Raw genomic sequence first — 72,089 nt, 5'->3', positions numbered from 1 at the left:
GGTGTGTCGATGTGGAGGGGGCACCGCACACGTCTAAGACAAATCTTAGAGTGCCTTTGGGGTGCCCCCTACCCATGTATATAAAGGAGGGAGGAAGAGGATGATGGCCTAGAGGGGGCGCGCCAAAGGGGGGAGTCCTACTTGGACTCCCGGTCCAAGTAGGATTCTGCCCCCCTTTCCTATTCCAACTAGGAGAAGGAATGGAAGGAGGAAGAGGGGAGAAGGAAGGAGGGGGGCGCCGGCCCCTCCTAGTCCAATTCGGACCAGCCCATGGGGGGCGTGCTGCCACCCCTTGAGGCCCTTCTCTCCTTTCCCGTATGGCCCATTAAGGCCCACTACTTCCCTGGGCGAATTCCCGTAACTCTCCGGTACTCCGAAAAATACCCGAATCACTCGGAACCTTTTCGATGTTCGAATGTAACCTTCCAATATATCAATCTTTATGTCTCGACCATTTCGTGACTCCTCGTCATGTCCGTGATCTCATCCGGGACTCAGAACAAACTTTGGTCATCAAAACACATAACTCATAATACAAATCGTCATCGAACGTTAAGCGTGCGGACCCTACGGGTTCGAGAACTATGTAGACATGACCGAGACACATCTCCGGTCAATAACCAATAGCAGAACCTGGATGCTCATATTGGCTCCTACATATTCTACGAAGATCTTTATCGGTCAAACCGCATAACAACATATGTTGTTCCCTTTGTCATTGGTATGTTACTTGCCCGAGATTTGATCATCGATATCATCATACCTATTCAATCTCGTTACCAGCAAGTCTCTTTACTCATTCCGTAATGCTTCATCCCGCAACTAACTCATTAGTTACATTGCTTTGCAAGGCTTATAGTGATGAGCATTACCGAGAGGGCCCAGAGATACCTCTCCGATACACGGAGTGACAAATCCTAATCTCGATCTATGCCAACCAACCAAACACCTTCGGAGACACCCGTAGAGCACCTTTATAATCACCCTTTTATGTTGTGACATTTGGTAGCACACAAAGTGTTCCTCCGGTATTAGGGAGTTGCATAATCTCATAGTCTGAGGAACTTGTATAAGTCATGAAGAAAGTAGTAGCAATGAAACTAACACGGTCATAATGCTAAGCTAACAGATGGGTCATGTTCATCACATCATTCTCCTAATGATGTGATCCCATTCATCAAATGACAACACATGTATATGGTTAGGAAACATAACCATCTTTGATTAACGAGCAAGTCAAGTAGAGGCATACTAGGGACTATATATTTTGTCTATGTATTCACACATGTACTAAGTTTCCAATTAATACAATTCTAGCATGAATAATAAACATTTATCATGAACTGAGGAAATAAGTAATAACTTTATTATTGCCTCTAGGGCATATTTCATTAAGTCTCCCACTTGCACTAGAGTCAATAATCTAGATTACATAGTAATGATTCTAACACCATGGAGCTTTGGTGCTGATCATGTTTTGCTCGTGGAAGAGGCTTAGTCAACGGGTATGCAACATTCAGATCCATATGTATTTTGCAAATCTCTATGTCTCCCTCCTCGACTTGATGCCGGATGGAATTGAAGAGTCTCTTGATGTGTTTGGTTCTCTTGTGAAATCTGGATTCCTTTGCCAAGGCAATTGCACCAGTATTGTCACAAAAGATTTTCATTGGACCCGATGCACTAGGTATGACACCTAGATCGGATATGAACTCCTTCATCCAAACTCCTTCATTTGCTGCTTAAGAAGCAGCAATGTACTCCGCTTCACACATAGATCCCGCCACGATGCTTTGCTTGGAACTGCACCAACTGACAGCTCCTCCATTCAATAAAAATACGTATTCGGTTTGCGACTTAGAGTCATCTAGATCAGTGTCAAAGCTTGCATCGACGTAACCGTTTACGACGAGCTCTTATTCACCTCCATAAACGAGAAACATATCCTTAGTCCTTTTCAGGTATTTCAGGATGTTCTTGACTGTTGTCCAGTGCTCCACTCCAGGATTACTTTGGTACCTCCCTGCTATGCTTATAGCAAGACATACATCAGGTCTGGTACACAACATTGCATACATGATAGGACCTATGGTTGAAGCATAGGGAATGACTTTCATTTTCTCTCTATCTTCTGCGGTGGTCAGGCTTTGAGTCTGACTCAACTTCACACCTTGTAACACAGGCAAGAACCCTTTCTTTGACTGATCCATTTTGACCTTCTTCAAAACTTTATCAAGGTATGTGCTTTGTGAAAGTCTGATTAAGCATTTTGATCTATCTCTATAGATCTTGATGCCCAATATGTAAGCAGCTTCTCCAAGGCCTTTCATAGAAAAACTCTTATTCAGATTTCCCCTTATGCTATCCAGAAATTCTATATCATTTCCAATCAACAATATGTCATCTACATATAAGATTAGAAATGCTACGGAGCTCCCACTAACTTTCTTGCAAATACAGGCTTCTCCAAAAGTCTGTATAAAACCATATGCTTTGATCACACTATCAAAATGTTTATTCCAACTCCGAGAGGCTTGCGCCAGTCCATAAATGGATTGCTGGAGCTTGCACACTTTGTTAGCACCCTTTGGATCGACAAAACCTTCTGGTTGCATCATATACAACTCTTCTTCCATAAATCCATTTAGGAATGCAGTTTTGACATCCATTTGCCAAATTTTATAATCATAAAACGCAGCAATTGCTAACATGATTCGGACAGACTTAAGCATCACTACGGGTGAGAAAGTCTCATCATAGTCAACTCCTTGAACTTGTCGAAAACCTTTCGCAACAAGTCGAGCTTTGTAAACAGTAACATTACCGTCTGCATCGGTCTTCTTCTTAAAGATCCATTTGTTTTCTATGGCTTGCCGATCATTGGGCAACTCCACCAAAGTCCACACTTTGTTCTCATACATGGATCCCATCTCAGATTTCATGGCCTCAAGCCATTTCGCGGAATCTGGGCTCATCATCGCTTCCTCATAGTTCGTAGGTTCATCATGGTCTAGTAGCATGACTTCCAGAATAGGATTACCGTACCATTCTGGTGCGGATCTTACTCTGGAAGACCTACGAGGTTCGGTAGTAACTTGATCTGAAACTTGATGATCATCATCATTAGCTTCCTCACTAATTGGTGTAGGAATCATTGGAACTGATTTCTGTGATGAACTACTGTCCAATAAGGGAGAAGGTACAGTTACCTCATGAAGTTTCACTTTCCTCCCACTCACTTCTTTTGAGAGAAACTCCTTCTCTAGAAAGGATTCATTCTTAGAAACAAAGATTTTGCCTTCGGATCTGTGATAGAAGGTGTACCCAACAGTTTCCTTTGGGTATCCTATGAAGACGCACTTCTCCGATTCGGGTTCGAGCTTATCAGGTTGAAGCCTTTTCACATAAGCATCACAGCCCCAAACTTTAAGAAACATTAACTTTAGTTTCTTGCCAAACCATAGTTCAGAAGGCGTCATCTCAACGGATTTTGATGGTGCCCTATTTAAAGTGGATGCAGCCGTCTCTAGAGCATAACCCCAAAATGACAGCAGTAAATCAGTAAGAGATATCATAGACCGCACCATATCTAATAACGTATGGTTACGATGTTCGGACACACCATTTCGCTGTGGTGTTCCAGGTGGCGTTAATTGTGAAACTATCCCATGTTGTTTCAAATGAAGACCAAACTCGTAACTCAAATATTCTCCTCCACGATCTGATCGTAGAAACTTTATTTTCTTGTTACGATGATTTTCCACTTCACTCTGAAATTCTTTGGACTTCTCAAATGTTTCAGACTTATGTTTCATCAAGTAAATATACCCATATCTGCTCAAATCATCTGTGAAGGTGAGAAAATAACAATACCCACCGCGAGCCTCGATATTCATCGGACCACATACATCAGTATGTATGATTTCCAAGAAATCTATTGCTCGCTCCATTGTTCCGGAGAACGGAGTTTTAGTCATCTTGCCCATGAGGCATGGTTCGCAAGTACTAAGTGATTCATAATCAAGTGATTCCAAAAGTCCATCGGAATGGAGTTTCTTCATGCACTTTACACCAATATGACCCAAATGGCAGTGCCACAAATAAGTTTCACTATCATTATTAAACTTCAATCTTTTGGCTTCAACACTATGAATATGTGTATCACTACTATCAAGATTCAACAAAAATAGACCACTTAGCAGGGGTGCATGACCATAAAAGATATTACTCATATAAATAGAACAACCATTATTCTTTGATTTAAATGAATAGCCGTCTCGCACTAAACAAGATCCAAATATAATTTTCATGCTCAACTCTGGCACCAAATAACAATTATTGAGGTCTAAAACTAATCCCGATGGTAGATGTAGAGGTACCGTGCCGACCGCGATCACATCGACTTTGGAACCATTTCCCATGCGCATCATCACCTCGTCCTTAGCCAATCTTCGCTTAATCCGTAGCCCGTGTTTCGAGTTGCAAATATGAGCAACAGAACTAGTATCAAATACCCAGGCGCTACTGCGAGCATTAGTTAAGTACACAATAATAACATGTATATCAAATATGCCTTTCACTTTGCCATCCTTCTTATCCGCCAAATACTTGGGGCAGTTCCGCTTCTAGTGACCAGTCCCTTTGCAGTAGAAGCACTCAGTTTCAGGCTTAGGTCCAAACTTGGGTTTCTTCTCTTGAGCAGCAACCTTTTTGCTGTTCTTCTTGAAGTTCCCCTTCTTCCCTTTGCTTTTTTTCTTAAAACTAGTGGTCTTACTGACCATCAACACTTGATGCTCCTTTTTGATTTCTACCTCCGCGGCCTTTAGCATCGCGAAGAGCTCGGGAATAGTCTTGTTCATCCCTTGCATATTATAGTTCATCACGAAGCCTTTATAACTTGGTGGCAGTGATTGAAGAACTCTGTCAATGACACAATGAACTGGAAGATCAACTCCCAGCTGAGTCAAGTGATTATGATACCCAGACATGAGTATGTGTTCACTGACAGAACTATTCTCCTCCATTTTGCAGCTGTAGAACTTGTTGGAGACTTCATATCTCTCAACTCGGGCATTTGCTTGAAATATTAAATTCAACTCTTGGAACATCTCATATGCTCCATGACGTTCAAAACGTCTTTGAAGTCCTGATTCTAAGCCGTAAAGCATGGCACACTGAACTATCGAGTAGTCATCAGCTTTGCTCTGCCAGACGTTCTTAACATCATCAGTAGCATCTGCAACAGGCCTAGCACCTAGCGGTGCTTCTAGGACATAATTCTTCTATGCAGCAATGAGGATAATCCTCAAGTTATGGACCCAGTCCATGTAGTTGCTGCCATCATCTTTCAACTTAGCTTTCTCTAGGAACGCATTAAAATTCAAAGGAACGGTAGCACGGGCCATTGATCTACAACAACATAGACATGCAAAATACTATCAGGTACTAAGTTCATGATAAATTAAAGTTCAATTAATCATATTACTTAAGAACTCCCACTTAGATAGACATCCCTCTAATCATCTAAGTGATTACGTGATCCAAATCAACTAAACCATGTCCGAACATCACGTGAGATGGAGTAGTTTTGAATGTTGAACATCACTATGTTGATCATATCTACTATATGATTCACGCTCGACCTTTCGGTCTCAGTGTTCCGAGGCCATATCTGCATATGCTAGGCTCGTCAAGTTTAACCTGAGTATTCTGCGTGTGCAAAACTAGCTTGCACCCGTTGTATGTGAACATAGAGCTTATCACACCCGATCATCACATGGTGTCTCGGCACTACGAACTGTAGCAACGGTGCATACTCAGGGAGAACAATTGTACCTTGAAATTTAGTAAGGGATCATCTTATAATGCTACCAACGTTCTAAGCAAAATAAGATGCATAAAGGATAAACATCACATGCAATCAAAATATGTGACATGATATGGCCATCATCATCTTATGCTCATGATCTCCATCACCGAAGCATCATCATGATCTCCAACGTCATCGGCGCGACACCTTGATCTCCATCGTAGCATCATTGTCGTCTCGCCACCTATTGTAACTACGACTATCGCTACCACTTAGTGATAGAGTAAAACAATTACATGGCGATTGCATTGCATACAATAAAGCGACAACCATATGGCTGCTGGCAGTTGCCGATAACTTTGTTACAAAACATGATCATCTCATACAACAATTTATATCACATCATGCTTGACCATATCACATCACAACAAGCCCTGCAAAAACAAGTTAGGTGTCCTCTACTTTGTTGTTGCAAGTTTTACGTGGCTGCTACGGGATTCTAGTAAGAACCGTTCTTACCTACGCATCAAAACCACAACGATTTTTCATCAAGTGTGTTGTTTTAACCTTCAACAAGGACTGGGCATAGCCACACTCGATTCAAGTAAAGTTGGAGAAACAGACACTCACCAGCCACCTATGTGCAAAGCACGTCGGTAGAACCAATCTCGCGTAAGCGGACGCATAATGTCGGTCTGAGCCGCTTCATCCAACAATACCGCCAAATCAAAGTATGACATGCTGGTAAGCAGTATGACTATTATTGCCCACAACTCTTTGTGTTCTACTCGTGCATATAACATCTAAGCATAGACCTGGCTCGGATGCCACTGTTGGGGAACATCGTAATTTCAAAAATTTCCTACGATCATGCAAGATATGTCTAGGAGATGCATAGCAACGAGAGGGGAGAGTGTGTCCACATACCCTTGTAGACTGAAAGCAGAAGTGTTTCAATAACGCGGTTGATGTAGTCGAACTTCTTCGTGATCCAACCGATCCAAGTACCGAACGTACGGCGCCTCTGTGTTCAGCACATGTTCAGCTCGATGACGTCCCTCGTGCTCTTGATCCAGTTGAGGACAAGGGTGAGTTCCGTCAGCATGACGGCGTGGTGACGGTGATGATGATGCTACCGGCGCAGGGCTTCGCCTAAGCACTACGATGGTATGATTGAGGTGTGTAACTATGGAGGGGGGCACCGCACACGGCTAAGACAAATCTTGGAGTGCCTTTGGGGTGCCCCCTGCCCACGTATATAAAGGAGGGAGGAAGAGGAGGCCGGCATAGAGCGGGCGCGCCAAAGGGGGGAGTCCTACTTGGACTCCCGGTCCAAGTAGGATTCGGCCCCCCTTTCCTATTCCAACTAGGAGAAGGAAGGGAAGGAGGAAGAGCGGAGAAGGAAGGAGGGGGTGCCGCCCCATCCTAGTCCAATTTGTACCAGCCCATGGGAGGGTGCTCTGCCACCCCTTGAGGCCCTTCTCTCCTTTCCCGTATGGCCCATTAAGGCCCACTACTTCCCCCGGCAAATTCCCGTAACTCTCTGGTACTCCAAAAAATACCCGAATCGCTCGGAACCTTTCCGATGTCTGAATATAGCCTTCCAATATATCAATCTTTATGTCTCAACCATTTCAAGACTCCTCATCGCGTTTGTGATCTCATCCGGGACTCCGAACAAACTTCGGTCATCAAAACACATAACTCATAATATAAATCATCATCGAACATTAAGCGTGTGGACCCTACGGGTTCGAGAACTATGTAGAAATGACTAAGACACATCTCCGGTCAATAAACAATAGTGTAACCTGGATGCTCATATTGTCTCCTACATATTCTACGAAGATCTTTACGGGTCAAACCGCATAACAACATACGCTGTTCCCTTTGTCATCGGTATGTTACTTGCCCGAGATTCGATCATCGGTATCATCATACCTAGTTCAATATCATTACCGGCAAGTCTCTTTACTCGTTCCGTAATGCTTCATCCCGCAACTAACTCATTAGTCACATTTCTTGCAAGGCTTATAGTGATGAGCATTACCGAGAGGGCCCAGAGATACATCTCCGATACACGGAGTGACAAATCCTAATCTCGATCTATGCCAACCCAACAAACACCTTCGGAGACACCCGTAGAGCACCTTTATAATCACCCTTTTAAATTGTGACGTTTGGTAGCACATAAAGTGTTCCTATGGTATTCGGGAGTTGCATAATCTCATGGTCTGAGGAACTTGTATAAGTCATGAAGAAAGCAGTAGCAATGAAACTAACATGATCATAATGCTAAGCTAATGGATGGGTCATGTCCATCACATCATTCTCCTAATGATGTGATCTCGTTCATCAAATGACAACACATGTCTATTGTTAGGAAACATAACCATCTTTGATTAATGAGCTAGTCAAGTAGAGGCATACTAGGGACTATATGTTTTGTCTATGTATTCACACATGTACTAAGTTTCCGATTAATACAATTATAGCATGAATAATAAACATTTATCATGAATTAAGGAAATAAATAATAACTTTATTATTGCCTCTAGGGCACATTTGCTTCACGAAGACCTATCCCAACTGCAGAGACGGCCAATTCCTGCAGATTGGAACCCCATTCCAGTTATTCCCAGTTTAAAAGACAATGCTTTCAATGTTGTTAGGGACTATGTGCATATATTCCCATCATGGGAAGATTATAGTGAAGACAAACACCATTTTCACATCTTCCTGTCCCACTTATGTGTAAGTGCTATTATTCATGGTGATTATTTTCCTGTTTTCTGCTGATTGAACACACCAATGATTTACATTATGTTGTTGTAAGTAGGCGAGGGTCAATCTGGATAGTCATGACAAGCAAAGCTTGCTTGCGCTTTTCAAGGAAGCATTACAAAAGTATCGGTGTTACCTGAGGAAATCACACTTTGATGGCAAGTCTATAAATGAATTTCTGGTGAAGTCTCCTATGCTAAATTTAGAAGACATTAAATGGAAAAACCTTGTTACGCACTAGTCTCGTTCCCAGGATGAGGTACTGTCTATGATATCACATGGCAATTTGAACTTCTACTTTTCTGCATGTGCCTTACGGATCTTTTTTACAGGAAATCTGCTCGAAGAAGAATTCCGGTTTGAAAAGAACGATAGGATATCACAAATATGTTGCCCGCTGCTTTGCTCTTGTTATTACCTGTTGTCCGATATCACTATACTTGCATTCATACCTGGTTCATTATGTGACAGCAGTATGCATGATAGCTTGCTTATCAATTGTTTGCTCCAAATTATCTTATCTGTATGAATGGTTACATTAGTGTAGAATATGTCCAATGCCAATGAAAAATTTTAGCTCTGCATTTTTCTTGTAATACCTGTTGTCCTTTATCAATGTACTTATATTGACAGGTAGTTGTTCATGTGCCATCACTCTGCGGCTTATTTTCTTTTGCCCTCCATTTTCTACACATCAGATCTATATTTACTCTTACCATAAGGTTGGATAACACTGATGGTACGGAAGAAATTTAGCTCTGCATTTCTCTTGGTTGTACCTTTTTCCTGCATCGCTGTATTCACATTTATAGCTACTTGGTTATGTAGCATAACTCTTCATCTTATCTTAAATATTCTCCATTTTTTCTTATATTATCACATCTATATTTACTCTTTACAAAATGCAGAATAAAGGCAATGCTTATGAAGAAGATTCTGTGGTAAACTTCTTGAATTCCCCCCCCCCCCATCAGCATGGACAAGGGATTTATAGAGCATGTCTTCGCCAATAATGTAAGTTTGTCCTTCTCAAGCCTTCAAACTTTGTTGTGTATATTTGGTTAGGGATGACCGCACTGGTGCGCGTCGGTGCTATACAAACGGTTTTTAACCCTTTTCGCGATGGCATTTGGGATCGTCGCCAAGTGAGTGTGTGCAATAGGGTGTCCTTCCTACATGACCCAAAAACATCGGGGATATGGAGCAGTGATCTAGAGGCCTTCCAAAATGTAATCGTGTGCGATGCAGCACACACTAAATTATTTTGCACGTGTGGTATCGGTGATTAAGCGTTTCTAATGACGCAATGAAACTATACGGTCTGTCGTAACGAATTGTTTGGAAAATGGTATGTAAGGCACACGGGCCAACATATGAACTGTGTGTGATTTGTGCCCCATCGCACACGAGTTTTCTGCATAACCCGTCTGTCATGCTAGACTCCATCCCACACGTTTGCCAACAATTATCGTCTGCGATAATGTTCTATCACAAACGGTTCAGGAGCCCCTTCTCACACATACAAGTGCTGCAGACCGTTTGTGATTTGTTGGGTATCACCCACGCTTGCCGCAAGAGTGACATGTGCTTTTCGTTTGGGATCCCACACATTTCCTAGAAAAATTATGACTGGGATTGTATTTTGCATTGGGCACGGTTTACTCCTAGTTCTCGTGTATGATGACGCGATATCACAAATGGTTCCGGAGACCCTACGCACACGTAGTAGCGCTGCAAATCGTTTGCGATCTATTGTGTATCACCGACGGTTCCGCTACGATTGATGTATGCTTTCCGATGTGGATCGCACACACTCATTTAGTTGAACCGTGTGCGGAGCAATTGCCAGGTTAAAACAAAAATATCCCATTTTGAATCGGCACGCAAAAGGCAAATTTGCCACAATATTCAATTAAACAAATAAACAAAAATATCCCATTTTAAATTTGCCACAATATTCAATTGAACAAATAGTGTCCACAGGAAGAACATTCATTAGATTTCCCAACAATTGCAATTGAACATATGGTAGCTAAATTCCAATGATTTGTCCATGCATATATGCACTACATAATTAATCATGGTGTATGAAATACGAAGACCTCATCAGATGGAAAACAATGGATCCATGTGTTATATGTTTAGCGGCTAACTCTTACTCAATGTTTTAGGAGAACACCAGTGGGATTGATGTAGTGATCCCGGAAGAAGTCGCTGATAAATCTCCGAACCATTAGCAATTCACCAGCCGGGAGTGGTTCAGGGGTCCTCGGCTTTAAGATGAGCTGCACTATTTTTAAGATCAGAATGTGCCATGAGTAGAGTAGAAGATATTAATTAAGATAGACTTACTGGTACTAATTCGCGAGGATCTTCACAACTATCAGCAGATTTGCAGATGGAGATCATGTGTCTGCAAACATAGTATCCACAAAGGTTGGTCCCTGCTTCTTGCTAAGGACACTGAAATTTTTTGTACAAAATTAGTCATGTATTTGTCCTGTTAGGAACAACCTAACCGGTGTTAGATGTATTATTTTTTCTTTGGACAAAATAGAAAGAGGTTTATTTAGAAGCTTGAACATTTGACTAGCATAAGGGAAGGTATTTGCAGACCATTGGATAAATTTTCTGAAAATAACGGATTTCGGTGTGTTACCGGAGAAACGATCTCGTGCTACAGAGGTTGTTCCATCTTGAACAGGTTCCCTGGTTTAGTTTTCTACAATGCAAGCACACTGCAAATGATGATGAATTTGACAACATCAACTATTGAACCAGATATGAATGCAAATTAATTTCAACATCATATAATTCAATACCTATCCAAGAATTGTTGAACATGCGTCAGATCCTGAGCGTTTGTTGACTCTCTGAGAGAATCGATGTAGTAAAGTGTGTTCTTGCTTGGAACAATGAATACCAATATCTAGTGATTGCTACATATTAAGAAAGCCATGAACATACGAATGATGTCGAAATCTGAAAGACAATCAGTGTATGCGTGGTAGTTTACTTGACTTGCTGTTCATGATATGGCCAGACAAATGATTCTGCATGGGACGTGTTTGGAAGATACGGACGACCGTGTTAATGGCCCAGTCCCGTCGGTCCTTACCATCTAATGTTGTGCCATTTGCTAATGCAGGATCTATGAAATACACACTCTCCCTTTTTCTTCTCTGCGTGTTCAATCCCCTGAAAGGAATAAAATGCAGTTAGATGTTTATCATTTACAGCCTTGTATGGAGAAGCTGATCAGAGTTTGTTAAGTACTTACAAAATCAGGCATCTAACAAGAGTAGCATCGAGCATGTTGAAGTTGAAGAAGAGATGTAAGTCCTTGAAACTCACATTGATGGAACCAGCATCGTGTCGGAAATGATCTCTATTGTAGTGTACCAGCAAAGCATGATGACCTGCTGACATTTGATTCATGCAATATTCATGTAACTCGCGGCAACTGGAGCTGCACTCATCAAAGTATCTGCCAACAAGAAATGGCTGGCCATGGATGTAATAGCGTACTTGAAGTACGTCTGCTTTACTTTTAGCAAGCAACAATTCTACTTCTTCATCATCCATGGCGTCAGAAATAATATTACTCCCCGATTCAAACAAGCTGTTGTTAATTTGGTTCTGGGCAATGAGTGCTTTAAGTAAGAGGCAATCGTTCGCTTTCCTCTTCACTTTCCTGCTGCGCTTCCTCGTGGTCGTGGGTGTAGCCTTTTTGGCCTTCCTTCTTGGTACTTGAAGCATTTCTGGCAGAACGTCTGGTTGGCTGCAAGGTAGACTGCCGAGCAGACGGTGAAGCTTGGACGAACTTCTTAGCAGACGGTTTATCTATGCTGGACCGCTGAGCTGGCGGCGATGCTGTGACAGACTGCTAGGCTGTAGGAGCAGAGGCATCGGACTGCTGACCATGCGTTGAAGCTACGTCGGGTTTCTGCATAGGTGGTGCCAACTTGTCGGTGTGCTGAGGAGGCCGTGTCAGCGCGTTGGTTTGCTAAGCAGGAAGTGCTGACGCATTGGTATGCTGATCAGGCGCCTGTGGAGCGAGGATTGATGAGCAGTCGGTTTTGGACCTACAGACTGCTTAGCAGGCGGTTCTGAAGCATCAAACTGCTTAGCAGTCTGTTCCACCAGGTTGGTCTGTTGAGCGTGTGCTACAGTTGGGTCTGCCCCCGCTGCTTCAGCGGCCGGCATCTAAACCGGTGATGCGTCATCAACAGTTGTAGGCCTTGCCACTGGCTGCTTTTGGGCGGAGGATGACATGGCATGTACGCCACAAAGTCGGGCCAGCTGATCACAGGTTGATGCATCAGCCCGCGAGAGATGTTGTGGTAAGGAGAGCGTCACCGGTTGAGGGGATATAGTGGTTGCTCTTGGCGGGGCTTCAGGAATCTCATCGATGAACTCTATTTCCTTTCATGGCCACTGGATGTGATGTAATAGTGTTTCTCTCAAGGTCCATTGCTCATCGAAGTCTCCTAGGACATTCTTCAGGGCAAATTCATTGAATCCAGGCTTTACTTCAGTCACGTAGCACTTCACACATCCTGACTTCAATGGCACATTGTCCAAGAAGAGGCCATCTTCCAAGAAGGGTGGGCAAACCCATGCTATTGCACATTTTAATGTACCTTCATATTGTGTAAGCACGCCTTTCAGTCTGTCTTTCATTCCAGATAGATCAGATATAGCATCATCACGAGCAGCTGCAGTCTCAGTGTCGCTGGGGTCAGCTGATGCACAACTACTCTTGTGCGGCATTGTTGTGCAATAAGCAGCATCCTCCATGCCCACCTCCCCTCCCATCTGTTGGCTATCTGTCAGTGTTAGAGTCTTCTGCATCATCATTGACTCCTCAACATCCTTTCGAACAGCCGAATAAATCTCCTTGTTCAACCTTTCATCCAATGCATTCTGCTTCATTTCACTCCTCGCTTTTTTCATGTTGAGCCTCTCTTCTTTGCTGAGTGTGAAAGCCCTCGTGTGCGGGACATTAACACCTATACCCCTTGCACGGCCAGGGGGCTCTTTTGTGTCCAGAGCAATGGACAGAATGTCACATGGCCATGAGTTCCTCTAGAACCTTCCAGGGATCTTGGAAGCCTCTAACATCACTTCATACAGTTTGGCGTCACATGCGTTTTCAAAGTAATAAGTTTCGTCATCACGCCTCTTTGCACGTGCCCGCGAGTAGTCTCTGGCGTGTTCGCCCCTGATTTCACTAAAGGTCGGATTCCCACCCATCGCTACTACTTCTTTGTCCTCCTATTCCCATATCAGTTTCATGCTGTAGTATCCTGCCACACCCATATGGTGGGGGTGTACGTTCTTCTTCTGAAGTTCCGATTGCTTGAAACTCTTATCGGAAAACTCTTTAGTTGCCCTGACCCTTTTGAATTCTGCCCAGTCTGCCTTTGTAATTTGGGGGTATGCGGGGATTGGGTCCTTGCCTTCACTCGAGTACTTCTTCTACAGCACATGCTTCCAGTTTCTCCAAGCATCCCTAGCCTTCTTCAGTGCAGCGTGTTCCACCTGCATTCTCCACTGCTCTGGAATGTTGAAGTGATCCATGATCTCCCGGACTATCCTTCACCGTGTTTTTGTGTCAGCCTTCTGAAACCTCGGCAGATTAATGTTGAGCCTTGCCCTGCCAACAAATCCACACACACTCCTAAACCTCATGCGTGCTTTATCTGGTTTAGTTGGAGCCCAGGACTTTAAATCAATCTCGGTTACTTCATAGACTACTTGATCCCTCACAATCTGGTGAAGACCTAGGGTTGTCTGAATCATATGAAGATACATGGCGTGAATGAGTACTTTCACTGCTACTCGGCATCTACAGAGAACACATGTGAAACTCAGGAAAGGAGGATAAGCATAAAACTAACAACTTGGTATCAAGCTTTCTAAACATGTCATGCAATAATTTAAAAATGTACGGCTAATTTGTTAAGTTTGTGTGACTCAGGCACCCGTGATCTGTAAATAGGCAGTAACTTATTGGAACAAATACAGCTTATATATAGTAAGGAAGGTAGATAATGAACATATATACGCTCTCTGTTATTTTATAGCCAATTTGGGAACATACGGAACCAAATTGGAAGAGGGATTGTGAGGAAATATGCCTCACCACGATGGAGAGCAGCAACTAACATGCTTCTTAATGCAAACCCAGCCGGACCATAGGAGAGGTGAGGGTTACTGCATCGATATGCTCGAGGGTGGCTGGCGAGCAAACAAAGACGGCAAGGCATGGGCCACTGCCTGTTGGGAACGACAGTGGAGGTAGGCTTGACGCCGAAGAGCGGGCACACGGCCAGGGTGAGCACGGCGGTGCTGGAGAGGGTTCTGCTGTGGATCTGGGGGAGGGGGAGCTAGCGAAGGAGATTGGGTGGACTAGTTGAGTGAAATGCGGGCGGACGGTGGGGGTGTTGAGGACTCCGGGTGTTGGCGGCCTAGGTGAAAAGGTGAAAAATATCCCTAGTCACCGCGCGCGCGGAAAGGCCTATGCAAACGGTTGCCTCTAAGCGCTCGTGTGCACAAAAAGAATAATTTTGTTTGAAATGAAGACGTGAGTTCATCGTTTCGCCTCTAAATTCTTCCCACATAAACCAATCACAATTTTACCACGGGTTTGATTTGCTGGCGCATTCAGGTCTCGTGTGCTAAATGTAAGACATTTTTTGGCATTTACTGTGCATGTTGGCATATAAATCAATTCCTAGCCGGACTGCATTTCCTGTCAAAAGGGATGAGGATTGTTGTTCGATCTGGGAGCATCCAATGGTGCAGATGTACGATCCGTGGGGTTTGGGTTCTGGCCAATCAAAACTCACGATTCAGATCGCGCGCGCAACAAGGGGGGCATCGGCCACGGTTTGGTAGGCACACGGCTTTCATGTGTGAACCGTGTGCTATTTGAAAACATTTTTTGGGAGGGTCTATTTGAAAACATGTACATGTGTTGTCGAAAGGGATGAGGATCGCCGTTCGATCAAGGAGGATCCAACAGTGCGGACGTATGATCCATGGGGCTTGGGTTCTGGCCAATCAGAACACATGACTCAGATCGCGCACGTGGCAGAGGGGTGGGGCGGTGCATCTGCCACGGTTTAGTGGACACACGGCTTTCGTGAGTGAACCGTGTGCTCTTTGAAAACATTTACATTACCTAACATCATATTTTTGTTCAAATGAAAACATGAGTTCATCGTTTCGCCTCCAATTTTTTTCCACGGTAAGAAATCACGAGTATAGTGGAGAGTGTCATATACTAGTATTATGAATATACATTATATACGATACTAGTGTATGATACTACCTTTAATTAATTATAGCGCATAGTATAATACATAGAGTACAGTATCATATATATTGCCATGCATGACACAAATTAGCATCACATTTAACATGATACGGTATCTACCTATATGTTACTCTAACTCTCTTTATATATATTTAATTCTTTGCCACATCAGCATACTTGCTATTTCCGAGTGCATGACATCGTCAGCTATGATACCACCACTATGGCCAGCCTTATATAGTGGGGAGTATCATATACTATATATATATATATATATATATATATATATATATATATTATCATGCATATGATACTAGTGTATGATACTACGTACGTACCTTCATAGTGCATAAATAGTATCATAGAGTAGTATATATCATAGATGACCGTATTTATGGCCATGCATGACACAAAGTAGTATAGCATTTATTATATATATATATGTTACGGTATCTACCTATGTTACTGCTTCTTTGCCACATCATCATATTTTCTATTCCCGAGTGCATGATACCGGCTATGATACCCCCACTATGGCCACCCTAATAAGGCTGGTCGTAATATGGGAGTATCAAGCGGTATGATGCATACCAACTAGACTTTTTGGATGATGTGGCACACAGTTAAATGAGGAAAGAGAGGGTGTGGTATCATACAATGATACCGTATCATATTAAATGTTGTACTACTTTGTGTCATGCATGACAATTAATAAGGAACCTAAGATACTAACTTATGATACTATGCATGCGCGCATTACGGAGGTATTGTCGATCATATACTAGTATCATGCATATATACTCCCTCCTCTCCAGTTTAAAAGCTTATCTCGAAATTTTAGTTTTTCCATTTTATAAGGCTCAATTTGGTTGTTCCCCATTACATGTCCAGATTCCAAGGTGCATTAAATCATTGCATGCAAGTATTAAGAGAAAGTTGACCAATGCATGTACTTTATATATGCATGCATGTATTGCAATTAATACATTGGAAAACATAATTTTTTGAGGAAAACAAAAGCATTAATTGGGTGTTTTTGCAAACTACAAAAAGTATTCCACCACTCACCATCTACCTTGGTTGGTGAGATTTTTGAATTGAGCCCTATAAGACTGGTTGTAATGGGGAGTATCATATACTAGTATCATGCATATGATAGTGTATGATACTACTGCCGTAATGCATAGTATCATAAGTTAGTATCTTAGGTTGCCTTATTAATTGTCACGCATCACACAAAGTAGTAGTACAACATTTAATATGACATGATGTATCATGATATGATACCACATCCTCTCTTTCCTCATTTAATTGTGTGCCACATCATCCAGAAAGTCTAGTTGGCATGCATGATACCGCTTATGATACTACGTACCATTACAACCAGCCTAAACCGGAAAGGAGGGAGTATGAGACTAGCCACAATGGAGAGTAACATACACTAGCTAGTAACATACACATATCCCTAGACTATGTTGCTACCTTCATAGTGGGTAGTAACATAAGTGTAGTGATATGCAAAGCTTCATTTATTAGGTTATAGACTCATATTGCATTAGGACACGTGATGTTACAGTAACTAGCTAAGTTACTGAAACTATCTCTCTCCTCATTACCTTATTGCCACATAGGCAAGTTTGCTGAGTTGGAGTCAATGTTACTGCTGAAGTTACTCCCACTATGGCTAGTCTGATACTAGCTAGTCGTCTATGATATACTAGCTACCTCACTAAGAACATGGTCAATAATACAGCCAAGGGTCGGCTATAAGAAGTTGCCATGTCATATACAGCCAACCTCTTAGCGGGCATGTACAATAATAAGTTTTATATACGTACTAGTTTTCAATAGTTGGCCCACCTTACATCCTCACAAAGTGTCTTGGGTCTCGTGTTGCAGCTGGCTCTACTAACCAAGAGCCCACTTCTCTTCTCTTTCCTCCAACTAATAAGCACATATATATTATTCTATTCCTTATAGCCTGCTTAGACTACCCATAGTGGGAGTAACATAGGTAGTAACATCACACGTATCTAGATAAAATAGATGATGTGGCAAGCAATAAATGAAGAAAGAGAGGAAAGTGGTAACATAGCTAGTTAGACTAGCCACAATGGGTAGTAACATGCACATGTTACTAGTCTATGTTACTACCTCTATAGTGAGGAGTAACATATGTGTGGTAACATGCAACATCACACATCTCAAGGTGCATGTATGCACTGTGTGATGTTACTAGTAGTATGAGTAACATCACACATCTCAAGGCAAGATGAGTCTATAGCCTAATAAATGAAGTGTTGCATGTTACTACACATATGTTACTCCCCATTATAGAGGTAGTAACATAGACTAGTAACATTCTATGTTACTACCCATTGTGGCTAGTCTTATGTCACTCTATCGTGTGCTTGCTCTAATGCATAGTATCATAGAGTAGCTAGTATCATATGCAGTACTTTATTTATATTGTCATGCATGACACATAGTATCATAGCATTTATTATGATATGGTTTCATGAAATGATACTTAACCCTCTCTTTCTTCATTTAATTAATTCTATGTCAGCTCATCAAAATTGCCTAGTTGGCATGCATGATACTAGCTATGATACCCCCTTACTATCAGCCTAGCAAAGGTGTATAGATCATTTGTGTGTCGCTTTGTGAGTTTTCATTCATTTGTTCGAGAAGCGGGGAGAAGTTTCAAACATTTCGGCCGCGAGGTGCGGCCACTGGCGTAGGCCTAGTTGGTATTTTAATTATAGGAAATTCAGATGGAGTTCGGACATCATCAAAATCGATGTGTGCCTGTGGCGTGCTCTCACGACCCCGTGGAAGAATTTCTTTGAAAATACCTAACATCTCTATGAAGCTCTTGTTTGATAGACCATTTGCTGCTTTAAATCTGAGAAGCGCCAGGGTGGCACTCAACCTGGAATATTTCTTTTTGCAATCTAGATACAATTCTTTCTTGGAGTCCACATCAATGGTTGGCAGATCCTTGTACCCAATCATATCCTTATCTGGGCCCTCGAAATCTGCAATCATAGCAGCAAAATCTGGCATGTCAAGATCGTCGTCATCTGCGTTGACGTCTTGGGTTTCCAGTGGGCATTTCGGCTTTCCGGTGTTCCATTGGTAGCTTGACGCCTCTGCCCCGATGTTAGATTCAACATCCATGTGACACTAATCGGGGTTTGGCATCTCGCTGCCCTGGGTATCTTCATCCATGACCTCTTCTTCACTGTGTCTGGTCCAACATGTATATCCATCCATGAATCCCCTAGAGACTAAGTCCATCTGGACATTGATAACCCACAAGTATAGGGCATCGCAACAGCTTTCGAGGGTAGAGTATTCAACCCAAATTTATTTATTCGACACAAGGGGAGCCAAAGAATATTCTTAAGTATTAGCAGTTGAGTTGTCAATTCAACCACACCTAGATAACTTAGTATCTGCAGCAAAGTATTTAGTAGCAAAGTAGTATGATAGTAATGATAAGAGTGGCAAAAGTAAAGATAGCAGTTTTGTAGTAATTGTAACAGTAGCAACGGAAACGTAAATAAGCGAAGCACAATATGTGAAAAGCTCGTAGGCATTGGATCAGTGATGGATAATTATGTCGGATGCGATTCCTCATGTAATAGCTATAACATAGGGTGACACGGAACTAGCTCCAGTTCATCAATGTAATGTAGGCATGTATTCCGAATATAGTCATACGTGCTTATGGAAAAGAACTTGCATGACATCTTTTGTCCTACCCTCCCGTGGCAGCGGGGTCCTAGTGGGAACTAAGGGATATTAAGGCCTCCTTTTAATAGAGTACCAGACCAAAGCATTAACACATAGTGAATACATTAACTCCTCAAACTACGGTCATCGCCGAGAAGTATCCCGATTATTGTCACTTCGGGGTTGTCGGATCATAACACATAATAGGTGAATATAGACTTGCAAGATAGGATCAAGAACTCACATATATTCATGAAAACATAATAGGTTCAGATCTGAAATCATGGCACTCGGGCCCTAGTGACAAGCATTAAGCATAGCAAAGTCATAGCAACATCAATCTCAGAACATAGTGGATACTAGGGATCAAACCCTAACAAAACTAACTTGATTACATGGTAAATCTCATCCAACCCATCACCATCCAGCAAGCCTACGATGGAATTACTCACGCACGGCGATGAGCATCATGAAATTGGTGATGGAGGATGGTTGATGATGATGACGGCGATGAATCCCCCTCTCCGGAGCCCGAACGGACTCCAGATCAGCCTCCCGAGAGAGATTAGGGCTTGGCGGCGGCTCCGTATCGTAAAACGCGATGAAACTTTCTCTCTGATTTTTTTCTTCGTGAATGGAATATATAGAGTTCGAGTTGAGGTCGGTGGAGCATCAGGGGGCCCACGAGACAGGGGGCGCACCCAGGGGGAGGGGGCGCACCCCCCACCCTCGTGGACAGGGTGTGGGCCCCCTGGCCTTGATTCTTTCGCTAGTATTTTTTATATTTTCCAAATGTTATCTCCGTGGATTTTCATGTCATTCTGAGAACTTTTGTTTTCTGCACAATAGGTAACACCATGGCAGTTCTACTAAAAACAGCGTCAGTTCAGGTTAGTTTCATTCAAATCATGCAAATTAGAGTCCAAAACAAGGGCAAAAGTGTTTGGAAAAGTAGATACGTTGGAGACGTATCAACTCCCCCAAGCTTAAACATTTTGTTGTCCTCAAGCAATTCAGTTGGTAAACTGAAAGTGATAAAGAAAAACTTTTACAAAGTCTATTTGATCTTGTTGTTGTAAATATGTAAAGCCAGCATTCAAGTTTTCAGCAAAGATTATGAACTAACCATATTCACGATAACACTTAGGTCTCATGTTTACTCATATCAATAGCATAATCAGCTAGCGAGCAATAATAATAAAACTCGGATGGCAAGACTTTCTCAAAACAATCATAATATGATATAACAAGATGGTATCTTGCTACCCCTTTCTGAGACCGCAAAACATAAATGCAGAGCACCTTTAAAGATCAAGGACTGACTAAACATTGTAATTCATGGTAAAAGAGATCCAGTCAAGTCATACCCAATATAAACTAATAGTAATGCATGCAAATGACAGTGTGCTCTCAAGTGGGTTCTTTTTAATAAGAGGGTGATGACTCAACATAAAAGTAAATAGATAGGCCCTTCGCAGAGGGAAGCAGGTATTTGTAGAGGTGCCAGAGCTCGATTTTAAAATAGAGATGAATAACATTTTGAGCGGCATACTTTCACTGTCAACACAACAACTATGAGATGGCAATATCCTCCAATGTACATACATTATAGGCGGTTCCCAAATAGAATGGTAAAAGTTTATACTCCCCCACCACCAACAAGCACACTCCACGGCCATCCGAAACAACGAGGTACTGTCCATACCAACAACAGTCCTGGGGGAGCTTTGTTTTAATTATTTTGATTTTTTATGATCTTTTTGATCATGGGACTGGGCATCCCGGTTACCAGCCATTTTCTCATGAATGAGGAGCGGAGTCCACTCCCCTTGAGAATAACCCACCTAGCATGGAAGATACAGACAGCCCTAGTTGAAACATGAGCTGCTCGAGCATACAAAACAGAATTTCATTTGAAGGTTTGGAGTTTGGCACATACAAATTTACTTGGAACGGCAGGTAGATACCACATATAGGAAGGTATGGTGGACTCATATGGAATAACTTTGGGGTTTATGGAGTTTGGATGCACAAGCAGTATTCCCGCTTAGTACAGGTGAAGGCTAGCAAAAGACTGGGAAGCGACCAACTGAGAGAGCGACAACAGTCATGAACATGCATTAAAATTAATTTACACCAAGTACAAGCATGAGTAGGATATAATCCACCATGAACATAAATATCGTGAAGGCTATGTTGATTTGTTTCAACTACATGCGTGAACATGTGCCAAGTCGAGTCACTCAATTCATCCAAAGGAGGATACCATCCCATCATACCACATCATAATCATTTTAATAGCATGTTGGCATGCAAGGTAAACCATTATAAGCTCCTAGCTAATTAAGCATGACATAAGCAACTATAATCTCTAAATGTCATTTAAAATATGTTTACTTCATAATAGGTTGAATTAGGAACGATGAACTCATCATATTTACATAAACAAGAGAGGTCGAGTTCATACCAATTTTTCTCATCTCAATCCGTCCATCATATATCGTCATTATTGCCTTTCACTTGCATGACCGAACGGTGTGTATAATAATAATAGTGCACGTGCATTGGACTAAGCTGGAATCTGCAAGCATTCAATTCAAGAGAGAAGACAAGGTAATATGGGCTCTTGGTTAAATAAACAATCATGCATATGAGAGCCATTAAACATTTTCAATATGGTCTTCTACTCTTGACCCCCAAAGGAAAGAAAAGAAAATAACACTATTTACACGGGAAAGCTCCCAACAAGTAAAGGAAGAACGAGAAATCTTTTTGGGTTTTCATTTTAATTAATACTACAAGCATGGAAATTAAACTAACATTTTTTTGGTTTTTCTTAAGGTTTAACAAACACACAAGAAGAAAGCTAGAAAAAGAAATTAAACTAGCATGGATAATACAATGAAAGAGTATGAGCACTGATAACTAGAATAGTGTGTGAACATGAATGTAAAGTCGGTGAGAAATATGTACTCCCCCAAGCTTAGGCTTTTGGCCTAAGTTGGTCTAATGCCAAGGATAACCTGGCTGATATCCGAAGTTATAACTGGGGTCGTACTGTGAACATGAATGTAAAGTCAGTGATAAATACGTACTCCCCTAAGCTTAGGCTTTTGGCCTAAGTTGGTCTAATGCCAAGGATAACCTGGCTGATATCTGAAGTTATAACTGGGGTCATACTGAGATGCAGCAGCCAATGCCTCCTGAGCTGCGGCATGTTGGCGAGCTGCTTCCGCTCTCCTCTCGTGTTTGGCTACCTCCTCCCTGGTAACAACATATCTTCGTTTTGCCTGGTAATCAAAAAGGGAAGGAGCAGGGAGAGTAACATGGACAGCGCGACGTCTGTCAAAGATTAGTCGATACTGGAGGAATTGCTCATTCCTCACAAGAAAACAGTGCCTGGCCATAGCATCAAAAACTAAATAAGCGGGAAGCAACTCCGTATCACCCTCTCCTGGAGATATACCAAGATAATTAGCAACACGAGTCGCATAAATCCCTCCAAATAAATCTCCAGATATACCATTATTATGCAACCTACGTGCAACTATTGCCCCCAAGTTGTAATCTTTATTAACCTAACACAGCACTCTTGAGGACACAAAGATCAGGGACACACATGTGACATGCTTTATCTTTACCGTTAATGCATCTACCAATGAAAAGAGCAAAATAATGTATAGCAGGAAAGTGAATGCTCCCTATGGTAGCTTCTTCTATATCCCTAGATTCTCCCACAGTGATACTAGCTAGAAAATCTTTATATTCAGATTTGTGGGGTTCATGAACATTGCCCCACTGCGGGAGTTTGCAAGTAGTAGTAAAATCTTCTAGGTCCATGGTATAAGATTCATCATAAATATCAAACAGGACATTCTGAGAATTACGTGAAGATGAAAATTTAAACCTTCTCACGAATGAATCAGTCAATTGGTAGTACTGAGGACACTTGTCTTGTATGAAGTCCTCAAGATCGGCATTACGCAAATACGCGTCAAATTCATCCTTGATGCATGCATTGACCATAAACTCTTCTGATGGCCACTCGCAAGCCCACACTTCGGCTTCCCTTGGTGGTTCATCGTCTTGCTAATGCATAGCACGCCTAGGTCCTCTCTTAGTTGAGGAACCTCCTTGGTACATTCTCCTGGACATATTTCTTTCTTTGAAAAATTTCTGAAATTTTTAGTAACTTCAAAATAAAAGTGAATCAAACTAAACAAGATTGATAGCAACTACTCCCACAAGTGCCTAGAGCCTATATCATGCATTAGAATTACTTGGGACCTCATAAATTTGACATGCAAGCTCAAGAACAGGGTCACCTATGCAGCAAAAATTTGCAATGAATAAAGCACTAGAACAAAAACTAATTGGACCAATGGAGGAGTCACATACCAAGCAACAATCTCCCAAAGCAGTTTTGTGAATGGAGCTTTGAGCAAGGAGATCAAAAATCGCAGCAAAATGAACTAGAACTCGTGCTTGACCTGGATGGGGATTTTTTTTGGAGGAAGATGGAGTGTGTGGGTGTAGGAATAAGTGGAGGGGGCCACCATGGGCCCACGAGACAGGGGGCGCGCCCAGGGGGTGTGGGCGCGCCCTCCACCCTCATGGCCAGGGGCTTGCCCCCCCCCCTGCAGTGTTCTCAGTGCCTAAAATCCTCAAATATTCCATAAAAACATACTAAATTTGCAGGGCATTTGGAGCACTTTTATTTTCGGGATATTTTTTATTGTATGGATGATTCAGAAAACAGACAGATAATACTATTTTTTCTTTATTTATTCTAAATAACATAAAGTAAAAAGAGGGTACAAAAGGTTGTGCCTTCTAGTTTCATCCATCTCATGATCATCAAAATGAATCCACTAACAAGGTTGATCAAGTCTTGTTAACAAACTCATTCCGAATAACATGGAACCGGAGAAATTTCGAATAACACTAGGTTACCTCAACATGGATATGAACATCCCCAACAATAAGAATATCATACTTTTTCTTGACAGTAGGAAGAGGAAATTCAAAACCTTCAATAATGATAGTTGGAATTTTTCCAATAGAATTGATGCTATGAACTTGAGGTTGTTTCCTCGGAAAGTGTACCGTATGCTCATTACCATTAACATGAAAAGTGACATTGCCTTTGTTGCAATCAATAACAGCCCTTACAGTATTCAAAAAAAGGTCTACCAAGGATAATCGACATACTATTGTCCTCGGGAAAATCAAGAATAACAAAGTCCATTAAGATAGTGACATATGCAACCACAACAGGCACATCCTCACAAATACCGACATGTATGGCAGTTGATTTATCGGCCATTTGCAAGGATATTTCAGTAGGTGTCAACTTATTCAATTCAAGTCTACGATATAAAGAGAGAGGCATAACACTAACACCGGCTCCAAGATCACATAAAGCAGTTTTAACATAATTTCTTTTAATGGAGCATGGTATAGTTGGTACCCCTGGATCTCCAAGTTTCTTTGGTATTCCACCTTTAAAAGTATAATTAGCAAGCATGGTGGAAATTCCAGCTTCCGGTATCTTTCTTTTATTTGTAATGATATCCTTCATATATTTAACATAAGGATTTACTTTAAGCATATCGGTTAAGCACATACGTAAGAAGATAGGTCTAATCATTTCAGCAAAGCGCTCAAAATCCTCATCATCCTTTGTCTTGGATGGTTTAGGAGGAAAGGGCATGGGTCTCTGAACCCATGGTTCTCTTTCTTTACCGTGCTTCCTAGCAACAAAGTATCTCTTATCATAACGTTGATTCTTTGATTGTGGGTTATCAAGATCAACAGCAGGTTCATTCTCTACATCATTATTATTGCTAGGTTGAGCATCAACATGAACATTATCGTTAACATTATCACCAGGTTCATGTTCATCACCTGATTGTGTTTCAGCATCAGAAATAGAAATATCATTGGGATTCTCAGGTGTGTCTACAACAGGTTCACTAGAAGCATGCAAAGTCCTATCAGTTTTCTTTTTCTTCTTTTTAGATGAACTAGGTGCATCTAAATTATTTTTCTGAGAATCTTGCTCAATTCTCTTAGGGTGGCCTTCAGGATACAAAGGTTCCTGAGTCATTCTACCCATTCTAGTAGACACTGTAACAGCAAAGTCATGTTTATTATTTAATTCATCAAGCAAATCACTTTGAGCTTTAAGTACTTGTTTAGCTTGAGTGGTAACCATAGAAGCATATTTGCTAATGAGTTTAAGTTCACCTTTACCTCTAGCCATATAATCACTCAAGCGTCCAATCATGAAAGCATTACTCTTTAATTCTCTACCAACATAAGCATTAAATCTTTCTTGTCTAGCCATAAAGTCATCAAATTCATCTAATCATTGGCTATGAAATTTAGTAGACGGAATTTCAACTTTATCATATCTATAGAGAGAATTTACCTTTACTACATGTGTCGGGTTATCAAGACAATGTGTTTCTTCAACATACGGTATATTAAGACCATGTATTTCTTCAATAGGAGGTAAATTATTAACATCTTCGGCTTTAATACCTTTTTCTTTCATTGATTTCTTTGCCTCTTGCATATCTTCAGGACTGAGAAATAGAACTCCCCGCTTCTTCGGAGTTGGTTTAGGAATAGGCTCAGGAGTTGGCTCAATTGGCTTAGGAATTGCCTCAGGAATTGGCTCAGGAAGAGTCCAATTATTTTCATTATTCAACATATTATTCAATAGTAATTCAGCTAGGTCGGCTGTTTTTTCCCTGAAAACACAACCAGCACAACTATCCAAGTGGTCCTTGGAAGCATTGGTTAGTCCATTATAAAAGATATCAAGTATTTCATTTTTCTTAAGAGGATGATCAGGCAAAGCATTAAATAATTGGAGAAGCCTCCCCCAAGCTTGTGGGAGACTCTCTTCTTTGATTTGCACAAAATTATATATTCCCCGCAAGGCAGCTTGTTTCTTATGAGCGGGGAATATTTAGCAGAGAAGTAATAAATCATATCCTGGGGACTACGCACACAACCAGGATCAAGAGAATTAAACCAAGTTTTAGCATCACCCTTTAATGAGAATGGAAATATCTTAAGGATATAATAAAAGCGAGACTTCTCATCATTAGTAAACAGGGTGGCCATATCATTCAACTTGGTAAGATGTGCCACAACAGTTTCAGATTCATAGCCATAAAAGGATCAAATTCAACCAAAGTAATTATCTCAGGATCAACAAAGAATTCATAATCCTTATCAGTAACACAGATAGGTGAAGTAGCAAAAGCGGGTCAGGTTTCATTCTAGCATTAAGAGATTGCTGCTTCCATTTAGCTAATAACTTCTTAAGATCATATCTATCATTGGAAGCAAAAATAGCTCTAGGAGCTTCTTCATCCATAACATAACCCTCAGGAACAATAGGCAATTCATAATTAGGGTGAGAACCTTCATCATCACTATCATCACTAATTTCATCTTCAATAATTTCATTCTCTCTAACCCTAGCAAGTTGTTCATCAAGATATTCACCTAATGGCACAGTAGTATCAAGCATAGAAGTAGTTTCATCATAAGTATCATGCATAGCAGAAGTGACATCATCAATAACATGCGACATATCAAAATTCATAGCAGTAGCAGGTTTAGTGTCGCAAGTTTACTCAAAACAAAAGGAGAATCTAGTGCTGAGCTAGATGGCAGTTCCTTAACTCCCCTCGTAGTTGAGGGAAAAATCTTAGTTCTTGCATCTTTCAAGTTCTTCATAGTGATCAGCAGATATAAATCCCAAGTGACTCAAAGAATAGAGCTATGCTCCCCGGCAACGGCGCCAGAAATTAGTCTTGATAACCCACAAGTATAGGGGATCACAACAGCTTTCGAGGGTAGAGTATTCAACCCAAATTTATTGATTCGACACAAGGGGAGCCAAAGAATATTCTTAAGTATTAGCAGTTGAGTTGTCAATTCAACCACACTAGATAACTTAGTACCTGCAGCAAAGTATTTAGTAGCAAAGTAGTATGATAGTAATGGTAACAGTGGCAAAAGTAAAGATAGCAGTTTTGTAGTAATTGTAACAGTAGCAACGGAAAAGTAAATAAGCGAAGCACAATATGTGAAAAGCTCATAGGCATTGGATCAGTGATGGATAATTATGTCGGATGCGATTCCTCATGTAATAGCTATAACATAGGGTGACACATAACTAGCTCCAGTTCATCAATCTAATGTAGGCATGTATTCCGAATATAGTCATACGTGCTTATGGAAAAGAACTTGCATGACATCTTTTGTCCTACCCTCCGTGGCAGCGGGGTCCTAGTGGAAACTAAGGGATATTAAGGCATCCTTTTAATAGAGTACCGGACCAAAGCATTAACACATAGTGAATACATGAACTCCTCAAACTACGGTCATCACCGAGAAGTATCCCGATTATTGTCACTTCGGGGTTGTCGGATCATAACACGTAATAGGTGACTATAGACTTGCAAGATAGGATCAAGAACTCACATATATTCATGAAAACATAATAGGTTCAGATCTGAAATCATGGCACTCGGGCCCTAGTGACAAGCATTAAGCATAGCAAAGTCATAGCAACATCAATCTCAGAACATAGTGGATACTAGGGATCAAACCCTAACAAAACTAACTTGATTACATGGTAAATCTCATCCAACCCATCACCGTCCAGCAAGGCTATGATGGAATTACTCACGCACGGTGGTGAGCATCATGAAATTGGTGACTGAGGATGGTTGATGATGACGACGGCGACGAATCCCCCTCTCCGGAGCCCTGAACGGACTCCAGATCAGCCCTCCCGAGAGAGATTAGGGCTTGGCAGCGGCTCCGTATCGTAAAACGCAATGAAACTTTCTCTCTGATTTTTTTCTCCGCGAAACGGAATATATAGAGTTGGAGTTGAGGTCGATGGAGCATCAGGGGGCCCACGAGACAGGGGGGCGCGCCCAGAGGGAGGGGGTGCGCCCCCACCCTCGTGGACAGGGTGTGGGCCCCTGGCCTAGATTCTTTCGCCAGTATTTTTTATATTTTTCCAAAAGTTATCTCCGTGGATTTTCAGGTCATTCTGAGAACTTTTGTTTTCTGCACAATAAATAACACCATGGCAGTTCTGCTGAAAACAACGTCAGTCTAGGTTAGTTTCATTCAAATCATGCAAATTAGAGTCCAAAACAAGGGCAAAAGTGTTTGGAAAAGTAGATACATTGGAGACGTATCAGACATCTGCAACTTCATGTGACTCTGTATTGGCACAATCAGTACATGGAAACATGATGTAATCCGCATCACTGATTCTCCTCTTTGTACTTTCAGCCAAATTCATGAACTCTATCACGCCACTGATAAAATCTGCGGTTTTCCGATTCTTCATCCATCGAGATCGTCCCATCTGCAGCACACAAATGGTAATTAAAAACAAAACAACAACATTAATACACGGATTAACTGCTACCCAAAGATGCGTGCATAAATCACAAGGTTTTATTTTAATAATTATTGAGGGTGCTCCATGTTGTTATCCATACGTGCAATGACAAAAATTAATGGCCAGTCAATTTACGTGCAGAGTACTAGTACAACACCACCCTTAGGAATTGAATACCTTAATTAAGCCACTCATGAAAACAATACCTTAATTAATTAGCCGCGCGACGACCTCCACCCAGCAGACAGACAAGCGCGTTGTAATACCTAACACACAAACGACATGTATAAACAGTGTGCCATATACAACATATAGTGCCATAAGTAGTTCCCGACCTTAGCTTATCTCCACAGTTTCCCCATTTCCCCCAAATCCCTACATAGCCTCCAAATTCCCTCACGTGGCGCTGACATTGGGGGAATGCGGACGAGTGTTGCTGATGGTTTCGGTGCAGCTGCTCCTGCTCGTATCGTCGCCACGACGGCCGTCGCCGCTGAGCACTTGCCTAAGGTCATTAGAAGGCAGGTGTACTATGGATCTGAATCGTCTTGTCAGGTTCCAATCTATCCCGATCTATTTTAGCATGTCCAAAGTATAGCTCCTTGCTGAATCCGTCCTGAATGACCCCCGCCCCCCAAGGAAAGCGATCTGCCACTGGATTCGGAGCATGACTCCAGACTCCCGCAACACGAGTTCAACTCCAAGTTTTGCGCCACCGAGAAGTACCAAAAGCTGAGTTGTGTGCACGAGCAAACTCCCGCTCGACGTGTATGCACAGAGGGATTTGACATTGGCAATCGGTTTCTCAATTGCCCCTTAGAGGTTAGTGCTAATTAAGTTCATCATTTTACTTTAGTTAATGCCACCGCTCAACCAAAATACTATTTAACATTGGCAGGGATATGAGGCGTGTGCCTTTGTTAACTGACTGGATGAAGAATGGCATGGCAGGGCTCAGAGTGTTATCACCAAGCTCGCAGAAGATAACTTAAAGCTGAAGAAGAATCTGGCTGATCCGGATGTACAATCAGTATGATTAAGCAAGAAAGAATCAATCACGGGCAACAGATGAAAGAAAGAGACAAGAAGGAACTAGCATGTGTAGTTGTGGTTGTCGCATTAGCCATGTTCTATGCATTGTTTGCAATGATAATTAGGGGTTTTGTTTGACAATATTGCTAAAGCACGTCTTGATGTGCTCTAAGTAATGCACATCTAGGTCCTATGCCATTGATGTTACGCGAAGATTCGTGCAGATATTTTTCTTTGTCTTTTTTATTTTCCTTTCTAGTTTGATTATTCCTGGCTTTATCAATAAGAAAAGCTCAATGTATTGCTTGCCAACTGTCCTACTCCGTTCGTACCGGTACCGGTGCATAATCCCAAAACTCGTTCCTTGTTTTTGTCCTGAAAAAGGAAACCAGCAAATAGCCAATAGGAGTCATGTGCAACCCCGGGAATTTGGAGCGAGTGGGTACAAATAATTGTGGTTGATTATATCAGCGGTTAGATAATACGTCAACCCCCGCTTCAATTGGTAGTTCCCGTTCTCTGCATACCCCGCTTAAGTGTCCACCATCATCATCGTCCCCGGCAAGCCGCGTTACACACTAGCACACACTCTGCAGCCATGTCGAGCGATAGCGATGACGACAGTTCGGCCAGCAGTATGGCGCCCGATGAGAGGTCAACATTGGAATCATCCCGCTCGTCCTCCATGAGTCCAGCATCGATCCCAGACCTCGATTATATCCGGTTCATGGAAGGGACGCTGCCTCCGGAGTCGTCAGACGACAACCAGATGGACGAGGAGCCGTGGGAGGATGAAGAAGAGGACGACGATGATGAGGAGGAGGAATGGTCGAACGAGGAGGAGGACGATGACGACAGCAAGGACGATGACAACGGCGGCAGCGATGAAAAGCCAACGGTCAGCAGCAAGAAGCGTCCTCGCCAAGACGATGTCGCGGGGCCATCCAACAACAACAAGAAGAAGAAGAAGAAGAAGGACTAAATTAAGTAGACTGTATATATCTCTGTTTATCCTATCAATCTCATCGCAGACGGATAGTAATATGTATTCGACAGAGATCTTCTACATTATCGCCCACAGGTTGGTTTGTTGAACTTTGTGCCCCGACGAGCACACAATTCACAAAAAAAGACCATATGGGTTGTCTATAATGATTGCACACAATTCTGATTACCAACCTGTTTGTCGGGTATCACACACATATTGTTACGCTGAATCATTTGTGTTCACCTCAATCATTGCAAACGGTTCATCAGAGTGAACTGTATGCCGTATATCGCACACACCTTGATCTGGCTGCCCGTTTCTGTTGTTCTGTCTCATCGCAAATAGTTCGTACAGATCAACCGTATGCCCCTCATCGCACACGCAACTAAAATCTGAACCGTGTTTGAAGTATCATCCATCGCAAACGTTTTGCACCTTTTTTGACGGGTTTTTTACATCATTGTTTGCGATTAATGCATCGCATATGGTTTCGTCAAAGGGTCTCTGATTGTAGTGTCGCATTACTAGCATCGTGCAGTAGTGCTGTAACAGTTGCTTATTTTGGTGTTTGCATCAAATTGCATGTTTAAAGTTTATTATGTAGTTCATAAACAAAAGTTTGTCCTTCTCAATTTAAGTTTTCAGTTGTACAACCAAGTTCCTTCTTCATACCATGTAAATTAAACTATACAGAGCAATGCTACGTCTTGAGCTTGCATTGGTTTTCTTCGAAGAGGAGAGGGTGATGCAGCGATAGTAGCGTAAGTATTTCCCTCAGTTTTTGAGAACCAAGGTATCAATCCAGTAGGAGGCTCCTCAAAAGTCCCGCGCACCTACACAAACAAACTGAGAACTCGCAACCAACGCAATAAAGGGGTTGTCAATCCCTTCACAGCCACTTGCGAAAGTGAGATCTAATAAAGATAGTATGATAAGATAAATATATTTTTGGTATTTTATAATATAGATGCAAAAAGTAAAGATGCAAATAAAAGTAGATTGGAAGCAAATATGATAAGAGATAGACCCGGAGGCCATAGGTTTCACTAGTGGCTTCTCTCAAGATAGCATAAGTATTACGGTGGGTGAACAAATTACTGTCGAGCAATTGATAGAAAAGCGCATAGTTATGAGATTATCTAGGCATGATCATGTATATAGGCATCACGTCCATAACAAGTAGACCGACTCATGCCTGCATCTACTACTATTACTCCACACATCGACCGACCCCTGCCTGCATCTAGAGTATTAAGTTCATAAGAACAGAGTAATGCATTAAGCAAGATGACATGATGTAGAGGGATAAACTCAAGCAATATGATATAAACCCCATCTTGTTATCCTCGATGGCAACAATACAATACGTGCCTTGCAACCCTTTCTGTCACTGGGTAAGGACACCGCAAGATTGAACCCAAAGCTAAGTACTTCTCCCATGGCAAGAAAGATCAATCTAGTAGGCCAAACCAACCTGATAATTCGAAGAGACTTGCAAAGATAACTCAATCATACATAAAAGAATTCAGAGAAGATTCAAATATTATTCATAGATAAAGTTGATCATAAACCCACAATTCATCGGATCTTGACAAACACACCGCAAAAAGAGTTTACATCGAATAGATCTCCACAAGAGAGAGGGAGAACATTGTATTGAGATCCAAAAGGAGAGAAGAAGCCAACTAGATAATTACTATGGACCCGTAGGTCTGTGGTAAACTACTCACAACTCATCAGAGGGGCAAGGATGTTGATGTAGAAGCCCTCCGTGGTCGATTCCCACTCCGGCAGAGTGCCGGCGAAGGCTCCAAGATGAGATCTCGCGGATACAGAAGGTTACGGTGGTGGAAATTGTGTTTCGTCTGCCTCCTGGATGTTTTTGGGTACATAGGTATATATAGGAGGAAGAAGTACGTCGGTGGCCGCCCAAGGGGCCCACGAGACAGGGGGCACACCCTACAGGGGGGGCGCGCCCTCCATCTCGTGGGAGCCTCGGCAGCTTCTTGGCTTGCACTCCAAGTCCTCTGGATCACGTTCGTTCCAAAAATCACGCTCCCGAAGGTTTCATTCCGTTTGGACTCCGTTTGATATTCCTTTTCTTCAAAATACTGAAATAGGCAAAAAAACATCAATATGGCCTGGGCCTCCGGTTAGTAGGTTAGTCCCAAAAATGGTATAAATGTGTAAAATAAAGCCCATAAACATCCAAAAGGGGTAATATAATAGCATGGAACAATCAAAATTTTTAGATACGTTGGAGACGTATCAAGCATCCCCAAGCTTAATTCCTGCTCGTCCTCGAGTAGGTAAATGATAAAAAGAGAATTTTTGATGTGGAATGCCACCTAGCATAATTCATAATGTAATTTTCTTCATTGTGGCATGAATGTTCAGATCCAAATGATTCAAAATAAAAGTTCATATTGATAAAAGAAATAGTAACACTTCAAGCATACTAATCAAAGTAATCATGTCTTCTCAAAATAACATGGCAAAAGAAAGTTCATCCCTACAAAATCATATAGTTAGGCTATGCTTCATTTTCGTCACACAAAGATGTTCCCAACTTCTATACCCCCGATGACAAGCCAAGCAATTGTTTCGTACTTAAATAATCTCAAACTTTTTCAACCTTCAAGCAATACATGAGCGTGAGCCATGGATATAGCACTATGGGTGGAATAGAATATGATGATGGGGATTGTGTGGAGAAGACAAAAAGGAGAAAGTCTCACATTGACGAGGATAATCAACGGGCTATGGAGATGCCCATCAATTGATGTCAACATGAGGAGTAGGGATTGCCATGCAATGGATGCACTAGAGCTATAAATGAATGCTCAACAAAATAAAACTAGTGGGTGTGCATCCAACTTGCTTGCTCACAAAGACCTAGGGCATTTGAGTAAGCCATCATAGGAATATACAAGCCAAGTTCTATAATGAAAAATTCCCACTAGTATGAAAAAGACAACTTATGAGACTCACTATATGAAGAACAAGGTGCTACTTTGAAGCACAAGTGTGGAAAAAGAGATAGTAACATTGCCCTTTTTATTTATATTTTTTTGGGCCTTTTTTTTGCCTTTCTTCTTTTTTTCTTTTTTTGGGCAATGTTCTAATAATGATGATCATCACACTTCTATTGATTAGAACATAAGAATTACAACTCGAAACTAGAACAAGATATGACTCTAGATGAATGCCTCCGACGGTGTACCGGGATGGTGCAATGAATCAAGAGTGACATGTATGAAAAATAATGCATGGTGGCTTTGCCACAAATATGATGTCAACTACATGATCATGCAATGGCACTATGACAAAAGTAAAGTATGTCATGATGATGATGAATGGAACGGTGGAAAGTTGCATGGAAATATATCTCGGAATGGCTATGGAAATGCCATAATAGGTAGGTATGGTGGCTGTTTTGAGGAAGATATAAGGAGGTTTATGTGTGATAGAGCGTATCGTATCACGGGGTTTGGATGCACCAACGAAGTTTGCACCAACTCTCAAGGTGAGAAAGGGCAATGCACGGTACCGAAGAGGCTAGCAATGGCGGAAAGGTAAAAGTGCGTATAATCCATGGACTCAAAATTAGTCAAAAGAACTCATATACTTATTGCAAAAATTTAGAAGTCATCAAAAATCAAGTACTACGCGCATGCTCCTAGGGGGATAGATTGGTAGGAAAAGACCATCGCTCATCCCCGACCACCACTCATAAGGATGCACAAGCCAGGTACACTTCATGTTTCAAATTTGTTACACAACTTTAACCATACGTGCATGCTACGGGACTTGCTAACTTCAACACAAGCATTCTTTAAATTCATAATCACCCAACTAGCATGACTTTAATATCACTACCTCCCTATCTCAAAACAATTATCAAGTATCAAATTGATCATAGCATCCAGTTCACTTCCTATGATAGTTTTTATTATACCCAACTTGGATGCCTACCATTCTAGGACCAATTTTATAACCATAGCAAATACCATGCTGTTCTAAAACACTCTCAAAATGATATAAGTGAAGTATGAGAGACTAGCAATTTCTACAAAAATAAGTCACCATCATGATCTAAAAGATATAAGTGAAGCACTAGAGCAAAAACTATCAAGCTCAAAAGATATAAGTGAAGCACATAGAGTATTCTAGCAAATTCTAATCAAATAGGCTTCTCCCAAAAGGTGTGTACAGCAAGGATGATTATGGTAAACTAAAAAGCAAAGACTAATATAATACACGACGCTCCAAGCAAAACACATATCATGTGGCGAATAAAAATATAGCTCCAAGTAAAGTTACCAATGAACGAAGACGAAAGAGGGGATGCCTTCCCGGGGCATCCACAAGCTTAGGCTTTTGGATATCCTTGAATATCTTGGGGTGCCTTGGGCATCCCCAAGCTTAGGCTCTTGCCACCCTTTATTCCATAGTCCATAAAAGCTTTACCCAAAACTTGAAAACTTCACAACACAAAACTCAACAGGAAATCTTATAAGCTCTGTTAGTGAAAGAAAACAAAACCACCACATGAGGTACTGAAATGAACTCATTATTTATTTAATTTGGTGTTAAACCTACTGTATTCCAACTTCTCCATGGTTTATAAACTATTTTACTAGCTATAGATGCATTGAAATAAGCAAACAACACACGAAAAACAGAATCTGTCAAAAACAGAACAGTCTGTAGAAATCTGCATCTAACGCAAACTTCTGGAACTCTAAAAATCCTACCAAAATAGGAAGTCCTGTACAATTTGTCTATTGAACAGCAGAAAAAATAATCAACACAAAATCACGTTTCTGTGATTTAACAAAATTATATTCGTGCGTGCAAAGTTTCTGTTTTTCAGCAGAATCAAATCAACTATCATCATAGGTTATCCTATAGGTTCTACTTGGCACAAACACTAATTAAAAGATAAAAACACATCTAAACAGAAGGTAGATGCAAGATTTATTACTAAACAGGAGGAAAAACAAAAAACATAAAGAAAAATTAGGTTGCCTCCCAACTAGCGCTATCGTTTAACGCCCCTAGCTAGGCATAAAAGCGAAGATAGATCTAACGAGTGCCATCTTTGGCACTAAATTCATAAGTAGCCCGCATGATAGATTCATAAGGTAATTTGACTTTCTTTCTTGGAAAGTGCTCCATGCCTTTCTTTAATGGAAATTGGAATCTAATATTCCCTTCCTTCATATCAATAATCGCACCAATCGTTCTAAGGAAAGGTCTACCAAGAATAATAGGGCAAGAAAGATTGCAATCTATATCAAGAACGATAAAATCTACGGGCACCAAATTTCTATTTGCAACAATAATAACATCATTGATCATTCCCATAGGCTTTTTAATGGTGGAATCCGCAAGGTGCAAATTTAAAGAGCAATCATCAAGATCATGGAAACCTAGAATATCACATAAAGTTTTCGGAATTGTGGAAACACTAGCACCCAAATCACACAAAGCAAAACACTCATAATCTTTAATTCTAATCTTTATAGTAGGTTCCCACTCATCATTAAGTTTTCTAGGTATAGAAACTTCCAAATTAAGTTTTTCATCATAAGATTGCATCAAGGCATCAACAATATGTTTGGTAAAAGCTTTATTTTGACTATAAGCATGAGGAGAATTAACAACGGATTGCAACAAGGAAATACAACCTTTTAGAGAACAATTATCATAATCAAATTCCATGAAATCCGAGATAGTGGGTTCAATACTATTTGAAATTGAGGACTCGCCGATCCCACTTTTACCAAATTTAGCATCAAGATCTAAAGACTCCGAATTTTTGGGACGCCTTCTAGGCAAAGTTGATTCATCATCAGTCCCATAATTATCAAAATTCATATTGCAAAACATAGATATAATAGGAGACGCATCAATAACTTTGATATCCTCATCATTATTTTCATCTAACTTTTCTGGTTTAGCAGCCATCTTATTGACTAAGGTGGCTTGCTTATCAGAAATTTTGGCTATAGCATTTTCAAGCCGGGTAATTTGAGCATTAACACCATAAAATTCTTTATTCATATCATCAAGCTCTTTGTTCATAAAACCCAAAAAAAACTTTTTGTTCCTTAAGCTCTTTCTAAAGAAATTATTATGCTCAAATTGCAAATTCATAAAGCTTCTAATATTTGATTCAATCTCATCCATCCTTCTGAGAAGGTGGTCAGGACCCTTAGGTGAAGCCATAAGGTCAAACAAGCACACAAGCACACAGAAAAAGGCAAGCGAAAAGAGAGGAGCAGATTGGGAAAGAGAGGGCGAATAAAATGGCAAGGGTGAAGTGGGGGAGAGGAAAACGAGAGGTAAATGGCAAATAATGTAAATGCGAGGGAGATGGGTTTGTGATGGGTACTTGGTATGTCTTGACTTGAGCGAAGACCTCCCCGGCAACGGCGCCAGAAATCCTTCTTGCTACGTCTTGAGCTTGCGTTGGTTTTCCTCGAAGAGGAGAGGGTGATGCAGCAATAGTAGCGTAAGTATTTCCCTCAGTTTTTGAGAACCAAGGTATCAATCCAGTAGGAGGCTCCTCAAAAGTCCCACGCACCTACACAAACAAACTAAGAACTCGCAACCAACGCAATAAAGGGGTTGTCAATCCCTTCACGACCACTTGCGAAAGTGAGATCTAATAAAGATAGTATGATAAGATAAATATATTTTTGGTATTTTATAATATAGATGCAAAAAGTAAAGATGCAAATAAAAGTAGATTGGCAGCAAATATGATAAGAGATAGACCCGGGGGCCATAGGTTTCACTAGTGGCTTCTCTCAAGATAGCATAAGTATTACGGTGGGTGAACAAATTACTATCGAGCAATTGATAGAAAAGCGCATAGTTATGAGATTATCTAGGCATGATCATGTATATAGGCATCACGTCCATAACAAGTAGACCGACTCCTGCCTGCATCTACTACTATTACTCCACACATCGACCGACTCCTGCATGCATCTAGAGTATTAAGTTCATAAGAACAGAGTAACGCATTAAGCAAGATGACATGATGTAGAGGGATAAACTCAAGCAATATGATATAAACCCCATCTTGTTATCCTCGATGGAAACAATACAATACGTGCCTTGCAACCCTTTCTGCCACTGGGTAAGGACACCGCAAGATTGAACCCAAAGCTAAGCACTTCTCCCATGGCAAGAAAGATCAATCTAGTAGGCCAAACCAAACTGATAATTCGAAGAGACTTGCAAAGATAACTCAATCATACATAAAAGAATTCAGAGAAGATTCAAATATTATTCATAGATAAAGTTGATCATAAACCCACAATTCATCGGATCTCGACAAACACACCGCAAAAAGAGTTTACATCGAATAGATCTCCACAAGAGAGAGGGAGAACATTGTATTGAGATCCCAAAAGAGAGAAGAAGCCAACTAGCTAATAACTATGGACCCGTAGGTCTGTGGTAAACTACTCACAACTCATCAGAGGGGCAAGGATGTTGATGTAGAAGCCCTCCATGGTCGATTCCCACTCCGGCAGAGTGTCAGCGAAGGCTCGAAGATGAGATCTCGCGGATACAAAAGGTTACGGTGGTGGAAATTGTGTTTCGTCTGCCTCCTGGATGTTTTCGGGGTACGTAGGTATATATAGGAGGAAGAAGTACGTCGGTGGCCACCCGAGGGGCCCACGAGACAGGGGGCGCACCCTACAGGGGGGCACGCCCTCCTATCTCGTGGGAGCCTCGGCAGCTTCTTGGCTTGCACTCCAAGTCCTCTGGATCACGTTCGTTCCAAAAATCATGCTCCCAAAGGTTTCATTCCGTTTGGACTCCGTTTGATATTCCTTTTCTTCGGAATACTGAAATAGGCAAAAAAAACAGCAATATGGGTTGGGCCTCCGGTTAGTAGGTTAGTCCCAAAAATGATATAAATGTGTAAAATAAAGCCCATAAACATCCAAAAGGGGTAATATAATAGCATGGAACAATCAAAAATTATAGATACGTTGGAGACATATCAAGCAAGTGATCTTGTTTTGCACTGCATGTATGCTGACGTTCTTGATCTGTAATCCAGTGGTGAACCTACCCACTACAGCACAATGTCATATTCTGCAATGTCTCAACTATGAACAATGTCTTATCATTCTACTATTATTTAAACTGTCCTTTTATTTGCCAATCTAAAATGGGATAAATTGACAGCACACTAACCATTGATAGTTATGAGTTCTTGATCTGTAATCTAGTGGTGCATGAAGCTGCCAACTCCTTCACAATGTCATTTCCTGCCATGTCTTAACCTGAACAATACCATATTGTGTTAATGCTATTTTAAATTGTGTCACTTTATTCGTCAGTAAGAAATGTGATGAATTGTCAGCACTGATACTTCTTTGTGCAAAACCTATCCTCTGACTGCTTGTTTATCTTTCAGATTGAGGAGGATATAAGTGTCAAACAAGCACAGTCTCATCAACTTGCTCAGCTGCTTGCGCTGTAGCTCCCGAGCAGGGCTAACCTTTCTTGAACTCTATTGAAGTGCTATTAGTTTTGTATATTTTTTTGTCGGCGTGTTTATTTGCACTGGTGGCGATCTTTGATGCCCAGTGTATGTAATCTGTTGTCTGCTTGTGCTTTATTATCATAGTGGCAAACTTTGATGCCCAGTGGATGCAATATGCCGTAATTTCTTTATTGTATAGTCTAGGTTTTTTCTTATTCACGATGCTGCAGTTATTTTACTGTATATATATCCTATCTTCGCAGTAAACTGGCCAAACCATAAAATTATGGTACATAATCGGGCCGTCATGCAAATCACTATGTATGATCCGCATCATGGGCCTAGTCATCTTGGTCCGTTAACAGGCCTAAATGTAAACTGGCCCACTAGTACATTCGGGCCTTTAATGGGCCGAGTAAACCGCCGACCCTATTTTCGCAAGAAAACCCAATGGGCTTTTAGGAGGCTGAAAAGTAGGTTGGGCCTGAAACGTGCCGAATAGCTCACAGGCCGGCAGCAGGACGAAATAGACCCCGGCCCATGATTGTGCCAATCACATCATGGGCCGTTAACATGCCAAAATTGTCTCGGTCCTTGTTTGGCCCAATCAGATTATAGGCTGTGAGCAGGCTGGATGCAAACCGGGCCATAGTTAGGCCCAACTATATGACAGGCTTTTAACATGCCAAAATAAATATAGGGCCGAAATGTTAAACGGGCCTTTAACAGGCCGAAACTAATATCAGGCCGAATTACTAAATGGGCCTTTAGCAAGTGGGCCCAAAAGCATATCGTCCAGTTGACGGGCCGAATCTGATATGGGCCATAATTTGGCCCAAAGCCTCTTAAAGGGCCTGGTCTGATCTGGGCCGTAATTTGGCCCAGAACATGGTAGGCTTTTAATGGGCCGGATCTCATATGGGCCTTTATTAGGCCCGGAATGTGGCAGGATGTTAATGGACCAAATCAAATATAGGCCAAAATTTGGCCCAAAACATGGCAGCCTGTTAACGGGCCGGCCCACTAGAGTCCTCAAAATCTTGTGGGCCTCTAGCCGAGCCGGCCCATTATGATCGGCGAAATCTCGTGGGCCTTTAGCTGGGCCGACCCATTATGGTCCGCGAAATCTTGTGGGCCTTTAGTTGGGCCAGCCCATTTAATCTTTATGGGCCACTTTTGGGCCGGTCCACGTGTTAACATATCATAGGCGCATCTTGCCCATTGGATGAGTGACACATGTGCCAACGCGGAGCTGACATGTGGTTCCGTCGGCCAATGAAAATTTTACACATGAAAAATCGGCATTTGGTCGTGGCTATTAGCGGGTTATCAGATGCAAAACCGGACCCGATAGCTTAACGGCGACCCGTTATGGTGGATGCCACGTGTCGGTCACCCTAGATGAAAGCACTTCTATAACGCGTGATTTATCATCATGGAAGTGGACACTTCCGTGATGATAATTTTGGTAATGTCATGGAACACTTCTATGACAGCACAGGTATGACTACCTTGATTCTGTCATAAAATCATCATGGATGTACATGCATGACAGAAAATGTGACCTACTGTGACAAACACATATCATCACAGAAGTGTATTTTTTTTGTAGTGCGTCTGGTCATTTTCTGGACCGTATATATAGGGCGGGGTGCGTTTGGGGTTGTTTCTTAACCTAAATCGCTCGATCCCCTTCTCTTGTCCGCTGTCGCCGCACACCCTGTCTTGTCTCTGCTCGCTGCGGTCGCGCGCCGGCCGTGCCCCTCGTCGTCTCAGCACAACCTGGGTTGCCCCAGTCGCCGTTGCGCCTTCGGCATCGCCCTTCATCTCATTCTTCCCTCCGAGGTAGCACCCCTCTTCTTCTCCTCTCATCAATCAAACTCTCCTTTGATCTATGGAGGTGGGTTGTTAATTTGTGTCTCCCTCCTCCTCTAGGTCGGGATGCCAATGACCAAGCACTCTACACGCAAGGAGGCCCCATGTGGGTCCTCTCGTCCGTCTCATCGTGGTGGTTCCGATGATTCACAAGAACGGGTCGTCCTCGGAAGCGTGCCGCCCAGTATCGTAGCCCTGCTAGCGACTCCTCAACGGAGGAATCCGACTATGAAGATGAGTTGTAACATATGGAGCAGGCCGAGTATGTTGTTGTTCGCACCACAACACCCAAGTCGGGAACTCGTCGGCCCACTTTCAAGCCTCCTCCTCCTCCGGTTCAACCTCAAGGTGATGCCCATCGCATCTCTCTTGAACCTCCTCTGCCTCTCGGCCGCAAATTTAAAAGGTTCAACGAGGTTCCCATTGCTTCCTATCTTAAGCTTCGTCGTGATGTTGACCAATTTTCGGTTGCTAGCGACTCTCAGGACGATCGCTTTCGCACTAACATATATGCAGACATTTTTACCAATGTCATCATTCCTAAGGGTCTATCTCTGCATGTGTGCATTGACTTAGAGCACATTCGTGCTCATCCGGTGAAATATCCGAGGGCTATTGAGCTCATCGAGTCGTCAAATCTTGCTGCTCCATTTGCATTTCAGCATGATTTTAACCAAGCTACCATTCATCAATTCTGTGCCACATGTTTCTTTGGTCCAAATAACACTGTCACTTGGATGACCTCCGACACCGTGCTTATGGCTTCTTATTCTCAATTTATTGTTGCCCTTGGTTTTCCTGACACTGGCTTCAAAATTCATAAGGATGACCCCAACCATAGGCCCAAGGGCATTGAGGCATGTGCGGATCTTCTCAAACCCATAGATGAAATGACTAATGGGGAGAAACAGAAGGGTCTGAACCAAGTCTCCATTTGGCGCTCTCCTTTCTACATTATCTTTTAGTGTGTCATTCGCACCATTTATCCCAAGATGGGTGACAAGGGGTCTTGCAAGAGCTACTGCATCGATCTCATGCATCACCTCTATGCGTCTCCCAAAGGGAAGATCAATGTCCCTCATTTTCTGTGGCATGAGATCCGTCTCGCTTGTCTTCAGCACAAGCGGGCCTTTCCTCATGCTCCCTTTCTTTAGGCATTCATCGTGAGTGTGGCTCCGTTTCCCATTGTTTGCACTCACTTGCATGAGCGGTGGGTCTTTCCCGCTCACATGGCGGTTGATTGGGTCCCCAAGGACTCTTCCTCTTCTGCTAATGCTCGCCGAACTACTGCTAGCGTTCCCCCTACTGCTCGTACTGCTCCTTCCGGATCTGCATCATTTGGGCGCATTGCTCACTTTCTTGGGAAGGCTCACTCTGCCATGATGAAAGTGTTTACTTTCCACTGCTCCCAAAATCACAATGTTGTCACTCGCCTGGTCACTTCCAAGAATGCTCTAAAGGCTTGTTTGAGAGACTCCGGAGTTTTCGATGTGAGTGATGATGATCGTCTTCCTGAGGAACCACCTTCTAACTTTGGCTTTCCCTTGGGTCCTGAGTGGTCTGATTTCCTTGATGAGGCTGGTGGCAATGGTGCTCATGATGATGATGATGATGTTTTATGATGTTTTGACCCCTTTTGGGTACTTGATGCCAAGGGTAGGCACTTATCTATTATGTAATGCTGTGATATTAGCTTGTATCGAACCATGTTATGTTTATTGTCATTTTATATACTATGCTATGAGTGATGAACCTTTATGGGTTGAGTAATGCACCTATATATTGAGCCTATTATGGTATTATGGTATCTTGTTTACTTTATGAGATTTGGTTGTGTTGGTATCATGTTGAGGGGGAGCTCTCCTCATGCTTATTTTATTTATGCACATGTTTAGGGGGAGCTCCCCAACAAATCCTTTCGATATTCAAAGTTTTTTTTACATATCGAGAAGTGCATGTATGTTGTCATCAACTACCAAAAAGGGGGAGACTGAAAGTGCAATCATGCCCTTACTTATTTTGATGTTGATGACAACATGCATATAGGGGACTAATCATGTTTATCAAGTATATCTCAGGATTAAGTCTCAAGGGACGTGTGTGGATCATGACTATGGACAAATATATATTAATCAAGAGCGGAGAAACAAGACAATAGCTTTGGCTCTTTTTCGGTTTGTTCTTGAGTATAGGGATCCCGCACTATTAAGAGGGGATCGTCGGATTTCGTGAAATACTTGCTCAAAACCCACAAAGTATCCTCTCACATCATCTCTGTTTCATCTCTAGTTCTTCCACTACCTTGTGCACAAAGTTTGGTGTGATCCTGAGCTAGTGTGCTCTGTTATCACCAGACGTCCGAAATTCTACGGATGTTCGACCCCTCATAGCCGACCGGGCATCTGGCTCTCTCCGGATGTTTGGTGCATCTTCACAGAAAGAAAATAGCGGAAATCCGGTCCTCTCCGGACGACTAGTCACCGGACGTCCTTTTCTCTCCGAAAATCTGGTACAACCTCAGTAGAACACTTATTAACGGATTTCCGGTCCTCACTGGCCGACCGGCACATTCCGGACGTCCGGTGGCTGTATGTCTCGTGGTACTTTGTGGCCTGGTGGATTCCCAGCGACCGGACGACCGGCGGCCTGGTCGGACGTCCAGTCCAATCTGTGCCACCGGACGTTCGGTATTATCCGAACATCCGACAACTCCAGTACGTTAAGTGGCTCAACGGTCAGTTTTTACACTACTACTATATATAGCCTCCTCCCTCCACGGGATAAGGTTGACTATTCACTTTGAGCTTTCCAAGAACACATTTCACTCCCTTTCTTAATCCCCTAAACCAAATCCTAGATCCCCAAGGGATTTGGGAACATTTGATAGAAGTTCTTCAATCAAGTGATAGATCCACTCCTTCCCCTTCTTCTCACCAAAAGAATTCGTGATTTGAGCAAGTTCTTGAGCTTTTCCCATCGTTCTTGTTACTCTTGGAGGTTGGAGACTCCTAGGCGGTAGGAGTCACTCGGAGAGGAATCGATCTTTGTGATTACCCCGGAAAGTTTGTGAGGGTTTGGAGATCACCCCAAGGTCTACCACTAGTGGTTGAGAAATGCCTTCATGGGTTGTCTCAAAGGGAGAATAGTGTGAGCCTTTGTGGCATTGGTGTGCCTTCGTGGTAACATCCACCTCTCTAACGGTGACGTAGCTTCCCTCTAAGGAAGTGAACATCGTCATACGTCCTCGTCTCTTGGAGTTGCGGTTATTCCTAACCCTAAATCTCTACTTGTGGTTACTTGTCTCTTAGTCCTTACTTATATCATATTGTGCTTGCTTACTCACATAGTTGTGTTACTTGTTTACCTTGCTTAGCTCTTAGCATCATACTTGCAATTGTTAGGCTCACTTTCATATTCCGCATTATTGCCTAAAATTGCTAAGTAATAATTAAAATCTATAATTGTACCTATTCACCCACCCACCCCTCTAGGTCCATCTCGATCCTTTCAGTTACCATATTGCTTTTATTTATTTAGAAATTACAAAAAAAAGTAATCCATATTATCAATCTATCATCCAAATTATCAATCTCTTCGTTAACTAGTGCACATATACAATTAAAAAATGTATTAGATGTGTTGCGGACACCAAAGCATACTTGTATCTTATTGCATAGTTTCTTAAGAGGAGAATACATTAATCCTACACCTCTCACAGATTGATAAAATTTTAGGTCACCCATGTGAAAGAAATTTGTTGTTGTCCTACAATCTATGCACTTGGAGACCCAACAAATGTCTACAAGAATAGAAATGCATAGTAGATATCATACGTGCAACTCCTTCCTGGCATGCCAACTACGGTGTATTTTACAAGCAATACTTAAAATGAGGTAGGACACGTACGGGAAACGTTGAGCTGTACAAAGACATGGGATTTACCTAGGTTTGGGCCCTTGGCGTGGAAGTAATACCGTACTCCTGCTTTTGTGTTTGGTATTGATCTTAGCCTCGTATCAGAGTTAGGGTTTGGTGTGTATAATTGCATTCAAGACAACAATAAACACGTCATGAGGTATCGATCTGTTGGGGAACGTAGTAATTTCAAAAATTTCCTACGCACACACAAGATCATGGTGATGCATAGCAACGAGAGAGGAGAGTGTAATCTACATACCCTTGTAGACCGAAAGCGGAAGCGTTATGACAACGCGGTTGATGTAGTCGTACGTCTTCACGATCCGACCGATCCAAGCACCGAACATACGGCATCTCCGAGTTCAGCACACGTTCAGCTCGATGACAATCCCCGGACTCCGATCCAGCAAAGTGTCGGGGATGAGTTCCGTCAGCACGACGGCGTGGTGACGATCTTGATGTTCTACCATCGCAGGGCTTCGCCTAAGCACCGCTACAATATTATCGAGGAGGACTATGGTGGAGGGGGGCACCGCACACGGCTAATAGATCTCAAGGATCAATTGTTGTTGTCTCTTTGGGGTGCCCCCCTGCCCCCGTATATATAGGAGCAAGGGGGGAGGCGGCCGGCCTATGGAGGAAGCGCACCAAGGGGGGAGTCCTACTCCCACCGGGAGTAGGACTCCTCCTTTCCTTGTTGGAGAAGGAAAGAGGAGGAGAGGGAGAAGGAAAAGTGGGCTGCCTCCCTTGTCCAATTTGGACTAGATGGGGGGCGCAGGCCTCCTTCCTTTTGGCCTCTCTCCTCTATTCCCGTATGGCCCAATAAGGCCCATATACTCCCCGGCGAATTCCCGTAACTCTCCGGTACTCCGAAAAATACCCGAATCACTCAGAACCTTTCCGAAGTCCGAATATAGTCCTCCAATATATCGATCTTTACATCGACCATTTTGAGACTCCTCGTCATGTCCCCGATCTCATCCGGGACTCCGAACTCCTTTGGTACATCAAAACTCAACTCATAATATAACTGTCATCGAAACCTTAAGCGTGCGGACCCTACGGGTTCGAGAACAATGTAGACATGACCTAGAACTATTCTCGGTCAATAACCAATAGCGGAACCTGGATGCTCATATTGGCTCCCACATATTCTACGAAGATCTTTATCGGTCAAACCGCATAACAACATACGTTGTTCCCTTTGTCATCGGTATGTTACTTGCCCGAGATTCGATCATCGGTATCCAATACCTAGTTCAATCTCGTTACTGGCAAGTCTCTTTACTTGTTACGTAATGCATCATTCCGTAACTAACTCATTAGTTACATTGCTTGCAAGGCTTATAGTGATGTGCATTACCGAGAGGGCCCAGAGATACCTCTTCGACAATTGGAGTGACAAAACCTAATCTCGAAATACGCCAACCCAACATGTACCTTTGGAGACACCTGTAGTACTCCTTTATAATCACCTAGTTACGTTGTGACGTTTGGTAGCACCCAAAGTGTTCCTCCGGTAAACGGGAGTTGCATAATCTCATAGTTACAGGAACATGTATAAGTCATGAAGAAAGCAATAGCAACATACTAAACGATCAAGTGCTAGGCTAACGGAATGGGTCATGTCAATCACATAATTCTCCTAATGATGTGATCCCGTTAATCAAATTAAAACTCATGTCTATGGCTAGGAAACTTAACCATCTTTGATTCACGAGCTAGTCAAGTAGAGGCATACTAGTGACACTATGTTTGTCTATGTATTCACACATGTATTATGTTTCCGGTTAATACAATTCTAGCATGAATAATAAACATTTATCATGAAATAAGGAAATAAATAATAACTTTATTATTGCCTCTAGGGCATATTTCCTTCAGTCTCCCACTTGCACTAGAGTCAATAATCTAGTTCACATCGCCATGTGATTTAATACCAATATTCATATCTGTATATGATTAACACCCATAGTTCGCATCCTAATGTGACCAACACCCAAAGGGTTTACTAGAGTCAATATTCTAGTTCACATTGCTATGTGATTAACACCCAAAGAGTACAAAGGTATGATCATGTTTTGCTCGTGAGAGAAGCTTAGTCAATGGTTCTGTCACATTCAGAGCCGCCTGTATATTGCAAATATTCTATGTCTACAATGCTCTGCACGGAGCTACTTTAGGTAATTGCTCCCACTTTCAGTATGTATCCAGATTGAGACTTAGAGTCATCTAGATCGGTGTAAAAGCTTGCACTGATGTAACTTTTACGACGAATTCTTTTATCACCTCCATAATCGAGAAACATCTCCTTAGTCCTCACTAAGGATATTCTTGACCGCTGTCCAGTGATCTACTATTAGATCAAAATTGTATTCCTTTGCCAAACACAGAGCAAGGTATACAATAGGTCTGGTTCACAGCATAGCATACTTTATAGAACCTATGACTGAGGCATAGGGAATGACTTTTCATACTCTTTCTATTTTCTGCCATAGTCGGATTTTGAGTCTTACTCAACTTCACACCTTGCAACACAGGCAAGGACTCTTTCTTTGACTGTTCCATTTTGAACTACTTCAAAAAATTTATCAAGGTGTGTACTCATTGAAAAACTTATCAAGCGTCTTGATCTATCTATATAGATCTTGATGCTCAATGTGTAAGCAGCTTCACCGAGGTCTTTCTTTGAAAAACTCCTTTCAAACACTCCTTTCTGCTTTCCAGAAAATTCTACATCATTTCCAATTAATAATATGTCATTCACATATACTTATCAGAAATGTTGTAGTGCTCCCACTCACTTTCTTGTAAATACAGTTCTTTCAAAAAGTCTGTATAAAACCATATGCTTTGAGCAACTCATCAAAGCGTATATTCCAACTCCGAGATGCTTGCACCAGTCCATTGATGGATTGCTGGAGCTTGCACACTTTGTTAGCATCTTTAGGATTGACAAAAACTTTCTGGTTGCATCATATACAACTCTTCTTTAATAAAACCATTAAGGAATGCAGTTTTGACATCCATTTGCCAGATTTCATAAGATGTGGCAATTGCTAACATGGTTCAGACAGACTTAAGATTCGATACGAGTGAGAAAATCTCATCGTATTCAATACCTTGAACTTGTTAAAAAACTTTCGCAACAAGTCGAGCTTACTAGATAGTAACACTACTATCAGTGTTCGTCTTCCTCTTGAAGATCCATTTATTTAACATGGCTTGCTGATCATTGAGCAAGTCAATCAAAGTCCATACTTTGTTCTCATACATGGATCATATCTCAGATTTTATGGCCTCAAGCCATTTCGTGGAATCTGGGCTCATCATCGCTTCCTCATAGTTCATAGGTTCATCATGGTCTAGTAACATGACTTCTAGAACATGATTTCCGTACCACTCTGGTGCGGATCTTACTCTGGAAGACCTATGAGGTTTGGCAGCAACTTGATCTGAAGTTTCATTATCATCATCATTAACTTCCTCACTAATTGGTGTAGTAATCACTGGAACTGATTTCTGTGATGAACTACTTTCCAATAAGGGAGAAGGTACAATTACCTCATCAAGTTCTACTTTCCTCCCACTCACTTCTTTCGAGAGAAACTTCTTCTCTAGAAAGGATCCATCTTAGCAACGAATAACTTGCCTTCGGATCTGTGATAGAAGGTGTACCCAATAGTTACCTTTGGGTATTCTATGAAGACGCACTTCTCTAATTTGGGTTCGAGCTTATCAGGTTGAAAACCTTTTTCATATAAGCATCGCAACTCCAAGCTTTAAGAAACGACAGCTTAGGTTTACTGCTAAACCATAGTTCATACGGTGTCGTCTCAACGGATTTAGATGGTGCCCTATTAAACGTGAATGCAGCTGTCTCTAATGCATAACCCCAAAACGATAATGGTAAACTGATAAGAGACATCATAGATCGCACCATATCTAGTAAAGTACAATTACGGCATTCGGACACACCATTACATTGTGGTGTTCCAGGTGGCGTGAGTTTGTGAAACTATTCCACATTGTTTTAATTGAAGACCAAACTCATAACTCAAATATTTGTCTCTGCGATCAAATCACAGAAACTTTATTTTCTTGTTACGATGATTCTCCACTTCACTCTGAAATTCTTTGAACTTTTCAAATGTTTCAGACTTGTGCTTCATTAAGTAGATATACCCATATCTGCTCAAATCATCCGTGAAGGTCAGAAAATAATGATACTTGCCACGAGCATCAACACTCATTGGATCTCATACATCAGTATGTATTATTTCCAACAAATCTGTTGCTCGCTCCATTGTTCCGGAGAATGGAGTCTTAGTCATCTTGCCCATGAGGCATGGTTCGCAAGCATCAAGTGATTCATAATCAAGTGATTCCAAAAGCCCATCAGCATGGAGTTTCTTCATGCGCCTTACACCAATATGACCTAAACGGTAGTGCCACAAATAAGTTGCACTATCATTATTAACTTTGCATCTTTTGGCATCAATATTATGAATATGTGTATCACTACGATCGAGATTCAACAAACTATTTTCATTGGGTGTATAACCATCGAAGGTTTTATTCATGTAAACAGAACAACAATTATTCTTTGACTTTAAATGAATAACCGTAACGCAATAAACATGATCAAATCATATTCATGTTCAACGCAAATGCCAAATAACATTTATTTAGGTTTAACACTAATCCCGAAAGTATAGGGAGTGTGCGATGATGATCATATCAATCTTGGAACCACTTCCAATACACATCGTCACTTCACCCTCAACTAGTCTCTGTTTATTCTGTAACTCCTGTTTCGAGTCACTAATTTTTAGCAACCGAACAAGTATCAAATACTCAGGGGCTACTATAAACACTAGTAAGGTACACATCAATAATCTGTATATCAAATATACCCTTGTTCACTCTGCCATCCTTCTTATCCACCAAATATTCAGGGTATTTCCGTTTTAAGTGACCATTTCCTTTGCAGTGTAAGCACTCAGTTTCAGGCTTTGGTTCAACTTTGGGCTTCTTCGTGGGAGTGACAACTTGCTTGTCAGTCTACTTGAAGTTCCCCTTTCTTTCCCTTTGCCCTTTTCTTGAAACTAGTGATCTTGTCAACCATCAACACTTGATGCTCTTTCTTGATTTCTACCTTCGTCGATTTCAACATCACGAAGAGCTCGGGAATCGTTTTCGTCATTCCTTGCATACTATAGTTCATCACGAAGTTCTAGTAACTTAGTGATGGTGACTAGAGAATTATGTCAATCACTATCTTATCTAGAAGATTAACTCCCACTTGATTCAAGCGATTGTAGTACCCAGACAGTCTGAGCACATGCTCACTAGTTGAGCGATTCTCCTCCATCTTTTAGCTATAGAACTTTGTTGGAGACTTCATATCTCTCAACTCGGGTATTTGCTGGAAATATTAACTTCAACTCCTGGAACATCTCATATGGTTCATGACGTTCAAAACGTCTTTGAAGTCCCGATTCTAAGCCGTTAAGCATGGTGCACTAAACTATCAAGTAGTCATCATATTGAGCTAGCCAAACGTTCATAACGTCTGCATCTGCTCCTGCAATAGGTTTGTCACCTAGCGGTGCATTAAGGACATAATTCTTCTGTGCAGCAATGAGGATAAACCTCAGATCACGGATCCAATCCGCATCATTGCTACCAACATCTTTCAACACAATTTTCTCTAGGAACATATCAAAATAAGCATATGAAAGCAACAATGCAAGCTATTGATCTACAACATAATTTGCAAAATACTACCAGGACTAAGTTCATGATAAATTAAAGTTCAATTAATCATATTACTTCAGAACTCGCACTTAGATAGACATCCCTCTAATCCTCTAAGTGATTACGTGATCCATATCAACTACACCATGTCCGATCGTCACGTGAGATGGAGTAGTTTCAACAGTGAACATCAATATGTTGATCATATCTACTATATGATTCACGCTCGACCTTTCGGTCTCCGTGTTCCGAGGCCATATCTGTTATATGCTAGGCTCGTCAAGTTTAACCTGAGTATTCCGCGTGTGCAACTGTTTTGCACCCGTTGTATTTGAACGTAGAGCCTATCACACCCGATCATCACGTGGTGTCTCAGCACGAAGAACTTTCGCAACGGTGCATAATCAGGGAGAACACTTCTTGATAATTTAGTGAGAGATCATCTTAAAATGCTACCGTCAAACTAAGCAAAATAAGATGCATAAAAGATAAACATCACATGCAATCAATATAAGTGATATGATATGGCCATCATCATCTTGTGCTTGTGATCTCCATCTCCAAAGTACTGTCATGATCTCTATTGTTACCGGCACGACACCGTGATCTTCATCATCTTGATCTATATCAATGTGTCGTCACATGGTCGTCTCGTCAACTATTGCTCTTGCAACTATTGCTATCGTATAGCGATAAAGTAAAGCAATTATTTGGTACTTGCATGTTATGCAACAAAGAGACAACCATAGGGCTTCTGCCAGTTGCCGATAACAACAAAACATGACCATCTCATACAACAACTTATATCTCATCACGTCTTGACCATATCACATCACAACATGCCCTGCAAAAACAAGTTAGACGTCCTCTACTTTGTTGTTGCAAATTTTACGTGGCTGCTACAGACAGAGCAAGAACCGTTCTTACCTACGCATCAAAACCACAATGATAGTTCATCAAGTTAGTGTTGTTTTAACCTTCTCAAGGACCGGGCGTAGCCACACTCGGTTCAACTAAAGTTGGAGAAACAGACACCCGCCAGTCACCTTTAAGCACGAGTGCTTGTAACGGTGAAACCAGTCTCGCGTAAGCGTACGCGTAATGTCGGTCCGGGCCGCTTCATCTCACAATACCGTTGAGCCAAAGTATGACATGCTAGTAAGCAGTATGACTTGTATCGTCCACAACTCACTTGTGTTCTACTCGTGCATATGACATCTACGCATAAAACCTGGCTCGGATGCCACTGTTGGGGAACGTAGTAATTTCAAAAATTTCCTACGCACACGCAAGATCATGGTGATGCATAGCAACGAGAGGGGAGAGTGTAATCTACATACCCTTGTAGACCGAAAGCGGAAGCGTTATGACAACGCGGTTGATGTAGTCGTACGTCTTCACGATCCAACCGATCCAAGCACCGAACGTACGACACCTCCGAGTTCAGCACAAGTTCAGCTCGATGACAATCCCCGGACTCCAATCCAGCAAAGTCTCGGGGATGAGTTCCGTCAGCACGACGGCGTGGTGACGATCTTGATGTTCTACCGTCGCAGGGCTTCGCCTAAGCACCGCTACAATATTATCGAGGAGGACTATGGTGGAGCGGGGCACCGCACACGGCTAATAGATCTCAAGGATCAATTGTTGTTGTCTCTTTGGGGTGCCCCCTGCCCCCGTATATATAGGAGCAAGCGGGGAGGCGGCCGGCCTATGGAGGAGGCGCACCAAGGGGGGAGTCCTACTCCCACCGGAAGTAGGACTCCTCCTTTGTTGGAGAAGGAAAGAGGAGGAGAGGGAGAAGGAAAAGTGGGCTGCCTCCCTTGTCCAATTCGGACCAGAAGGGGGGCGCAGGCCTCCTTCCTTTTGGCCTCTCTCCTCTATTCCCGTATGGCCCAATAAGGCCCATATACTCCCCGGCGAATTCCCGTAACTCTCCGGTACTCCGAAAAATACCCGAATCACTCGGAACCTTTCCGAAGTCCGAATATAGTCGTCCAATATATTGATCTTTACGTCTCGGCCATTTCGAGACTCCTCGTCATGTCCCCGATCTCATCCGGGACTCCGAACTCCTTCGGTACATCAAAACTCATAAACTCATAATATAACTGTCATCGAAACCTTAAGCGTGCGGACCCTACGGGTTCGAGAACAATGTAGACATGACCTAGAACTATTCTCGGTCAATAACCAATAGCGGAACCTGGATGCTCATATTGGCTCCCACATATTCTACGAAGATCTTTATCGGTCAAACCGCATAACAACATACGTTGTTCCCTTTGTCATCGGTATGTTACTTGCCCGAGATTCGATCGTCGGTATCCAATACCTAGTTCAATCTCGTTACTGGCAAGTCTCTTTACTCGTTACGTAATGCATCATTCCGTAACTAACTCATTAGTTACATTGCTTGCAAGGCTTATAGTGATGTGCATTACCGAGAGGGCCCAGAGATACCTCTCCGACAATCGGAGTGACAAAACCTAATCTCGAAATACGCCAACCCAACATGTACCTTTGGAGACACCTGTAGTACTCCTTTATAATCACCCAATTACATTGTGACGTTTGGTAGCACCCAAAGTGTTTCTCCGGTAAACGGGAGTTACATAATCTCATAGTTACAGGAACATGTATAAGTCATGAAGAAAGCAATAGCAACATACTAAATGATCAAGTGCTAGGATAACGGAATGGGTCATGTCAATCACATCATTCTCCTAATGATATGATCCCTTAATCAAATGACAACTCATGTCTATGGCTAGGAAACTTAACCATCTTTGATTCACGAGCTAGTTAAGTAGAGGCATACTAGTGACACTATGTTTGTCTATGTATTCACACATGTATTATGTTTCCGGTTAATACAATTCTAGCATGAATAATAAACATTTATCATGAAATAAGGAAATAAATAATAACTTCATTATTGCCTCTAGGGCATATTTCTTTCACGATCGGGGTCCTGCCTCGTCTTGTATAGGTGTATGGGGCTAGAGTTACAAGGTAACCAAGTCCGTAAGGGGGGTAGTCCTAGTTGGATATTGCTAGTCCTACTACCAAATATGCAGAATATGTGTCTTGTACTCCAAGTTGACGACTCCCTTTTGTATAGCTGGTGGATTATGAGCCGTGGGCACGGGACACCTTATGGTTGACGGTCCCAGTCTGTCCTCCGTGGCTATACCCGGGGGTACGCATTGTCAGCGCTCACACTGATTCACTCCCCGAGTTAGTGCATCCAACTCATCAACAATTGTCCGTTGGATTTAAGTTTTTTATTCATTCTCGGTAAAATACCGATGACAAGTTCTTATAGAAGTGAATGTTTCCATAGCTCCCAAGCGAAGCCTAAGAACATCCCCCCCCCCCTCATAAACACCACGCGAGGGGGCTTCTATCCATGCATGATGGCAACTGTGTCTCCTTCGGCCTCCTGCGCACCTACTCGACCCCTCGTTGAACTCATCCGTCAAGTCGCACCGCGTAGAGCCACCAATAAAACCCTAGCACGAGCTTGGGCTGAAGCTCGTGCCACGCGTCAGCACACCATCCCCAGCTTCATGCCGACTTGCCCCAGCTCTGCACCGTCATAAGCGGCCTCCTCGGCTCCTCCGCGGTGCCCTCCACCCTCCTTGTCATCACGTCTGTCGACGAGCTCTGGAAGCCCCTCATCGTCACCGCATCATCCCATCACCTGTCTCCGCTCTGGTGTCGGCACCTCATGCCTCGGGCCGCCTCCGTCCTCGTTTGGAATGGCTCTACCACTTCACCGAATCTGTGAATTGACAGTAAAATGATGACGCGGGATGGAGAGAGATAGAAAAAACCACACTCATTGGTGGATCTCACGTGGTAGTGTAATTTGAGGGTTGCTACTTGATTTGGAAGCAAAATTTGAGAGGTGAAGACGAAGTATGGAGATGACTCATTTTCGGCGGTTGTTTTGGCGCCCGAATCCCTTATCTTCATCTCAGAAACCCGCGCGACGGCCTTCCCCGTCCGATCTCCTCCCCTCGCGGCGTCATCCCCTCATCAGCACCGTCCATTCGCCCGCTTGCCCCCTGCCAGTCCCCACCAATCGCTCTCCCCACCCCACCCCACCCCGTCTTCCTCGTCTCCGGCGGCCGCCGTCGCCTCTTCCCCCCCAACTCCTGCAGGAAACAAGAAGGGGGAGAGCGCGAGGAGATGCAGCCCAAGATCAACACGTTCTTCAAGCGCCAGGCCACGGGGCCGGATTCGAACAGGTTCTTCTTCTCCTTCCCCGCTTGAAGCCGATCACTGCTCGTACCAAATCTCGCCGGTTCCGAGCCTAGCCTCACAATTGATGCATCTTGGAAGTATTCTACACCGAATTGGTGCCTTCCAGATTCACCCTTGGACTGATCCGTGTCGATTGTTTTGGGCAGCGAAGCGGCGGAGGCGAAGAGGCCCAAGAGCTGCGGCGACGGCAAGGTCCTCAACAAGAAGAGGAACTACGGGCAGTTCCACCTGGAGCTGGGGCAGCCTGATTTCCTCCTCCACATGTGCGCGGCCTGCGGCATGATGTACGCCCGCGGCAACGACGAGGACGAGAAGGTCCACAGGGCCTACCACAAGGGCTGCCTCGAGGGCGTCCCGTTCAAGGTTCATGAGGCCCCGCTTGTTCTTTTGCGAATTGCGGTGCCATTGCCCTTGTTTCTTGTGTTTCTATGACTGGAGAGTTTCTGACCGACGAAATGCAGGGTTGGCGCGAGGAAACCGTGGTTATGAGGTCCGAGGGCGGTGACCGGATAATTCTAGCAAGCGGTGAAAACTCATGTATACGCAACAGCAAGGTAAATTTTGCCAAACTCACTTTGTTATGTCAGATCCATGACTTCCTGAAGAAATGCAGACTGTAAATTCACTGATAGCTGTAATCTGTATGTCGTCTGTTCAGACTGTAAACCACTTGACAACCAATCCGCGTTTTGACAATCGAAATGTAGATGCAAATTGAACAGATTTAGGATGCAAACCATGTAACGTCATGTACATATGTCAGGTTCAGGAGGTGATCAAAGTGGTGGAGAAGGAGCTGGGGTTTGGTGAAGGCCAGCTCCTTCATAAGCTCTGCAAGGTAAGTTACAGTCTCATTCCAGTGTATATAAGATATAACAGCATAAATGCAATATGTTTTGTGTTACGGAAGAAAGAACATCTCTGTTGCATAGGTGTATCTGTTTGTATCTGGCGGGAGGATAGCGGGGTGTCTAGTTGCCGAACCGATAAAAGCAGCACACAAAGTTATTCCAAGCTCTGCATCGGAAAACCGAAGCAATTTGCCGGACAATAAGACTGAATCAGCACAGGCAAACCATACATTGGAGTTTGGGAAAATAAGCTTCAAGAGGGAAGTCCTACGACGGCATAATCACCCCGACAGGAGTAAAGAAGAGTGCCAGGGCCCTGGTGCCATAGTCTGCGAAGAAGAAGCTGTGCCCGCGCTCTGCGGATTCCGGGCAATCTGGGTGGTGCCATCGCGCAGAAGAAAGGGAATAGCGTCGCAGCTTGTGGACGCTGCACGGTACGTCTCCAAGCCCTTTGCTCGCAGCTTTCTCATGCCTTGTAAACTTATCACTGTCGAACATGCGCTCTTCTCCTTAACAAGGGGACATGATAGCATGATGTGTCAAATTTCCACAAGATTGCAGACATTCTTGCTAGACTAGCTGTAACTGGTATCACCCTGCAAAGATAGATCACTGGTTTATTGAGCTTGCCTCCCCTGCCCTGACGACGTCGCGTCTGTTGATCTCCTACAGGAAAAGCTTCTGTGAAGGCGGCATGTTGGGGATCTCACAATGTGCTTTCACGCCACCAACCTCTGAAGGGAAGGAGCTAGCATCGACCTACTGCAAGACCAGTGCATTCTTAGTCTACAGGGATGGAGATGTATAGGAGAGGTGCTCCCAAAACTGGAAACCCATGTGTTGAACAGTTGCAAAAGTCGTCATGTCGAATACTTGACACTTAAATAGGTCATTCTGCTCTCCTGGTGCTGATGATTCAATGCACATAAAGTTCCTGTTCTTAACATGTTTTGTTATTCCTCAGCAAAGATAGTGTAATTCTGTAACAAGCTACTCCCTCCGTAAAGAAACATAAGATAGTGATCTAAACGCTCTTATATTTCTTTATAGAGGGAGTATTTCATTATCAGTTTGTCAATATAACCAAGGCCATCATGTTTAGACGGTTGTAGAGAAAAATAGCAGTGGGCAAACACAACCAGAGTCGCTTGAATTATCATATTTTATAAAAAAAAGCCGCACAAATATATCATTTAATCACCCAGTGATTGCGTTATCCAAGGCTTAACTGATCTAAAATGCTTGTGTAACACGAACTTGAACAAAAGCTCAATCGTTATATCATATTCTAATTTTTCCTAGCTGATGGGCCATGGATGGCGGCAGCTGCGTACTCGTCAACTTCTGTTTTTGTCAGTGATGGCCTTAGCGACCTTATCGCGGCCTCGAAATGGGCCTTGTGTATTGAACTGGCTGACAGGTCTTCCCTCAGTGCCGCCATTCCTGCTTCCCTGCACAGGCCTTCGAGATCAGCACCGGTGAACAGCTCGGTGCGCTCCGCTATCTCCCCAAGGTCCACATCCTCCCCCAACTTCATCTTCCGTGTATGGATGCGTAGTATCTCATGCCTGCCTTGCGCATCTGGCGGTGGAACATACAACACCTGCAGTTCAAGAAAGTTATGGTGGCTGCAGATGTGCATGCTAGAGAGGGACGCAGAGACAGGTGGGTACCATATCAAAACGCCCTGGACGGAGAAGAGCTGCATCGATTGCCTTGGGACGATTAGTAGCAGCCAAAACAATAATCCCCTACAACATATATGAAGATAGCCTTTTAAGACAAAGAGAAGTAGGGATTCAGTAGAATCAAGTTGAAAACTATCAGCAAGCTAAGATGTACCGTAGCCAGTTCTAAACCATCCATTTCAGTCAACAAAGTTGATAGAAGTCTTTCTCCTACTGTGGCATTGCCACTGTCCCCACTAGGACCAGTTCTGCAAGATCACACAAGTGCCAACCTAAGTTATTTCGTTGCAAAACTAGCATCTCGACGGACGGACAGTACTCGGTTGCAAAAAAGAAAAGATTCACAAGTGCACAACTGAAGTTCACATCAATCTCGGTTCTGGTCCTGATAAAACAAAATTCAGGAACAGTTTCTAAGAACATATGTTAACACTATTAATTCCTAATTTTTTAAATCCACCTGTGAGATACACACAAAATACAACAAGTTTCTTCATTGATATGCACCATATCAGATGCAAGTTTCTTCATCAGATAGTTGCAAAAGGATAGAAAAGTATATATCAATTCTCATAAGAGTTCTATACAAGTTCTCTTTTACTAATATTGCACATCACATAATGTAGATCTTAAGTTTTATGTTCGATACTTAAGACACGTGGATCTCATACCTTTTAGGGGCGATTGCATCAGCCTCATCAAAGAATATGATGCTTGGAGAAGACAGCCGTGCCCTCTGAAATGTTCTTCGCAACAAAGCTTCACCTTCTCCAACATATTTCGAGTATAGTTCTGCACCACTGGTCAACAAAATATTTCAAAACCTAGATGACCTTCAATGAGGTGTACATCTTGAACAGAAGATGGCTACGCGGAGCTTTTCTATTCATTAGTTTAAGCTTGCGCACACTGCAGGATAGCAAACATACTACAACTAAACGAGCAAATACTCGCATTAATAAACCAGCTTGATGTCATACACTCATACAAAGTGATATTTTTTCATGTTTTTGTGCGCAGAAAAACTTCATGTTTTTTCCGTCCTCTATATCTGGGATTAGTTGGACTCAGCTTGATTAGAAATGTATAGACTCGTGATTTGATTCAAACAATGTACACGGTAATCGATCGTTCTATGACAAACCTCAAAGAAAAGAAAGAAGCTTGGGCGGCATGTGCTGCAGCCTTGGCAAGGGTAGTCTTGGAGCACCCTGGAGGACCATGCAAAAGCACACCACGAACTGGTGATATCCCCAGTCTTGCAAAGGCAGCGGCATGCTTGATGGGCCACTCAACAGCTTGCTGAAGCTTTTTCTGCAGCATAGGGACAATCGTCATCACAACATGTTTGTATTATATGATACAGGGATCCGTATATAATAAAGCCTAAAGCAAAACATATCTCACCTTTAGATCTTTCAAACCTCCTATATCATCCCATGAAACAGTTGGAGCTTCTTTAGTTACCCCTCTTATCATGCTTGCTTTGATCTGAGATCTCGCAGACTCCCAATCTTCCATGAGTAGTGTGAGCACCTTCCCATCCTCGGATGAGTTTGACAATCTACGATAAGCAAGTCTGGCAGCTTCTCGACACAGAGCTTCTAGATCAGCACCAACATAACCATTGCACCATCCAGCGATAATTTGAAGATCAACATTTTTATCAAGATGCAGATTTTTGGAATAAAGCTACAAAAATAAGGCCTATTAGACTTCAAGCAAATTCGTCATAGCAGTTAATGGATTCAGACAATGCAGGTTTTGCAGCGTTATGTTACAAACATTTTAGACTTGGTACAAAAAATATCAAGCAGTGGCAAGTGACCTCAGTTTTATGCAGGCATCCTAGGGCGTGTATCCAAAAGCATAGCACTTTGCAGATTTAACCATACAACCGGAGTAATAAGCAGAATGCAATGTAGAAGTCATCACAGAGATAGATAAGAAGAAATCAATATTGACCCAAATAGTAAGTTTATGCTACCTTAAGAATCTGCAGCCTTTCTTCTACCGTAGGAACAGTGACCTCTATCTCTGAGTCAAAACGTCCTGGCCTTCTCAAGGCTGGATCGATGGCATCCACCCTACACATTACGAGACAAGATATTTGTTTCAGTAGAACTACTTCTCATGAGATTATATAGACTACAACCAGTGTCCTATTGGAGAGGTTTTAAGCATGGCAGTTAAAGCAGCAGTTACAATCCTCCAACTGGCGTTTCTAACCTGTTAGTTGATGCAACAACAACTACGTGAGGAAGTTTCTTCGACGATTTCTTATTTCCATCCATCAGAGTTAGTAGCTGACCAACAATGCGGGATTCTTGCTCTCTCCTGTGAGAAGCACAATGAGAAAAACAGATTTGGGCAAGCACCAAAAATGATAACATGATAAACATACCTACTGTTACGCCGTGGACATATAGCATCCAGTTCATCGATGAAAATAATGGCCGGTCTGCCTTGTGACGCCTGAGAGTATGCTTCAGAGAAAGCTTCACGCAAGAATTTCTCACCCTCTCCAGCATGAGCTTTATGCACAGAATACGTACTGTCAAGACATGCAGATTAGAGCACTTAATGATGATGCCCAAATACACACTGAGAAACAAACAGTACTATTTGGCAGATTAAGACTAAAATTGTAGGTATGGATGCCATCAAGCTGAGGTAGTACTTGATCATTGTCAGGTGGGCACTGCATTCTCGAACGATGGCTTGAACCAGGCTTGTCTGACAAAAAGAACAAGAATCAATCCTAAGAAGCACACTGGTCAACATTTGTAGAACGATCAAGACATGCCAATGCTAATGCAGTACCTTTCCGGTGCCAGGGGGGCCGTAGAGCAGCAATCCTCTGGGCCACTGCAAACGCAAGCACACACAGCACAAGGATCACAAGTTGGTTAAAGAAGACCCGTCAGACGATGAAATTGGTGGGGGGTGAAGAGAAGGGGACAGGAGGTAGCACCTTAAGCCCGAGCAGGCGGGACTGGCGGGCGTAGAGGAATGGGTAAATCACGAGCTCCCGGAGGGCTTGAAGGGCCATTCGGTTCCCGGCGACAGCCTCCTCCGCTCGCCAACGTGCAACCGGCTCGCCGTCCTCCCCATTAGCGCCGCCTCTGCTCCGTGCGGCCATTACCTCGCCCATTACGCTGATTTCAGTGCTCTCCGAGACCCGCGTGGGGGATGTCAAGTCGACGTTGTCGTGCAGGCGGGACGGTGAGCCGCGTCGACAACGGAGAGTCGTAGGGAATCGCCGGAGCTACGGGCCAAAACCAGGGATAAACCCTAGTGAGCCCTAGGACGCCGCAGGCACTGCTAGCTCACGCGCGTGGAGTGGCGACGGTGGTCGCGGGGAGGGAGAGGAGGCGACTCTTGCCGTGGGGAGGTTCCTCGCGCCGCCCTCGCCTTTGCCGCTGTGGCTGCCACGGAGAAGAACAAGCTGAGGCGCACGGGAGAGGAGGAAGGATGTGAGGAGGGTGAAGGGCGGCCGCGGCGGCGGCGTCGCTCGGAGAGGAGCGGGTGGAACGGCGATGGCGGCCCAGCAAGCCCAGCTCCCGTCTTAGCGGTATAAAGATGGGCCGGCCTTCAGGGTGGATCCTATTGACGCTCGGGAGGATCTCGTCGGGGCTTCGCTGAAGGCGCTCCGAGTTGGGCCGGCCCAGGTACGCATCGTTGTTTTTTCTGTTTCTGTTTCTTTTTGTTTTCTGTTTCCCTTTTTGTTTCTTTTATTTTGTTTTTACTTCGTTCTCTTTTCAAATTTTTGTTCTATCATTAGAACAAAGATATGAATTCCAAAAAACATTTTTATACCGAACTGTTCAATGTAAATTTAAATATTGTTCAACGCATATCACAAAATGTTAAATGTGTATTTAAAAATTGTTCAGCACATAGTACAAAAATGTTCAATATACATTTTAGAAATTGTTCAACATGTATTTAAGTATTGTTCAGAATATATCAAAAAAATGTTCAATTTTTATTTAGAAATTGTTCAGCGTATATATAAAAATGTTCAATATATATTTTACAGAAAATAATGTATATAACAAAGCAATAAATGTTTTGGAATTTCAAATTCTTGTCCATGTTTTCAATAGTTTTTCAGGTTTTAAAATTTTGTTTGAATTTCGATATTTATTCACGATTTTCAAATATATTTAAGGAAAATCGTTCACATTTGTTTGCAAGAACTGTTGGAAATTTTGAAGGAAAAAACAGATTTGTTATTGTACATTGTACTTTAAGATTTGTGCTGCAATTGTGCCATACTAAAGAGCTAGGTCAGGTGATTGGCTACTAAGCATGAGGTCGTGTGTTTGACACTGTTGTGTGCGCATTTCTTTTTCGAGTCATTTTTACTATCGCTCGTTGCCTGGTTATGTGCCGGCCTATTTGCCCGAGCTTTTCGGCGAGAGCTCTACTGTTAGACGCCCGCGAGCGTCCAATAGGACCTCTCCCAAAAGGGCTGGTAGTTAACGCGCTTTGCATTTGAAGAGATTGCCGGCCCATTTCACTCTCGTGTTGGATTGGTTTCGATTTGCACAAAGGCGACTAAGACTGACGCAAGATGGAATTGACCAGACTAGTAGCCCTAGAAAACATTTTTGGACCATACAAACTGATGGGGAAACCAAAATTCTCTTTACATTTTCCACATATATACATAGGCTCTATTTGAAGCGCGAGAACTCAAAATGTAGGAATAGCAAAATGTGAGAATTGAGATAATGAGTACAATGGATTTCTAAGCCAAATATTGTAAGGTACAGTAGGAATTATGTGGAACAATTATGAATCTTGTATTTGACAGTACCCAAGTGAATGGTTTGCTCTTTATCATACTAAGCTATCTCACGAAGTTCCGTTAAGTTTTGTGTGATTGAAGTTTTCAAGTTTTGGGTGACATGTCGATATGAGAAGAATAAGGAGTGACAAGACCCTATATTGGCGATTACCAAGGCACCCCAAGGTAATATTCAAGAAATATCTAAGCAACTAAGCTTTGGGATGCCCTAGAAGGCATTCCCTCTTTCATCTTCAACATTATCGGTAACCTCACTTGGAGCTATATTTTATTCCTCACATGTTATGTGTTTTGTTTGGAGTGTCATTTTCTTTTGTCGAGATTTGCTTGCTGTTATTTAGAATAATGTTTTGTTTCTGTTATTACAATGAAAGCGTCAAGGATAGCCTTCACCATGCTTATTTTGCAAGTATTTGAGTTGCTATTTCAAAACAGAAAGTTGCATGCTATTGCGTGAATTCTCTAAAAAATTAAGAGTGTGATAAAATGTTGAAATTTTGACACAATGAGATATGGTAAATTTTATACAGTGTGGTAATTTTCAGAACTATTTGAGTTAAATAAGTATGGATCCTTCTTCATCCTTTACAGACTGTCCTTTTTAGATAGATTGTTGTTATGAGTGCATTGTTTGCATATGTTTGCTTGTTTAATGATTCTATTTGAGGATGGGAGTATTAAATATGCAGAGGCATTTAGTATGCAATGTTAAATTATAATTTTAGTGATTTGTACAGTAGGGAATGATAATGCTTTGTCTTGATTTACACTAACTTATCTCACGAGTTCTTGTTGAGTTTTGTGTGGATGAAGTTTTTAAGAATTAGGGAAACCATGATATGAAAGTAATGAAGAATATACAAGAGCTCAAGCTTGGGGGTGCCCAAGGCATCCCAATATAATATTTCAATGAGCCTCAAGCATTTAAGCTTGGGAATGCTCTGATAGGCATCCCACCTTTCTTCATCAACAACTATCAGCCAGTTTTGGTTGAGTCTAAGTTTTTGCTTCTTCACATGATATGTGCTATCCTTGGTGTGTCCTTTTATTTTCATTTTGCTTGCTATTTTAATAAAATACTTTTATATGAAATCTTTATTTGGAGAGAGTCCTCACATAACTACTTAATCGTTTAACTACTCATTTGATCTTCACTTATATCTTTCTGGAGTATTTTGTCATTTACTCTTGTGCTTCACTTATATTCTAAGAATAAATTGTTGAATGAATTGAATATCAATCTCAAATAATATATGTTTCATATGCTTGTCCTATGGGGAGTAATGACTTCACGTATAAGAAGTATAGGTGGTACAATTTATTGGAAGTTAACAAACACAACATTGGTCACTTGAACAATTCATGAAAGAATATCGAGGGAAGAGAGATTTCACATATGAATATAATATCTTAGACATCTTCTATGATTGAGCCCCCATTAATTATTTTCAAACTTGATCAAGTAGTTGATGTTGGACAAGGAAGGCAACATAATGAGTTATGTTTGTTTTATTCACATAGAAGTTATATTGTCATGGCTCCTCTAACATGTGGTGCTTGCTCATAATCTTTTGCTAGCCAAAATTTCGTACTAAGTAGAGATACTACTTGTGCATCCAAAAACCCTTAAACCCAGTTTCTTGCCATAAGAGTCCACTATATCTACCTACTGACTGAATAAGATCCTTCAAGTAACTTGTCATCGGTGCAAAAAGCAACAAAAATTGCTCCTAAACATGTATGATCTTTTATTGTAAGGGAAAATAAGCATTGTACGAACTTGTGATGATAAAGAAATAAAAGCGACGGACCGCATAATAAAGGTTGCTCTCACAAGGGGCAATATAACGTGGTGTTCCTTTGTATTAAGAGCTTGCACATCCAAAAATAAAAAGCACATGATAACCTCTGCTTCCCTCTGCGAAGGGCCTATCTTTTACTTTATGTATTTAATTTTATGCAAGAGACAATAGTGTTCTTCTCTATTTCGTTTTTATTTTTTCTCTTTGCAAGCATCATGTGGTGGGGAAAGATCCAGACACATATAACCAGTTGAATATAGATGATCATGAGTTATTATTGTTGACAATTATCTCTATGATAAATAAGTTGGGGAGCAAAACATTAAGCCACTATCTTTCTCTGCGTTTGATGGATGTTATTTGTTCTAAAAATATGCTCTAAGTGTCAGAAATCATGGAAGACTATATGATAGTTGAGTATGCGGAATTTGCTAAATCAAAGCTCTTACATAGACCCTTACTAAAAATAAGATGAATTTTAATTGTTTGATGACTGAGAACATAGTTTGTTAGTTTTCAAGAAAGTTTATGCTCTATACTTTAACATGTAAATAGATTGCTACTTGATCATGAGAAGTTTTATGAGATGAGCTACTTTTTATGATATATAATGATGCTAGAAAAAGTGGTTGAAATTATCATTGATCAAACTTATGCACTATGCTAGCATTCACACTTCATAGATTATTTCTTTTATCATTTACCTACTCGAGGATGAGCAGAAATTAAGCTTGGGGATGCTGATACGTCTCAAATGTATCTATAATTTATGAAGTGTTCATGCCATGTTTACAACAACTATATATGGTTTTCGTATGATTTGAATGGAACTAACCCGGACTGACACTGTTTTCAGCAGAACTACCGTCGTGTTGTTTTTTGTACACAATAAAAGTTCTCCAAATGCAACGAACTTTTTGACGATTTTTTTTGAAACAAAAGAGGCACTAGAAGCTTCGTCGGAGGACCAGAAGGTGAAAGAAGTGGCCACTAGGAACTAGGGCACACCAGGGGGCCTAGGGCGCGCCCTGGTGGGTAGTGGGCCCCTCGAAGCCCATCTTAGCGTCAGACTGACGCCAAAAATCCTATAAATAGAGGAAACCCCCAGAAATAACCCTAGAACTTCGACTCCGCCACCGCACGCCTCTATACCTTTGAAATACCATCTGGAGCCCTATTTCGGCACCCTGCTGGAGGAGGAAATCATCACTGGAGGCCATCTTCATCATCCCAGCGGCCACCATGACGAGGAAGGAGTAGTTCACCCTCAGGGTTGAGTTTATGTACTAGTAGTTATGTGTTTGATCTCTCTCTCTCTCTCTCTCTCTCTCTCTCTCTCTGTGTGTGTGTGTGTGTGTTCTTGATTTGGCACAATCTTGATGTACCACAAGCTTTGTTAATATAGTTGGATCGTTGATACGTCTCCAACGTATCTATAATTTATGAAGTATTCATGCTATTATATTATCCATTGTAGATGTTTTATATGCATTTATGTGCTATTTTATATGATTTTTAGGACTAACCTATTAACTTAGAGCCGAGTGCCAGTTTCTATTTTTTCCTTGTTTTTGAGTTTTACAGAAAAGAAATACCAAACGGAGTCCAATTGACGTGCCAATTTTTTATGATTTTTATGGACCAAAAGAAGCCCCTGGAGTAACAGAGTTGGGCCAGAAGAGTCCTGGGCTGTCCACGAGGGTGGGGGGGGGGTGCGCCCACCCCCTTGGGCGTGTGCCCCTATCTCGTGGACGATTCGGAGACCCCCTGACGTGAGACCAACGCCAAAAATTCCTATAAATACAGAAACCTCCAAAAAATAACCTAGATCGGAAGTTCCGCCGCCGCAAGCCTCTGTAGCCACAAGAAATCAACCTAGGCCCTCTCTGGCACCCTGCCGGAGGGGGCCATCATCACCGGAGGCCATGGAGGAGGATCCCGGAGGGGCCATCATCGCCATGAAGGCCAAGGACCAGAGGGATAACCTCTCCCCATCCAAGGGGGAGGCCATGGAGGAGGAAGCACAAGGGAGGGGGGGACCTCTCCTCCTCTCTCTCGGTGGCGCCGGAGTGCCATTGGGAGGGGAATTATCGCCGCGGTGATCGTCTTCATCAACATCACCATCATCATCACCATCCTCATCTCTTTTACGCGGTTCACTCTCCCACACCCCACTGTAATCCCTAATTGAACATGGTGCTTTATGCCACATATTATGATCCAATGATGTGTTGCCATCTTATGATGTTTTGAGTAGATATCATTTGTCCTTGGGTTGATTGATGATCTAGATTGGTATGAGTTGTATGATTTATTTTTGTGCTATCCTATTGTGCCCTCCGTGCCGCGCAACGTGAGGAATTCCCGCTGTAGGGTGTTGCAATATGTCCATGGATTACTTATTGTCTGCGTTGCTTGAGTGACAGAAGCATAAACATGGATAAGTGGGTCACGGCGTATGGGAATAAAGGGGACTTGATATGTTAATGCTATGGTTGGGTTTTACCTTAATGATCTTTAGTAGTTGCGGATGCTTGCTAGAGTTCCAATCATAAGTGCATATGATCCAAGAAGAGAAAGTATGTTATCTTATGCCTCTCCCACATATGAAATTGCAATAATGATTACCGGTCTTGTTAACAATTGCCTAGGATAATTCCGCACACCGACTCATCATTATTCCACACTCGCTATTTATAATATTTAGTAATATATTCTAACTTTATGATAACAACACCTACTTTTATGTTTTAGCTCTCTGATATCATGCAAAGTTATCCTCTTCATACCCACAACGTAGTTCTATTTCTCGTTTCTAGTTGGAAGCAAACGTTCGGTGTACGTAGAGTCATATCAGTGGCAGATAGGACTTGAGAGAATATTGATCTTACCTTTAGCTCCTTGTGGGTTCGACACTCCATACTTATCACTTCCACCATTAGGAATTGCTACGATGATTCCCTGCACTTGGGGATTATCAAGCTCTTTTCTGGCACCGTTGCCGGGGAGCAATAGCATGGGGTTGATATTCTTGTGTGTGCTTGTTTGCTTTCTTCACTAAGTAGATTTTGTTTTACCTTATTGTTTCTGTTTAGTTGTGGGTGAAACATACAAAAAAAATTAAGTGAATGAAAATACAAAAGATGCACTTGCCTCATATGCCTAAAAAGTTTTTCAAGAAGAGAAGTGATTGGAAAGTTATGCATTGGAGAAGTGAGGGTCGACCTTGAGTACTTGTGTTCATGCTCATGGAAACAATGTAGAATTTTTCATGGAAGTTTCTCTGTAAATAATTATCCCCCTGTATATATCCTTTCTATTATAAAAATAATGTGCCAAGCTTTGGTTTTAGGAAGATTAGATTGCTTGTTTACTATGTGCAGTACAAAAACAGAAACTTTGGCTGTAGTGCACGAATTTACATTTTTTACAGGAAAGTCAAATGGGTCTGAAACTTTTTGCACATTACTTATGTAAAAATTGTTTAAATTGTCATATTTTTTTAGAAGTTTTTGGAGGTACAGAAGTTTACTAAACTTTAAGATTACTACAGACTGTCCTGTTTTTGACATATTCTATTTTCTATGTGTTGATCGCTTATTTTGATGAATCTATGGGTAGTATCGGGGGGGTATGAACCATGGTGAAGTTGGAATACAGTAGATAAATGTAGGTGTACAGAAGTAGGGGCCCTACTTTGCACCCCTTTACCTGTGCACGGGCAGTCAGAGCCGCGCCTGCGGCCACACTTAGCAGGGCAGAGGAGGGAGGCCGAAGCCACAAGACGTTCAAAGCAACGCCAAGGCCAGAAACGCAAGAAGCAGAGAGGCTGAAGTGGACTCCCCCGGCAAGACCCTTGCCGGGGCAACTTGCCCAGCGCCAGCGGAGCGCGTCACCCTTGAGCCCCAGGTGTAACGCCCCGGATCCGATGCGCCAGGTGTCTGCCAGTTATTCGTTGTTGTTGCCATGTCACTTGCTTGCGTGTTGCATATTATCATGTCTTCATGTGCATTGCATTGCATACGTGTTCGTCTCATGCATCCGAGCATTTTCCCGGTTGTCCGTTTTGCAATCCGGCACTCCTATGTCCTCCGACGTCCCCCTTTTGTCTCTCGTTGTAAGCGGGTGTTAAACGTTCTCGGAATGGACCGAGTCTTGCCAAGCCGCCTTGGTACACCACCGGTAGACCGCCTGTCAAGTTTCCTGCCATTTGGAGTCCGTTTGATACTCCAACGGTTAACCGCGTAGCCCGAAACCCCTTCTTCTCTTGCAGCCCAGCAACCCCTCAAATCAGCCCACTAACCCAGCAAACTCCCCTCCATGCTCTCAGTCGTTCGATCACGATCGTGTGGGCAAAAACCGCTCCTTATTTGGACTCTCCTAGCTCCCTCTACCTATATATATGTGCATCTCCCCCGAAATCCCGGTCTAACCCTAGCCATCTTCATCCTCGCGCCGCCCCGGCGAACCATGGAGCCCCGACCCCGCCGTCTGCGAAGGCGTGACCGCGCCGCCAACCCCTCCGGCGGCCGAATCCGGTTCCCCATGGACGGATCGGCCTGTTCCACAGCTCGCCGGACCTGCCCCGGCCTCCTCCTGGCGCCCCTGCCGACCGGCGCCGCCGCCGCTCGTCCTCGTCGGGCGAAGGACGACGTCCTCGCCTCCCTGGGCCTCCTCCTGTGTGGGCCTCGTGGGCCGCACCCCTCCGCTGGCGCATCTTCCCGGCCCAGCGCGCCAGCCTCCTCCTTCTTGGGCCTAGCCCATTTGGTGAGCAAACCCAGATCCCCGCCTGTGCGTACTTTAGTTATCTCGCGCTCATATGTTTTTTTCCTGGATTTGACTAAGTCCCGGATAAATCAGCATCATATAGGCATTTTGTGAGGGTTGTACCTTTGTGCATACTGCTCCGTTTCATGCGTGTAATATATCAAAATGTTCGTTGTGAGATGCTCTTCATTTTATTCCATTGCATCATGTTCGTTTGAGTCCATCTTGATGCCTGAATCTTCATTGCAAGAGTGCTATATAATGTTGTCTGCTGTCTGTTAACAGAACATGCTCATTTGTCATTTTTGCCATGTTTGATGTGTGCATCCTTTGAGCTTGATGTCTGCATGTGTTTTGTGCTACATCATGCCATCTTTACATGGGTGTATGCCATGTATTTTTGTGATCAATGTGGTGACTAGAACAAGCATGCAAACTAGGCTTCGTGATGTTGCTGATTTCAGTCCCTGTTCTGCTGTTATTTTTATGCCATGTAAACTTGATGCTACAGAGAGATCCAAGCATATTTTGAGATACATCAGTAAGTATGTTTTGAACATATGGTTATGATATATCCATTCATGCCCCTGTTTGCAATTATGGAGTAGCCTAGCATGTCATTTTCTTGCTCTACTTTTGCTATAAAATGTTTCCTGGCAGATTGTTTACATGTTATTGAATTTTTCCAAGGTTTTTGTAGTTGATCCTTGCATGCTATGAACTTGTTCTTGCCTTGGTTAGTTTCATAAACATGTCTTCTTGCTGATTCTATGCTTATCTTGTCATGCAATGACTTGTGGTGAGTGAATCGAGCTCGTGAAGTAGTGTACTTGCTGTTACTGTTTTGCTAGGCTGAATCTGCTATTTTGTGATGCTATGTAAACCTGATGCTACAAGTCATTCTATGCATAATCTGGAGATGTACACTAAGGATGTTTTGTTATACATGTCATGCTCTATCCATCCATGCCCCTGGTTGTATTTATAGCCTGCTGTAGCTTGTTGTAATCTTGCTCTCAAGTTGCTAAATAATGTTGCTGTCAGCCTGTTAACATTAAGTTCAGTTTTGCCATGAGCTTTGCTAGTGATCCATGCATCCTATGAACTTGATCTTGCCATTCTTAGCTTCATAAATATGTCATCTTACTGGTGTTCACCTTGTCATGCCATGTAATACTCTGTGGTGAGTGGTACAAGCTCACCAACATGCCTACTTATCGTTGATCCTGCTATGTTTGAATCTGACATATAACTTGCCATGTTTACATGTGTGCCATCATATCTTCTGACCCTTTTTGGCTCATGGTCAGTAAATGACTTTTGTTCTATGCATTTATTAGTATCATGCCATGCTTTAAGTTTCTATGATATGTTCCTGTAGCATGTTGTTTGATAGCTCTAAACATTGCAACCTGATGTTATTTTCTGCAAAGTCTGAACTGTTATTATTTGCAATCTTGCCATGTGTGTTTGAGCATGTTCTAGTGATTTCTGGAGATAGCTCAGTGTTCATGTTTTGTTATGCTTTACCTGTACATCATGTCGATGCCTTTTGTTTTCATGTTAAGGTGCTGTAGCATGCCTAGTTGCTGTTTTGAACAGATTGTCATTATATCTTGTTTCATGTGTGTTGAACCTTTGCTCCGCTTTGAGTGTGCTCTATATGAAACTTGCTTGATTTTGCATGTAGATTCATATTATCATGTTTCATCCTTGTTTTGAGGTGTTTGCTCGATGTTTGTATGCATTTTGCATCAATGCCATGTTTAACTTGTTTTGCTCATATCTTCTAGGCCGTAGCTCCGAATTAAATGAACTTTATATGTAACTTGACTAGAATCTCGTGTAGATCATCTTGGTGCATCTTAACTTGCTGTTTAACAACTTGAACATAAGGTTTATTCAGATCTGGACCAATTTCGAAATTTGCATATGAGGACTTACCGGAATTGCTATATGTTGTTTCCGGCCTCATTTAAACTTGCCTTGATGTGTTGCTCTTGTATGCGTCATCTCTTGCCATGAGTAGCTCCATGTAGCTTTGTCATGCATCATGCTTGTTTGTGCATCATGTCGTGTTCATGTGTGGTGTGTTTACCATGTTGTGTGCTTCTTCTCGATAGTTCCCATTTCGTTGTGATCGTGAGGATTCGTTCGTCTATGCTTGGTTCATCTTCGTGGCTTCATCTTCTTCATGGACTCGTTCTTCTTCCTAGCGGGATTTCAGGCAATATGACCGCTACCCTGGATCTCACTACTATCCTTGCTATGCTAGTTGTTTCCTTCTATCGCTTTGCTGCGCTACCTATCACTTGTTCTTCAAGCCTCCCAATTTTCCATGTCAGCCTCTAACCTTTGTCACCCTTCCTAGCAAACCGTTGCTTGGCTATGTTATCGCTTTGCTCAGCCCCTCTTATAGAGTTGTTAGTTGCAGGTGAAGTTGAAGATTGCCCCATGATGGACAGGATTATGTTGGGATATCACAATATCTCTTATTTAATTAATGCATCTATATACTTGGTAAAGGGTGGAAGACTCGGCCTTATGCCTGGTGTTTTGTTTCACTCTTGCCGCCCTAGTTTCCGTCATACCGGTGTTATGTTCCCGGATTTTGCGTTCCTTACACGGTTGGGTGATTTATGGGACCCCCTTGACAGTTCGCTTTGAATAAAACTCCTCCAACAAGGCCCAACCTT

At 42.4% G+C, this 72,089-nt stretch overlaps 2 protein-coding genes across 2 annotated transcripts; one reads left to right on the top strand and one right to left on the bottom strand.

Moving 5' to 3' along the window:
- Positions 1-55,194: 55,194 nt before the first annotated feature.
- On the top strand, positions 55,195-57,264 carry LOC123045920 (protein CHROMOSOME TRANSMISSION FIDELITY 7). The gene is made up of 6 exons (XM_044469167.1): positions 55,195-55,453; positions 55,616-55,832; positions 55,931-56,023; positions 56,233-56,307; positions 56,402-56,754; positions 56,993-57,264. The coding sequence occupies exons 1-6, from the start codon at positions 55,395-55,397 to the stop codon at positions 57,126-57,128; spliced, it is 933 nt and encodes a 310-aa protein (XP_044325102.1). The 5' UTR covers positions 55,195-55,394; the 3' UTR covers positions 57,129-57,264.
- Positions 57,265-57,450: 186 nt separating this feature from the next.
- Positions 57,451-61,551, bottom strand: LOC123045919 (cell division control protein 48 homolog B). Its single transcript, XM_044469166.1, has 12 exons — positions 60,983-61,551; positions 60,832-60,876; positions 60,689-60,744; positions 60,413-60,562; positions 60,238-60,345; positions 59,996-60,095; positions 59,416-59,700; positions 59,153-59,322; positions 58,680-58,808; positions 58,163-58,256; positions 57,994-58,071; positions 57,451-57,923 (listed from the first exon to the last, which is right to left on the bottom strand). The coding sequence occupies exons 1-12, from the start codon at positions 61,160-61,162 to the stop codon at positions 57,609-57,611; spliced, it is 1,710 nt and encodes a 569-aa protein (XP_044325101.1). The 5' UTR covers positions 61,163-61,551; the 3' UTR covers positions 57,451-57,608.
- Positions 61,552-72,089: the final 10,538 nt, after the last annotated feature.

The sequence above is a fragment of the Triticum aestivum genome, chromosome 2B (assembly GCF_018294505.1).
Source record: "Triticum aestivum cultivar Chinese Spring chromosome 2B, IWGSC CS RefSeq v2.1, whole genome shotgun sequence".
In the NCBI taxonomy this organism is placed as follows: Eukaryota; Viridiplantae; Streptophyta; class Magnoliopsida; order Poales; family Poaceae; genus Triticum; species Triticum aestivum.
Note: the sequence above shows the minus strand (reverse complement) of the source record. Positions and strands in the feature narration are given on the sequence as shown.

Excerpts from the sequence above, each read along its gene's own strand:
- LOC123045920 (XM_044469167.1), top strand. The coding sequence starts at position 55,395 with ATGCAGCCCAAGATCAACACGTTCTTCAAGCGCCAGGCCACGGGGCCG. Across the intron at positions 55,833-55,930 it reads TCGAGGGCGTCCCGTTCAAG|GGTTGGCGCGAGGAAACCGT; the intron begins GTTCATGAGGCC and ends GACGAAATGCAG. Across the intron at positions 56,024-56,232 it reads CATGTATACGCAACAGCAAG|GTTCAGGAGGTGATCAAAGT; the intron begins GTAAATTTTGCC and ends TACATATGTCAG.
- LOC123045919 (XM_044469166.1), bottom strand. The coding sequence starts at position 61,162 with ATGGGCGAGGTAATGGCCGCACGGAGCAGAGGCGGCGCTAATGGGGAG. Across the intron at positions 59,701-59,995 it reads AAAGGCTGCAGATTCTTAAG|CTTTATTCCAAAAATCTGCA; the intron begins GTAGCATAAACT and ends TTATTTTTGTAG. Across the intron at positions 57,924-57,993 it reads GTCCAGGGCGTTTTGATATG|GTGTTGTATGTTCCACCGCC; the intron begins GTACCCACCTGT and ends CTTGAACTGCAG.